Here is a 72,089-nt window from a genome sequence, read left to right as displayed (position 1 = left end):
GAATTTGGAAAAAGTTCTTGAGTTCTTGCATTTTATGCCCTATGAATGGCTGATGCACACGGATCGGAAATAACACTGACAAACAGTCAGGCCATGTGACTGCAAAGAAATGGGCCAGAACTGTCACATTCTCTCTAGACCTGAGCTGTCTAGTATGGTATCCAACAACTACAGATGGCTAGTAGTACCTGAGATGCGTGTAAGTCTGAAGGGAGGTGTGCCACAGGGCATACTCCACGCTAGATGTCGAAGACTTTGTGAAATAATAGAGTGCAAAGGATCTCAAGAATAATTTTATATGAATTTCATGTTGACATATTTTGGCATGCTGGGAGAAATAAAATACATCATTCAATTTAAAAGAAAAGATACCAATAAATGGAAAAAAGCACAGTGCTTATGAATAGGAAGAATTAATATTGTCAAAATGTCCATGCAGCCTAAAGCAAAGTACAGATTCAATGCTATCTATCAAAAAACCATCACCATTCTTCAACAAGCTGGAACTAACAGTTCTAAGATTCATATGGAACCACCCAAGACCCCGAATAGCCAAAGCAATACTGAGAAGAAAGAATAAAACAGCAGGGATCTTGCTTCCCCACTTCAAGCTCTACTACAAAGCCACAGTAATCAAGACAATTTCGTTCTGGCACAAGAACAGACTCAAAGACCAGTGGAACGGAATTGAGAGGCCAGATATTAACCCAAACATATATTCTCAATTAATATACAATAAAGGAGTCATGAATATACAATGGGGAAATGACAGTCTCTTCAATAGCTGGTGTTGGCAAAACTGGACAGGTACATGTAAGAGAATGAAACTAGATTATTGTCTAACCCCATACACAAAAGTAAAATAGAAATGGATCAATGACTGGAATGTGAGTTATGAAACCATAAAACCCTTAGAAGAAAACATAGGCAAAAATCTCTAGGACATAAAAACAAGCAACATCTTCATGAACAATATCTGCCCGGGCAAGGGAAACAAAAGCAGAAATGAACAAGTGGGACTATATCAAACCATAAAACTTCTGTACAGCAAAGGACACCTTCAGAAGAACAAAAAGACATTCTACATTATGAGAGAATATACTTATCAATGACATATCTGATAAGGGGTTGACATCCAAATTATATAAAGAGCTCATGACCCTCAACCAACAGAAAGCAAATAAGCCAATTAAAAGATGGGCAGAGGAGCTGAACAGACACTTCTCCAAAGAAGAAACTCAGATGGCCAACAGGCACATGAAAACATACTCCACGCAGCTAATCACCAGAGATATGCAAATTATAACCACAATGAGATATCACCTCACACAAGTAAGGAACGCCATCATTGAAAAGACAAACAACAACAAATGGTGGCGAGGTTGTGCAGAAAGAGGAACCCTCCTACACTGCTGGTGGGAATGTAAACTAGTTCAACCATTGTGGAAAGAAGTATGGAGGTTCCTGAGAATGCTCAAAATAGGAATACCATTTGACCCAGGAATTCTCCTTCTAGGAATTTACCCTAAGAATGCAGCAGCCCAGTTGGAAAAAGACAGATGCACCCCTATGTTTATTGCGGCATGTTTAAAATAGCCTAGATATGGAAGCAACCTAAATGTCCATCAGTAGATGAATGGATAAAGAAAAGGTGGTACATATACACAATGGAATATTATACAGCCATAAGAAAAAAACAGATCCTACCATTCGCAACAACATGGATGGAGATAGAGGGTATTATGCTCAGTGAAATAAGCCAGGCAGAGAAGGAAAAGTACCAAGTGATATCACTCATATATGGAGAATAAGACCAAAGGAAAACTGAAGGAACAAAACAGCAGCAGTATCACAGAACCCAAGAATGGACTAATAATTACCAAAGGGAAAGGGACTGGGGACGATGGGTGGGAAGGGAGGGATAAGGGCGGGGAAAAAGAAAGAGGGCATTACGATTAGCATGTGTAGTGCGTTTGGGGCACGGGGAGGGCTGTGCAACACAGAGAAGACAAGTAGTGATTTTACAACTTCTTACAACGCAGAAGGACAGTGACTGTGATTGGGTATGTGGGGGGTACTTGGTGAAGTTGGGAACCTAGTAAATAAAAAGTTATTTCTGTAATTGTAGATTAATGATACCAATAGAAAATAAAGCAGTAAAAATAAATAAATAAATAAATATAGGAAAGCGTGCTGGCAAAATGTAGGAGGGAAGCTCAAATAGTTTGCAGAACGTCTACTTCTGTGTTATTGTCTTCCATTGATGATAAAGTGCTTAGCAGTTGTTTATTTTCAGTGGCATACACAACACTGAGCCAGAAAATATGTAAATTATGTGACATACATACATACAAGTTTTCTTTGGTATCTATAGTCTTAGTTGTATAAAGCTGAATTTGGAAAAACTTCTTGAGTTCTTGCATTTTATGCCCTATGAATGGCTGATGCACACGGATGAGAAATAACACTGACAAACAGGCAGGCCATGTGACTGCAAAGAAATGGGCCAGAACTGTCACATTCTCTCTAGACCTGAGCTGTCTAGTATGGTATCCACCAACTACAGTTGGCTACTAGTACTTGAGATGCGTGTAAGTCTGAAGGGAGGTGTGCCACAGGGCATAATCCACGCAAGATGTGGAAGACTTTGTGCAATAAAACAGTGCAAAGGATCTCAGGAATAATTCTTTTTATTTATTTATTTATTTATTTATTTATTTTTTTGTGAGGGCTTCTCTCATATTTATTGATCAAAGTGTTGTTACCGACAATAAAATTCTGTATAGGGGAGTCAATGCTCAATGCACAATCATTAATACACCCCAAGCCTAATTTTCGTCAGTCTCCAATCTTCTGAGGCATATCAAACAAGTTCTTACATGTAGAACAAATTCTTACATAATGAATGTTACATAGTGAACAGTACAAGGGCCGTTATCACAGAAACTTTCGGTTTTGCTCATGCGTTATGAACTATAAACAGTCAGTTCAAATATGAATACTCATTTGGTTTTTATACTTGATTTATATGTGGATACCACATTTCTCTCTTTATTATTATTATTTTTAATAAAATGCTGAAATGGTAGGTAGATACAAGATAAAGGTAGAAAACATAGTTTAGTGTTGTAAGAGAGCAAATGTAGATGATCAGGTGTGTGCCTGTAGACTATGTGTTAATCCAAGCTAAACAAGGGCAATAAAACATCCACGGATGCAGAAGATTTCTCTCAAAACAGGGGGGGTGAGGTTCTAAGCCTCACCTCTGTTGATCCCCAATTTCTCACCTGATGGCCCCCCTGCGACTCTGCCTGTCTTAGGTTGTTCCTCCCTTGAGGAATCTTACCTGTCTCTGGCTAACCAGTCATCTTCCGGGGCCATACAGGGAAATGTAAAATTGGTAAGTGAGAGAGAAGCAATATTGTTTGAAAAGGTTAGCTTTTTACTTCTTTGCATATTTATGCCCTTTGGCTTCCATGCCCAGCATTTGTCTTGAGGTATCTTTACCACTTGGAAGAATTATGATACTCGGTAAATTTGATATGAGGCACGAATTCTATTTAGGGGTTGTAATTAGGAAGGAAGAAGAAAAGCTATAGAAGTAGCAGGCGGAAGAAAATATGGGAAGATTTATTATTTCTTTGATATATCTTCTTGTAGAGTAACTTCAGCATGTATAGGTTTTAAACTACTAATTAAATTGCGCACACACATTAACATAATAGGAGTATAGTTACATAACCAAAGCATACCTGTAATAACCAGCCATCTCCAGTGAAACCAAGAAAACCAGTTAGGCACCTTAGGCATTTGTGAAAACTTATCTATGATATGGTGGATATTGTCCAACTGAACTTGAACAGTCTGAGAGAAATCAGACAAATTAAAACAACCCATTCCTGGGGAATGTTCACATCCCTTATGTTCTTTTAACAGTAAATAGTCTGTAGTTGTAAGATTTTGGAGCGCTACAATTTGCACTTCTCCTAATTCTTGGTTGAGTTCTAACAGTATAGGATCCAGTCAAATTTGTTGTTTTACTGTATGCACAGGCCAGCTTAGATATCTCCTTCCTCAATCCCATGGCAAGTCCAGGAGCTGGTGGAATGAGTGCATCTACAGCTGTAGCAGTGCGTGGATCATTGTTGGGGTTTTTTGATGATCATCTTCTGGCATGAGTCTTCCAGAGAGTGCTGATGTTGGAAGTTCTCTTTCATATCGTATCTTAGTTCATTTTCGGGGTAGCCCAATTAGGCTTTGATTTTCTGTATAGACGCAAACAGACCCTTTGCTTACACTTTTATATGCCCTTTACACCCTTGTATAGAACTCATTGGAGGTTACCACACAGGAACTGCTCTTTTTTTTTTTTTTTTTTGGTATCACTAATCTACACTTACATGATGAATATTATGTTTACTAGGCTCTCCCCTATACCAGGTATCCCCTATAAACCCCTTTACAGTCACTGTCCATCAGCATAGCAAAATGTTGTAGAATCACTACTTGCCTTCTCTGTGTTGTACAGCCCTCCCTTTTCTCCTACCACCCCATGCATGTTAATCTTAATACCCCCCTACTTCTCCCCCCCTTATCCCTCCCTACCCACCCATCCTCCCCAGTCCCTTTCCCTTTTGTACCTGTTAGTCCATTCTTGAGTTCTGTGATTCTGGTGCTGTTTTGTTCCTTCAGTTTTTCCTTTGTTCTTATATTCCACAGATAAGTGAAATCATTTGGTATTTCTCTTTCTCTGCTTTGCTTGTTTCACTGAGCATAATACCCTCCAGCTCCATCCATGTTGCTGCAAATGATTGGATTTGCCCTTTTCTTATGGCTGAGTAGTATTCCATTGTGTATATGTACCACATCTTCATTATCCATTCATCTATCGATGGACATTTAGGTTGCTTCCAATTCTTGGCTACTGTAAATAGTGCTGCAATAAACATAGGGGTGCATCTGTCTTTCTCAAACTTGATTGCTGTGTTCTTAGGGTAAATTAATAGGAGTGGAATTCCTGGGTCAAATGGTAAGTCTGTTTTGAGCATTTTGATGTACCTCCATACTGCTTTCCACAATGGTTGAACTAACTTACATTCCCACCAGCAGTGTAGGAGGGTTCCCCTTTCTCCACAGCCTCGCCAACATTTGTTGTTGTTTGTCTTTTGGATGGCAGCCATCCTTACTGGTGTGAGGTGATAACTCATTGTAGTTTTAATTTGCATTTCTCTGATAATTAGCGATGTGGAACATCTTTTAATGTGTCTGTTGGCCATCTGTATTTCTTTTTTGGAGAACTGTCTGTTCAGTTCCTCTGCCCATTTTTTAAATGGGTTATTTGTTTTTTGTTTGTTGAGGCGTGTGAGCACTTTATATATTCTGGACGTCAAGCCTTTATCGGATGTGTCATTTTCAAATATATTCTCCCATACTGTAGGGTTCCTTTTTGTTCTATTGATGGTGTCTTTTGCTGTACAGAAGCTTTTCAGCTTAATATAGTCCCACTTACTCATTTTTGCTGTTGTTTTCCTTGCCCGGGGAGATATGTTCAAGAAGAGGTCACTCATGTTTATGTCTAAGAGGTTTTTGCCTGTTTTCTTCCAAGAGTTTAATGGTTTCATGGCTTACATTCAGGTCTTTGATCCATTTTGAGTTTACTTTTGTATTTGGGGTTAGACAATGGTCCAGTTTCATTCTCCTACATGTAACTGTCCAGTTTTGCCAGCACCACCTGTTGAAGAGACTGTCATTTTGCCATTGTATGTCCATTGCTCCTTTATCAAATATTAATTGACCATATATGTCTGGGTTAATATCTGGATTCTCTAGTCTGTTCCATTGGTCTGTGGCTCTGTTCTTGTGCCAGTACCAAATTGTCTTGATTACTATGGCTTTATAGTAGAGCTTGAAGTTGGGGAGTCAGATCCCCCCTACTTTATTCTTCTTTCTCAGGATTGCTTTGGCTATTCGGGGTCTTTGGTGTTTCCATATGAATTTTTGAATTATTTGTTCCAGTTCATTGAAGAATGTTGCTGGTAGTTTCAGAGGGATTGCATCAAATCTGTATATTGCTTTGGGCAGGATGGCCATTTTGACGATATTAATTCTTCCTAGCCACGAGCATGGGATGAGTTTCCATCTGTTAGTGTCCCCTTTAATTTCTCTTAAGAGTGACTTGTAGTTTTCAGAGTATAAGTCTTTCACTTCTTTGGTTAGGTTTATTCCTAGGTATTTTGTTTTTTTTGATGCAATTTTGAATGGAGTTGTTTTCCTGATTTCTATTTCTGTTGGTTCATTGTTAGTATATAGGAACGCCACAGATTTCTGTGTGTTGATTTTGTATCCTGCAACTTTGCTGTATTCCGATATCAGTTCTAGTAGTTTTGGGGTGGAGTCTTTAGGGTTTTTTATGTACAGTATCATGTCATCTGCAAATAGTGACAGTTTAACTTCTTCTTTACCAATCTGGATTCCTTGTATTTCTTTGTTTTGTCTGATTGCCGTGGCTAGGACCTCCAGTACTATGTTAAATATCAGTGGAGAGAGTGGGCATCCCTGTCTAGTGCCCGATCTCAGAGGAAATGCTTTCAACTTCTCGCTGTTCAATATAATGTTGGCTGTGGGTTTATCATAGATGGCCTTTATTATGTTGAGGTACTTTCCCTCTATTCCCATTTTGCTGAGAGTTTTTAACATGAATGGATGTTGAACTTTGTCAAATGCTTTTTCAGCATCTATGGAGATGATCATGTGGTTTTTGTCTTTCTTTTTGTTGATGTGGTGGATGATGTTGATGGACTTTCGAATGTTGTACCATCCTTGCATCCCTGGGATGAATCCCACTTGGTCATGGTGTATGATCCTTTTGATGTATTTTTGAATTCGGTTTGCTAATATTTTGTTGAGTATTTTTGCATCTACGTTCATCAGGGATATTGGTCTGTAGTTTTCTTTTTTGGTGGGGTCTTTGCCAGGTTTTGGTATTAGGGTGATGTTAGCTTCATAGAATGAGTTTGGGAGTATCCCCTCCTCCTCTACTTTTTGGAAAACTTTAAGGAGAATGGGTATTATGTCTTCCCTGTATGTCTGATAAAATTCCGAGGTAAATCCATCTGGCCCGGGGGTTTTGTTCTTTGGTAGTTTTTTGATTACCGCTTCAATTTCATTGCTGGTAATTGGTCTGTTTAGATTTTCTGTTTCTTCCTGGGTCAATCTTGGAAGGTTGTATTTTTCTAGGAAGTTGTCCATTTCTCCTAGGTTTCCCAGCTTGTTAGCATATAGGTTTTCATAGTAGTCTCCAATAATTCTTTGCATTTCCGTTGGGTCCGTCGTGATTTTTCCTTTCTTGTTTCTGATACTGTTGATTTGTGTTGACTCTCTTTTCTTCTTAATAAGTCTGGCTAGAGGCTTATCTATTTTGCTTATTTTCTCGAAGGACCAGCTCTTGGTTTCATTGATTTTTGCTATTGTTTTATTCTTCGCAATTTTATTTATTTCTTCTCTGATCTTTATTATGTCCCTCCTTCTGCTGACCTTAGGCCTCGTCTGTTCTTCTTTTTCCAATTTCGATAATTGTGACATTAGACCATTCATTTGGGATTGCTCTCCCTTTTTTAAGTATGCTTGATTTGCTATGTACTTTCCTCTTAAGACTGCTTTTGCTGTGTCCCACAGAAGTTGGGGCTTAGTGTTGTTGTTGTCATTTGTTTCCATATATTGCTGGATCTCCATTTTGATTTGGTCATTGATCCATTGATTATTTAGGAGCATGTTGTTAAGCCTCCATGTGTTTGTGAGCCTCTTTGCTTTCTTTGTACAGTTTATTTCTAGTTTTATGCCTTTGTGGTCTGAAAAGTTGGTTGGTAGGATTTCAATCTTTTGGAATTTTCTGAGGCTCTTTTTGTGGCCTAGTATGTGGTCTATTCTGGAGAATGTTCCATATGCACTTGAGAAGAATGTATATCCCGCTGCTTTTGGATGTAGAGTTCTATAGATGTCTATTAGGTCCATCTGCTCTACTGTGTTGTTCAGTGCTTCCGTGTCCTTACTTATTTTCTGCCCAGTGGATCTATCCTTTGGGGTGAGTGCTGTGTTGAAGTCTCCTAGAATGAATGCATTGCAGTCTATATCCCCCTTTAGTTCTGTTAGTATTTGTTTCACATATGCTGGTGCTCCTGTGTTGGGTGCATATATATTTTGAATGGTTATATCCTCTTGTTTGACTGAGCCCTTTATCATTATGTAGTGTCCTTCTTTATCTCTTGTTACTTTCTTTGTTTTGAAGTCTGTTTTGTCTGATATTAGTACTGCAACCCCTGCTTTCTTCTCACTGTTGTTTGCTTGAAATATGTTTTTCTATCCCTTGACTTTTAGTCTGTACATGTCTTTGGGTTTGAGGTGAGTTTCTTGTAAGCAGCATATAGATAGGTCTTGCTTTTTTATCCATTCTGTTACTCTGTGTCTTTTGATTGGTGCATTCAACCCATTAACATTTAGGGTGACTATTGAAAGATATGTACTTATTGCCATTGCACGCTTTAAATTCGTGGTTACCAAAGGTTCAAGGTTAGCCTCTTTAGTATCTTACTGCCTAACTTAGCTCGCTTATTGAGCTGTTATATACACTGTCTGGAGATTCTTTTCTTCTCTCCCTTCTTGTTCCTCCTCCTCGATTCTTCATATGTTGGGTGTTTTGTGCTGTGCTCTTTCTAGGAGTGCTCCCATCTAGAGCAGTCCCTGTAAGATGTTCTGTAGAGGTGGTTTGTGGAAAGCAAATTCCCTCAGCTTTTGTTTGTCTGGGAATTGTTTAATCCCACCATCATATTTGAATGATAGTCGTGCTGGATACAGTATCCTTGGTTCAAGGCCCTTCTGTTTCATTGTATTAAATATATCATGCCATTCTCTTCTGGCCTGTAGGGTTTCTGTTGAGAAATCTGACGTTAGCCTGATGGGTTTCCCTTTATAGGTGACCTTTTTCTCTCTAGCTGCCTTTAACACTTTTTCCTTGTCCTTGATCTTTGCCATTTTAATTATTATGTGTCTTGGTGTTGTCCTTCTTGGATCCTATTTGTTGGGGGTTCTGTGTATTTCCGTGGTCTGTTCGATTACTTCCTCCCCCAGTGTGGGGAAGTTTTCAGCAATTATTTCTTCTAAGATACTTTCCATCTCTTTTCCTCTCTCTTCTTCTTCTGGGACCCCTATAATACGGATATTGTTCCTTTTGGATTGGTCACACAGTTCTCTTAATATTGTTTCATTCCTGGAGATCCTTTTGTCTCTCTCTGTGTCAGCTTCTATGCGTTCCTGTTCTCTGATTTCAATTCCATCAATGGCCGCTTGTATTCTATCCATTCTGCTTATAAACTCTTCCAGAGTTTGTTTCATTTCTGCAATCTCCTTTCTGGCATCTGTGATCTCCTTCCGGACTTCATCCCATTTCTCTTGCGTATTTCTCTCCATCTCTGTCAGCATGTTTATGATTCTTATTTTGAATTCTTTTTCAGGAAGACTGGTTAGGTCTGTCTCCTTCTCTGGTGTTGTCTCTGTGATCTTTGTCTGCCTGTAGCTTTGCCTTTTCATGGTGATAGGAATAGTCTGCAGAACTGGGACGAGTGACGGCTGGAAGGACTTCCTTTCTTGTTGGTTTGTGGCCCTCCTCTCTTGGGAGAACAGCGACCTCTAGTGGCTTGTGCTGCGCAACTGCGCGCAGACAGGGTTTCTGCTTAATGCCTGGTTGCTATGGAGTTAATCTCCGCTGTTGCTGTGGGCGTGGCCTGGCTCGGGCAGCTACTCCAAAATGGTGGAGTCGCGTTGGAGCAGGAGCTGCTGGGAGGCTATTTATCTCCGTAAGGGGCCTCCCTGCTCCCTGCAGCCCAGGGGTTAGGGTGCCCAGAGATCCCCGGATTCCCTACATCTGGATTAAGGGACCCGCCCTGCCCCTTTAAGACTTCCAAAAAGCACCCGCCAAAACAAAACAATGACCACCAAAAAAAAAAAAAAAGAAAAAAATTTTTAATTAAAAAAAAAAAAAAGGTGGTCGTTCGTTTTTCTTTATTCTCCGGTGCCAGCCTCAGGCCTCTGCTCACCGGTCTTTCTGCCCTGTTTCCCTAGTATTGGGGTCCCTATCCCTTTAAGACTTCCAATAAGCGCTCGCCAAAACAAAACAGCAAAAAAGCAAAAAAAAAATGGTCGCGCACTTTTCTTATGTCCTCCGGCGCCCGGCCTCTGGTGCCAGCTCACTGTTCTTGCTGCCCTGTTTTCCTAGCATCCAGGGCTCCCTGGGCACATACTGTGTCTGCGCTCTGGCCCGGATGGCTGGGGCTGCGTGTTCGGCAGTCCTGGGCTCCGTCTCCCTCCCGCTCTGCCTACTCTTCTCCCGCCGGGAGCTGGGGGGAGGGGCGCTCGGCTCCTGCCGGGCCAGGGCTTGTATATTACCCCCTTCGCGATGCGCTGGGTTCTCTCAGGTGCGGATGTGGTCTGGATATTGTCCTGTGTCCTCTGGTCTTTATTCTAGGAAGGGTTGTTTTTGTTATATTTTCATAGATATATGTTGTTTTGGGAGGAGATTTCCGCTGCTCTACTCACGCCGCCATCTACCGCCCCTCTCCCTCAAGAATAATTTTATATGAATTTCATGTTGACATATTTTGGCATGCTGGGAGAAATAAAATACATCATTCAATTTAAAAGACAAGATACCAATAAATGGAAAAAAGCACAGTGCTTATGAATAGGAAGAATTAATATTGTCAAAATGTCCATACTGCCTAATGCAAAGTACAGATTCAATGCTATCTATCAAAACACCAACACCATTCTTCAACAAACTGGAACTAACAGTTCTCAGATTCATAAGGAACAACCAAAGAACCCGAATAGCCAAAGCAATACTGAGAAGAAAGAATAAAACTGCAGGGATCTTGCTTCCCAACTTCAAGCTCTACTACAAAGCCACAGTAATCAAGACAATTTGGTACTGGCACAAGAACAGACTCAAAGACCAGTGGAACGGAATTGAGAGGCCAGATATTAACCCAAACATATATTCTCAATTAATATACAATAAAGGAGTCATGAATACACAATGGGGAAATGACAGCCTCTTCAATAGCTGGTGTTGGCAAAACTGGACAGCTACATGTAAGAGAATGAAACTAGATCATTTTCTAACCCCATACACAAAAGTAAATTCGAAATGGATCAAAGACTGGAATGTGAGTTATGAAACCATAAAACCCTTAGAAGAAAACATAGGCAAAAATCTCTTGGACATAAACACAAGCAACATCTTCATGAACAATATCTCCCCGGGCAAGGGAAACAAAAGCAGAAATGAACAAGTGGGACTATATCAAATCATAAGACTTCTGTACAGCAAAGGACAAATTCAGAAGAACAAAAAGACATTCTACAGTATGAGAGAATATACTTATCAATGACATATCTGATAAGGGATTGACATCCAAATTATATAAAGAGCTCATGACCCTCAACAAACAGAAAGCAAATAAGCCAATTAAAAGATGGGCAGAGGAGGTGAACAGACACTTCTCCAAAGAAGAAACTCAGATGGCCAACAGGCACATGAAAACATACTCCACGCAGCTAATCACCAGAGATATGCAAATTATAACCACAATGAGATATCACCTCACACCAGTAAGGATCGCCATCATTGAAAAGACAAACAACAACAAATGTTGGCGAGGTTGTGGAGAAAGGGGAACCCTCCTACACTGCTGGTGGGAATGTAAACTAGTTCAACCATTGTGGAAAGAAGTATGGAGGTTCCTGAGAATGCTCAAAATAGGAATACCATTTGACCCAGGAATTCTCCTTCTAGGAATTTACCCTAAGAATTCAGCAGCCCAGTTTAAAAAAGTCAGATGCACCCCTATGTTTATTGCGGCTTGTTTACAATAGCCTAGATATGGAAGCAACCTAAATGTCCATCAGTAGATGAATGGATAAAGAAAAGGTGGTACATATACACAATGGAATATTATACAGCCATAAGAAAAAAACAGATCCTACCATTCGCAACAACATGGATGGAGATAGAGGGTATTATGCTCAGTGAAATAAGCCAGGCAGAGAAGGAAAAGTACCAAGTGATATCACTCATATATGGAGAATAAGAACAAAGGAAAACTGAAGGAACAAAACAGCAGCAGTATCACAGAACCCAAGAATGGACTAATAATTACCAAAGGGAAAGGGACTGGGTCGATGGGTGGGAAGGGAGGGAAAAGGGCGGGGAAAAAGAAAGAGGGCATTACGATTAGCATGTGTAGTGCGTTTGGGGCACGGGGAGGGCTGTGCAACACAGAGAAGACAAGTAGTGATTTTACAGCTTCTTACAACGCAGATGGACAGTGACTGTGATGGGGTATGTGGGGGGTACTTGGTGAAGTTGGGAACCTGGTAAACATAATGTTCTTTCTGTAATTGTAGATTAATGATACCAAAAGAAAATAAAGCAGTAAAAATAAATAAATAAATAAATATAGGAATGCGTGCTGGCAAAATGTAGGAGGGAACCTCAAATAGTTTGCAGAACGTCTACTTCTGTGTTATTGTCTTCCATTGATGATAAAGTGCTTAGCAGTTGTTTATTTTCAGTGGCATACACAACACTGAGCCAGAAAATATGTAAATTATGTGACATACTTACATAAAAGTTTTCTTTGGTATCTATAGTCTTAGTTGTATAAAGCTGAAGTTGGAAAAACTTCTTGAGTTCTTGCATTTTATGCCCTATGAATGGCTGATGCACACGGATGAGAAATCACACTGAAAAACAGGCAGGCCATGTGACTGCAAAGAAATGGGCCAGAACTGTCACATTCTCTCTAGACCTGAGCTGTCTAGTATGGTATCCACCAACTACAGATGGCTACTAGTACTTGAGATGCGTGTAAGTCTGAAGGGAGGTGTGCCACAGGGCATAATCCACGCTAGATGTGGAAGACTTTGTGCAATAAAACAGTGCAAAGGATCTCAAGAATAATTTTATATGAATTTCATGTTGACATATTTTGGCATGCTGGGAGAAATAAAATACATCATTCAATTTAAAAGTAAAGATACCAATAAATGGGAAAAAGCATAGCGCTTATGAATAGGAAGCATTAATATTGTCAAAATGTCCATACTGCCTAAAGCAAAGTACAGATTCAATGCTATCTATCAAAACACCAACACCATACTTCAACAAACTGGAACTAACTGTTCTAAGATTCATATGGAACCACCCAAGACCCCGAATAGCCAAAGCAATACTGAGAAGAAAGAATAAAACAGCAGAGATCTTGCTACCCCACTTCAAGCTCTACTACAAAGCCACAGTAATCAAGACAATTTGGTACTGGCACAAGAACAGACTCAAAGACCAGTGGAACGGAATTGAGAGGCCAGATATTAACCCAAACATATATTCTCAATTAATATACAATAAAGGAGTCATGAATACACAATGGGGAAATGACAGCCTCTTCAATAGCTGGTGTTGGCAAAACTGGACAGCTACATGTAAGAGAATGAAACTAGATCATTGTCTAACCCCATACACAAAAGTAAATTAGAAATGGATCAAAGACTGGAATGTGAGTTATGAAACCATAAAACCCTTAGAAGAAAACATAGGCAAAAATCTCTTGGACATAAACACAAGCAACATCTTCATGAACAATATCTCCCCGGGCAAGGGAAACAAAAGCAGAAATGAACAAGTGGGACTATATCAAATCATAAAGCTTCTGTACAGCAAAGGACACCTTCAGAAGAACAAAAAGACATTCTACAGTATGAGAGAATATACTTATAAATGACATATCTCATAAGGGATTGACATCCAAATTATATAAAGAGCTCATGATCCTCAACAAACAGGAAGCAAATAAGCCAATTAAAAGATGGGCAGAGGAGCTGAACAGACACTTCTCCAAAGAAGAAACTCAGATTGCCAACAGGCACATGAAAACATACTCCACGCAGCTAATCACCAGAGATATGCAAATTATAACCACAATGAGATATCACCTCACACCAGTAAGGATCGCCATCATTGAAAAGACAAACAACAACAAATGTTGGCGAGGTTGTGGAGAAAGGGGAACCCTCCTACACTGCTGGTGGGAATGTAAACTAGTTCAACCATTGTGGAAAGCAGTATGGAGGTTCCTCAGAATGCTCAAAATAGGAATTCCATTTGACCCAGGAATTCTCCTTCTAGGAATTTACCCTAAGAATTCAGCAGCCCAGTTTGAAAAAGACCTATCCCCCATGTTTTCTCCAGCACTATTTACAATATCCAAGATATGGAAGGTACATAGGTGTCCATCAGTAGATGAATGGATAAAGAAGATGTGGCACATATACACAATAGAATATTATTCACCATAAGAAGAAAGCAAATCCTACCATTTGCAACAACATGGATGGAGCTAGAGGGTATTATACTCTGTGAAATAAGCCAGGCGGAGAAAAACAAGTACCAAATGATTTCACTCATCTGTGGAGTATAAGAATAAAGAAAGAAAAACTGAAGGAGCAAAACAACAGCAGACTCACAGAACCCACGAATGGACTAACAGTTACCAAAGGAAAAGGGACTGCGGAGAATGGGTGGAAAGGGTGGGATAAGAGGGGAAAGAAATGGAAGGGGGCATTATGATCAGCAGACATAATGTAGGGGGTCACGGGGAGAGCTGTACAACACAGATAAGACAAGTAGTGATTCTACAGCATCTTACTAAGCTGATGGACAGTGACTGTAATGGGGGTATGTGGGGGGGAGATGGGTGATGGGAGAAGTCTAGTAAACATAATGTTCCTCATGTAATTGTAGATTAATGATACCAAAGAAAAAAAACACAGTGAGATATCACCTCACACCAGTTAGGATGGCCAGTATCGAAAAGACTAAGCAACAAATGCTTGCAATGACATGGAAAAGTGGAACCCTCCTACACTGCTGGTGGGAATGTAAGCTAATTCAACCATTGTGGAAAGAAATATGGAGGTTTCTCAGAAAACTAAAACTAGAAATACCATTTGACCTGGGAATTCCACTCCTAGGAATTTACCCAAAGACTATAATTTCTCAGATTCAAAAACACATATGCACCCCTATGGTTATTGCAGCACTACTTAAGATAGCTAAGATATAGAAGCAACCTAAGTGTCCATAAGTAGATGAATGGATAAAGAAGATGTGGTACATATACACAATGGAATACTACTCAGCCATAAGAAGAAAACAAATCCTACCATTTGCAACCACATGGATGGAGCTTCAGGATATGCTTGGTGAAATAAGGCAGGCTGAGAAAGACAAGTACCAAATGATTTCCCTCATTTGTGGAAGGTAACAAGGAAGCAAAACTGAAGGAACAAAACAGCAACAGACTCACAGACTCCAAGAAGGGACTAGCAGTTACCAAAGAGGAGGGGTAGGGGAGGAAGGGAGAAGGGGATTCAGGGGTATTATGATTGGCACACATGGTGTGTGGGGGGATCAAATGGAAGACAGTGCAGCACAGAGAAGGCAAACAGTTGACTCTGTGGCATCTTACTCCACTGATGGGCAGTGACCGCAATGGGGCATGGGCAGAACACGATAAAGGGGTGAATGTAGTAACCACATGGTTTTTTCATGTGAAACTTTTATGAGAATATATATCAATAATACCTTAATAAAATAAATAAATAAATGAAAGAAAATATCTTACTTCTTGGCAAAAAGTGAATCTGTGGCAAATTACTACACTGATGGACAGTGGCTGCAATAGGGTATGGGGGGGCAACTCGATAATATGGGTGAATGTAGTAACCACATTGGTTTTTCATGTGAAACCCTCAAATGGGGGTATATCAGTAATACCTTAATAATAATAATAAAAATAATCTTACTTCTCAACTTCCTGAGTGCTAAAATGCAATCTCATCTTTAAGATGGGATCCTTCGTGCCTTTTACTATGTAGTCTGTGGCTGGGCTTACTTGCCATATTAATTGCCCAGGTTATATATTACGTCATTAGGGGCTCGAGGAGGAAAAGCAGCATCCAGGCAAAGCTAAAGTTATACTGGGCCTTTTAGCAGGCTAAAGAAAAGTTTACAATAGCCTCATTTAATTGACACAATGAAGACATGGGCCATGCTGAGCTATTTTCTTATCTGGGGGATGTTCACACATTCCAGGCCAAGTTTCTCCTGGCTTTTTAGTTTTAACTCAGCTTCACTGAACAATGCTTATACTCCTACTAGTCTGACATTTTACTTTAGAGAATTAATGTGACTGCGCTCAACTGTTTAATACGGAGTTTTGGTAGGGGTCTTTTTCAGAGGCCTCCACGCTACTCTGACTATACCCACGGTCCCTGTCTCAGAATCTCTGCCGCTAATTGCAAACTACTCAGCTGCAGACCACAAACCTCAATGACTGAAAGACAGTAATTTTTAAATACAAGAAAATGCACTGTCAATTCCAAAACCAAAGTAAAGAAACTTCATTCCCAAATAGAAAATACGAGAGGTATCTCATGAAAAAATTTTCAATTCTAAAGGCGCTGCCACCGGGCAGCCTCTACCCCGCCGCCCCGCTGCGGGTCCCACTTGAACTTCAGCTCCCCCGGCCCTCGCCCTCGAGGCCCCCGCCTATAAAATCTACACAAGGCAAACCGCCCACGGGTCTCCACATATACATGGCCTCACCTGTGCCCTCCACCTGTGGCCCCGGCCCAGGCAGCGGTAGCAGGTCGGCGGCGCGGCACCAGGCCAGACAGAGAGCAGCCGCCTTCACCGCCCGGTCCCAGACAGAGGAGCAGCGGTCCAGCGAGCCCCTCTCCCCTGCCTGGCAGACATCGGCGGCGGCGCGGACAGCCTTCTCAGCGCACTTGCTCCACCTCCCTCCCTCCCCGAACAGCCCCTCTGGTGGAGTGCGCCATCTCCCGACCCCCGGCCGGGCCCGGCAGGCCCACCACCCGTGTCGGTCGCTTGCCGGTCACACGGGCGATGCAGTATCCGCCAAGCAACTTGCATGGACGCCCCTCACCAGCTCCACCGCGACCTCAGGTGGAGACAGGGGTCCCCGCGCCCCGTCCGGGTCCGGCCGCCCACCGAGGTCACGTACCTTCCAGCCCGCAGAGCCGTCGCTTCGCCTTCATCCTTCAACTAGGGCCTGCTCTTGACCACCCACCGTAGATCTGCGGCAGCGTGAGCCGCTTCTCAGCCGAGCTCTCAATCTCAATGGACTCGGCGATGCAGTCGGCATGGGACAGGTTGCACCACGCGCTGTGGCCGGACAAGCTGCTGTTGCGCGGCTGCCCCTCAGTGGCCACCGAGGCAGAAGGGAGGCCCTCGGCTGCATCAGGGTTCCTGGTTGTGCCACCCCACGGCGCTAGGCTGGAGGTGGCAGAGCTGTAATGGCTCACGTCCGACCGGGGCAGCGGCTTCAAGTCCGGGTCAATCGCCGCCTTTCGCCCGCCACTGGAGAGAAGAGAAGGGGCGAGGGTGGCGCCGGGGGCCCAGCAAGCGCGAAGAGGTGATCTGAGGCTGGGGAGTGAGGTCAGTGCTGCCAGCACATTCGTGCCGGGAGGAAGGCACAGCCGAGGACAGCGCGGGTCCAACATCTGGTCTCCGCTGGGCACACGGTGCGAAGGAGTCAGCTGTCTGAGGGCGCCGGGTCGACCCTGCGGACAGGGCCGGAGGACAGAAGAATGGAGGGAGCCGTTAGAAACCCCTCTCCTGGCGGCGCTCGCGAAGCTAATGAGTACTGAACACGGAGGCGGGAAAGCCTGCAGCTACTGCGCAGCCGCCTGAAACACGTGTTCTGTGGGCTCCCCCAAAGGCGGTCTGCTCTGCGTTGGCGCTCACTCATTGGCCACGAGGGACGCCTGTCTGGGGCGGGCCTGCGAGTGACTCTGCGCAATAAATGGCAGTCAGCGCCATCAATCAAAGCGAGGCAGCCAATGGGCGTGCACGCAGAACACATTGAATAAGCAAAATAGCACCAGATTCACATAACCCAAGAATGGACTAACAGTTACCAAAGGGAAAGGGACTGGGGTGGATAGCTGGTAATGGAGAGATAAGGGGAGAGGGAAAGAAAACGTGCATTACTATTAGTACGTATAATGTGGGAGTGGGGATCACAGGGAGGGCTATACAACACAGAGAAGACAAGTAGGGATTCTACAGTATCTTACTATGCTCATGGACAGTGACTGCAATGGGGTACCTGGAGGCATCTTCATGATGGGGGGAGTCTAGCAAACATAATGTTACTCATCTAATTATATATTAATGACAGAAAGATAGATAGACAGATAGGTAGATAGATAGATAATGAATGAGTGAATGAATGAATGAATGAATGAATAAATAAATAAATAAATAAATAAAAGAATGCAGCAGACCAGTATAAAAAAGATATGTGCACCCCTATGTTTATCACAGCACTATTCACAATAACCAATCTACAATTATATGAGCAACATTATGGTTACTAGACTCCCCAGGTCATCAAGTAGCCCCACCACATACCCCATTACAGTCACTGACCATCAGCCTAGTAAGCTGATATAGAATCACTACTTGACTTCTCTGTACTAAACTGACTTCCCCTTGGGACCCCTCCCACATTATGTGAGCTAATTGTAATACCCCTTTGTTTTTCCCCGCCCTTATCCCTCCCTTCCCACCCATTCTCTCCAGTCTCTTTCCCTTTGGTAACTGTTAGTCCATTCTTGGGTTCTGTGATTCTGCTGCTGTTTTGTTCCTTCAGTTTTCCTTTGTTCTCATACCCTACATATGAGTGAAATAATTTGGTACTTGTCTCTTTCCACCTGGCTTATTTCACTGAGCATAATACCCTCTAGCTCCATCCATGTTGTTGCAAATGGTAGGATTTGTTTTCTTCTTATGGCTGAATAATATTCCATTGTGTATATGTACCACATCTTCTTTATCCATTCATCTACTGATGGACACTTGGGTTGCTTCCATTTCTTGGCTATTGTAAATAGTGCTGCAATAAACATAGGGGTGCAACTGTCTTTTTGAAACTGGGCTGCTTCATTTCTCTGAATTTTTAATACTGGCTTCCTGCATCCAGTACATGGGCTCCAGATTTTAATAGTAAACATGAATTTGTAACACTCCATCCTAAATTTCAGCTTTTCACTAACTTTATTCTAACGATTTGAGTCCCATTTTGTTAAGTGCCTGAACCTGGCAAATATTCCACATGTAATTCCAGTTTGGTTCCTAGAGTCTCGGTATTTTTGGTTTAATCATTGGTCTGAAAGCTTTCAGGATACTCTGCAGGAGAAGAAAATGGTATTGGCTCCCTTTTGGCATTTAGTATTGATCCTTCTTCCATAATTAAAAAAGATATTTTTTTGAGAGGGCATCTCTCATATTTATTGATCAAATGGTTGTTAACAACAATAAAATTCTGTATAGGGGACTCAATGCACAATCATTAATCAACCCCAAGCCTAATTCTCAACAGTCTCCATTCTTCTGAAGCATAACAAACAAGTTCTTACATGGTGAACAATTTCTTACACAGTAAATAAGTTCTTACATGGTGAACAGTGCAAGGGCAGTCATATCACAGAAACTTTCAGTTTTGATCTCGCATCATGAACTATAAACAATCAAGTCAGATATGATTATTCGTTTGATTTTTATACTTGATTTATATGTGAATCCCACATTTTTCCCTTATTATTATTATTGTTTTTTAATAAAATGCTGAAGTGGTAGGTAGATGCAACATAAAGGTAGAAAACATAATTTAGTGCTGTAAGAGGGCAAATGTAGATGATCAGGTCTGTGCCTATAGACTAAGTATTAATCCAAGCTAGACAAGGGAAACAAAACATCCACGGATGCAGAAGATTTCTATCAATACCCGGGGGGTGAGGTTCTAAGCTTCACCTCTGTTGATCCCCAATTTCTCTCCTGATGGCCCCCCTGCAACTGTGCGTGTCTTAGGTTGTTCCTCCCTTGAGGAATCTTACCTGTCTCTGGATAACCAGTCATCTTCCAGGGCCATACAGGGAAATGTAAAGTTCGTAAGTGAGAGAGAAGCAATATTCTTTGAAAAGGATAGCTTTCTACTTCTTTGCAGATTTATGCCGTGTGGCTTCTATGCCCAGCATTTGTCTTGAGGTATCTTTACCACTTGGAAGAATTATGATACTCAGTAATTTTCGATATGAGGCACGAATTCTACTAAAGTGTTGTAATTAGGAAGAAGAAAAGCTACAGAAGTAGCAGACAGAAGAAAACATGGGAAAATTGATTATTTCTTTGACATATCTTCTTGTAGAGTAACATAAGCATGTATAGGTTTTAACAAACTACTAATTAAATTGCATACACACATTAACAGAATAGGAATACAGATACATCACAAAAGCAGACCTACAATTACCAGCCATATCCAGTGAAACCAAGAAAACCAGTTAGGTACCCTATGCATTTGTAAAAACTTATCAATGATATGATGGATAATGTCTAACTGAATTTGAATAGTTTGAGAAAAATCAGACAAATTAAAACAACACGTTCCTGGGAACTGTTCACATCCCATATGTTCTTTTAACAGTAGATAGTCTATAGACGCACGATTTTGGAGCACTGCAACTTGCCCTTCTCCTAATTCTTGGTTGAGTTCCGACAGTATAGATCCAGTCAAATTTTTTGTTTTACTGTATGCACAGGCCAGCTTAGATATCTCCTTCTTCATTCCAATGGCAAGTCCAGGAACCGGTGGGATGAATGCAGCTACAACTGCAACAGTGCCAGGGTCTTTGTTGAAGTTCTTTGATGATCATCTTCTGAAATGACTCTTCCAGAGGATGTTGATGTTGGAAGATCTTCTTCATATAGTATCTTAATTGATTTTCTGGGTAGCCAAATTAGGCCTTCATCCTCTGTATAAACACAAACAAACCCTTTGCCCACACTTTGATATGACCTTTATAACATTGTGAAGAACCTATTGGAGATCACCACACAGGAACTGCTGTTTTTTTTAAGAGAAAGATATATTATCAGAAAAGTGTACTTCCATAGCTGATCATCTCACACCCTTTAAAAGATCAATATTAAGGATATGTAAAGGATGCATTAATCATTGATTTACAGTTAGTTTTATCCTATCGGGAAGTAATCCCCCATTTCTTTCTTTTTTTGTTATCATTAATCTACAATTACATGAAGAATATTATGTTTACTAGGCTCTCCCCTACACCAAGTCCCCCCCACAAACCCCATTACAGTCACTGTCCATCAGCATAGCAAAATGTTGTAGAATCACTACTTGTCTTCTCTGTGTTGCACAGCCCTTCCCTTTCTCCCACCCCCCACATTATGCATGCTAATCATACTACCCCTTTCTTCTTCCCCCCCTTATCGCTCCCCATCCACCCATCCTCCCCAGTCCCTTTCCTTTGGTAACTGTTAGTCCATTCGTGGGTTCTGTGATTCTGCTGCTGTTTTGTTCCTTCAGTCTTTCCTTTTTTCTTATACTCCACAGATGAGTGAAATAATTTGGTACTTGTCTCTTTCCACCTGGCTTATTTCACTGAGCATAATACCCTCTAGCTCCATCCATGTTGTTGCAAATGGTAGGAATTGTTTTCTTCTTACTGCTGAATAATATTCCATTGTGTATATGTACCACATCTTCTTTATCCATTCATTTACTGATGGATGCTTAGGTTGCTTCCAATTCTTGGTTATTGTAAATAGTGTTGCGATTAACATAGTGGTGCATCTGTCTTTCAAACTGGAGTGCTGCATTCTTATGGTAAATTCCTAGGAGTGGAATTCCTGGGTCAAATGGTAAGTCTATTTTGAGCATTTTGAGGAAACTCCATACTGCTTACCACAATGGTTGAACTAATTTACATTCCCACCAGCAGAGTAGGAGGGTCCCCCTTTCTCCACAACCTCACCAACATTTGTTGTTGTTTTTCTTTTGGATGGTAGCCATCCTTACTGGTGTGAGGTGATATCTCATTGTGCTTTTAATTTGCATTTCTCTAATGACTACTGATGTGGAGCATCTTTTCATGTGTCTGTTGGTCATCTGAATTTCTTCTTTGGAGAACTGTCTGTTCAGCTCCTCTGCCCATTTTTTAATTGGATTATTCACATTTTTTTGTTGAGGTACATGAGCTATTTAAATATTTTGGATGTCAAGCCTTTATGGGATCTGTCATTTACAAATATATTCTCCCATACTGTAGGGTACCTTTTGTTGTATTGATGGTGTCTTTTGCTGTACAGAAGCTTTTCAGCTGATATAGTTCACTTGTTCATTTCTGCTTTTGTTTTCCTTGCCTGGGGAGATATGTTCAAGAAGAGGTCACTCATGTTTATGTCTAAGAGATTTTTGCCTCTGTTTTTTTCTAAGAGTTTTATGGTTTCAAAGTTACATTCAAGTCTTTGATCCATTTCGAATTTACTTTTGTGTATGGGGTTACACAATGGTCCAGTTTCATTCTCTTACATGTAGCTGTCCAGATTTGCCAAAACCCTCTGTTGAAGAGACTGTCATTTCCCAATTGTATATCCATGGCTCCTTTATCAAATAATAATTGACCATATATGTTTGGGATAATGTCTGGATTCTCTAATCTGTTCCACTGGTCTGTGGCTCTGTTCTTGTGCCAGTACCAAATTGTCTTGATTACTATGGCTTTGTAGTAGAGCTTGAAGCTGGGGAGTGAGATCCCCCCAACACTTTGTTCTGCTTTGTGAGGATTGCTTTGGCTATTTGGGGTCTTTGGTGTTTCCATATGAATTTTTGAACTATTTGTTCCAGTTCATTGAAGAATGTTGCTATTAATTTGATAGGGATTGCATCAAATCTGTATACTACTTTGGGAAGAATGGCCATTTTGACAATATTAATTATTCCTAGCCAAGAGCATGGGATGAGTTTCCATTTCTTAGTGTCCCCTTTAATTTGTCTTAAGAGTGTCTTGTAGTTTTCAGGGTATAGGTCTTTCACTTCCTTGGTTAAGATTATTCCTATTTATTTGATTCTTTTTGATGCAGTTGTGAATGGAGTTGTTTTCCTGATTTCTCTTTCAATTTGTTCATTATTAGTGTATAGGAAAGCCACAGATTTCTGTGTGTTAATTTTGTATCCTGCAACTTTGCTGTATTCCGATATCAGATCTAGAAGTTTTGGAGTGGAGTCTTTAGGGTTTTTTATGTACAATATCATGTCATCTGCAAATAGTGACAGTTTAACTTCCTCTTTACCAATCTGGATTCCTTGTATTTCTTTGTTTTGTCTAATTGCCATGGCTAGGACCTCCAGTACTACGTTAAATAACAGTGAGGAGGGGGGGCATCCCTGTCTTGTTCCCGATCTCAGAGGAAAACCTTTCAGCTTCTTGCTGTTTAGTATGATGTTGGCTGTGGGTTTACCATATATGGCCTTCATTATTTTGAGGTACTTGCCCTCTACACCCATTTTGCTGACAGGCTTTTTTCATGAATGGATGTTGAATTTTGTCAAATGCTTTTTCAGCATCTATGAAGATGATCATGTGGTTTTTGTCTTTCTTTTGGTTTATGTGTTGGATGATGTTGATGGATTTTTGAATGTTGTACCCTCCTTGCATACCTGGGATGAATCCCACTTGGACATGGTGTATGATCCTTTTGATATATTTTTGAATTCAGTTTGCTAATATTTTATTGAGTATTTTTGCATCTACATTCATCAGGGATATTGGTCTGTAATTTTCTTTGTTGGTGGGGTCTTTGACAGGTTTTGGTATTAGGGTGATGTTGGCTTCATAGAATGAGTTGGGGAGTATTCCCTCTTCTTCTATTTTTTGGAAAACTTTAAGGAGAATGGGTATTATGTCTTCTCTGTATGTTTGATAAAATTCCGAGGTAAATCCATCGGGCCGGGGGTTTTGTGTTTGGGTAGTTTTTTGAGTAAAATTTCAATTTTTTTGCTCGTAATTGGTTTGTTTAACTTTTGTGTTTCTTCCGTGGTCAGTCTTGGAAGGTTGTATTTTTCTAGGAAGTTGTCCATTTCTTCTAGATTTTGCAGCTTGTTAGCATATAGCTTTTCATAGTAGTCTTTAATAATTCTTTGTACTTCTGTGGAGTCTGTCGTGATTTTTCCATTCTCATTTCTGATTCTGTTGATGTGTGTTGATTCTTTTTCTCTTAATAAGTTTGGCTAGAGGTTTATCTATTTTGTTTATTTTCTCAAAGAACCAGCTCTTGGTTTCATTGACTTTTTCTATTGTTTTATTCTTCTCAATTTTGTTTATTTCTTCTCTGATCTTTATTATGTCCCTCCTTCGGCTGACTGTAGGCCTCAATTGTTCTTCTTTTTCCAGTTTCGATCATTCTGATGTTAGACTATTTATTTCGGATTGTTCTTCCTTCTTTAAGTGTGCCTGGATTGCTGTATACTTTCCTCTTAAGACTGCTTTCACTGTGTCCCACAGAAGCTGGGGCTTTGTGTTGTTGTTGTCATTTGTTTCCATATATTCCTTGATGTCTATTTTAATTTGTTCGTTGAACCATTGATTATTAAGTTACATGTTGTTAGGCCTCCATGTGTTTGTGAGCCTTTTTGGTTTCTTTGTAGAATTTATTTCTAGTTTTATACCTTTGTGGCCTGAAAAGTTGGTAGAATTTCAATCATTTGGAATTTTCTGAGGCTCTTTTTGTGACCTACTATGTGGTCTCTTCTGGAGAATGTTCCATGTGCAGTTGAGAAGAATGTGTATCCTGTTGCTTTTGGATGTAGAGTTCTATGGATGTCTATTAGGTCCATCTGTTCTAGTGTGTTGTTCAGTGCCTCCGTGTCCTTACTTATTTTCTGTCCAGTGGATCTATCCTATGGGGTGAATGGCGTGTTGAAGTCTCCTAAAATGAATGCATTGCATTCTATTTCCCTCTTTATTTCTGTTAGTATTTGTTTCACATATGCTGGTGCTCCTGTGTTGGGTGTATATATATATTTAGAATGGTTATATCCTCTTGTTGGACTGAGACCTTTATCATTACGTAATGTACTTCTTTATCTCTTGTTACTTTCTTTGTTTTGAAGTCTATTTTGTCTGATACTAGTACTGCAACCCCTGCTTTCTTCTCCCTATTGTTTGCATGAAATATCTTTTTCCATCCCTTGACTTTTAGTCTGTGCATGTCTTTGGGTTTGAGGTCTGTTTCTTGTAAGCAGCATATAGATGGGTCTTGCTTTTTCATCCATTCTATTACTCTGTGTCTTTTGATTGGTGCATTCAGTCCATTTACATTTAGGGTGACTATTGAAAGATCTGTACTTATTGCCATTGCAGGCTTTAGATTCGTGTCTACCAAAGGTTCAAGTTTAGCTTCTTTAGTATCTTACTGCCTAACTTAGCTCGCTTATTGAGCTGTTATATACACTGTCTGGAGATTCCTTTCTTCTCTCCCTTCTTATTCCTCCTCCTCATTTCTTCATATGTTGGTTGTTTTATTCTGTGCTCTTTCGTGTTTCCTTTAACTGCTTTTAGTGGGTTGTTGATTTTATTTTTTGCCTTTAGTTAGTATTTGGTTGGTCTGCTTTCTTTGCTGTGATTTTATTTTCTCTGGTGACATCTGTTTAGTCTTAGGAGTGCTCCCGTCTAGACTAGTCCCTCTAGAATACCCTGTAAAATTGGTTTGTGGGTGGCAAATTCCCTCAACTTTTGCCTGTCTGGGAATTGTTTAATCCCTCCTTCATATTTAAATGATAATCGTGCTGGATACAGTATCCTTGGTTCAAGGCCCTTCTGTTTCATTGCATTAAATATATCATGCCATTCTCTTCTGGCCTGTAAGGTTTCTGTTGAGAAGTCTGATGATAGCCTCATGAGTTTTCCTTTATAGGTGATCTTTTTCTTCTCTCTAGCTGCCTTCAAAACTCTGTCCTTGTCCTTGTTCTTTGCCATTTTAATTATTATGTGTCTTGGTGTTGTCCTCCTTGGGTCCTTTCTGTTGGGAGTTCTGTGTATTTCCATGGTCTGTTCGATTATTTCCTCCCCCAGTTTGGGGAAGTTTTCAGCAATTATTTCTTCAAAGACACTTTCTATCCCTATTTCTCTCTCTTATTCTTCTGGTACCCCTATAATGCGGATATTGTTCCTTTTGGTTGGTCACACAGTTCTCTTAATATTGTTTCATTCCTGGAGATTCTTTATCTCTCTGTGTCAGCTTCTATGGGTTCCTGTTCTCTGCTTTCTATTCCATCAATGGCCTCTTGCATCTTACCCATTCTGCTTATAAATCCTTCCAGAGTTTGTTTCACTTCTGTAATCTCCTTCTGGACATCTGTAATCTCCCTCCGGACTTCATCCCTTAGCTCTTGTATATTTCTCTGCATCTCTGTCAGCATGTTTATGATTTTTATTTTGAATTCTTTCTCAGGAAGACTGGTTAGGTCTGTCTCCTTCTCATGTGTTGACTCTGTAATCTTTGTCTGCCTCAAATTTTACCTTTTCATTTTGATAGAGACAGTTTGCAGAGCTGGCACGAGTGACGGCTGGAAGAACTTCCCTTCTTGTTGGTTTGTGGCCTTCCTCTCCTGGGAGAACAGTGACCTCTAGTGGCTTGAGCTGGGCAGCTGCATGCAGACGCGGCTTCTGATTCTTGCCCGGCTGCTATGGAGTTTATCTCTGCTGTTGCTGTGGGCATGGCCTGCCTCGGCTGCTGCTCTGATATGGCGGAGCCGCGTTGGAGGGGAAACGGCCGGGAGGCTGTTTATCTCTGTGAGGGCCCTCTGTCTGACCTGCCCTGCTATACAGGGGTTTAGGGTGCCCGGAGTTCCCTGCTGCTGGTCTAAGTGTCCCAGGACGCTTCCGTCTGGCTGTGTGGTCCCTGTCCCTTTAACACTTCCAAAAAGCACTCGCTTTTCTTTTTCCCTGGGGCACCGGCTTCCGGGACCTTCTCACACATCTTACTGTCCTTTTTCCCTAGTATCCAGCACCCCACGCATGCACTGTCTGCGGTCCAGTGCGGATGGCAAGGGCTGGCTGATTAGCAGTCCTGGGCTCCTTCTCCCTCCCTCTCTGACTCCTGTCCTCCTGCTGGGGTGCTAGTGTGAGGGGCGCTCAGGTCCCACTTGGCTGCAGCTTGTATCTTACCCCCTTCGTGAGGTGCTGGGTTCTCGCAGGTATGGATGTAGTCTGGTTGTTTTCCTGTGTCTTCTGGTCTCTCTTTCAGGAAGAGTTGTCTTTGTTGTATTTTCAAACATATATGTGGTTTTGGGAGGAGATTTCTGCTCCTCTACTCACGCCGCCATCTTGGCTTCACCTCTAAAAAAGATTTTGACATCTTAGGAAAAATGATTGATTCCATGTATGGTACCAAAAGATCACAAAGTTAAATTGAGAATTGTAGGGTTATCCCAAAGGAAAAGGAATATGCCATTATATTTTTAGAGGAATCAATTCTTTCTTTAAGACATACTGAGAATTAATCTTGCCTTTAGAGCCCTCTGGCTGTATTTTTTCTTAGCAATATTATGATCTATTTTTGATGTTTCAGTTCATAGAAAATTTCAATCTGTTACATACATTTACATTTATTGAATTCTTTTTCTTCTTTGAGGTTCTATTCATGGTCTTCATAGGACTGACTTTATCTTGGTTTTCACAGTGTATATTGTGGTACCTCATTAATTTGGTGAAAGTAGAAGTTGGTTTGGTATATCTAATCTGTATTGCTCTCATCTTCATGAATTTAAACAAACATCTTTCTCCTAGGCTTGAGTTTCTATATCTTAAGCAGTTTGGATTAAGTGACCCCTACCACCTCTGAGATGTTTGGACTTAGTATTGTTCCCAGGTTGAAGGCTGTTTCATTCTTAGTCCCCTCCCTAGTTGCTTCACTGTACCAATCCAAGACCATTTCATAATTTAGAACAGGTGAGTAGCTGTTTGGTTCTTGGTAAAAACTAAGAAAAATGATTTTAGAAGGAATTTTGAAGCCACATCTTAAATGTTATCAAAATGGAATTTACCTATAATTAATGATGCTGTAAATATTTGTGGTGTAAAATTTAATGTGCTGTAGAAATTAGTGATGCTACAGTTGGAATTTGAAGAATTTTTATAGCCAACATGTAATTTTTTATTTAAATACAGTTCATCTGTATATTACTATTTCATCCAATTTACGATGCCATTAATGGATAGACACAACCTAATTTAAAATACTGCTAAGAAAGACTGCCAGCTAACAGACTCACCATTGAGTCTAAGGTATACCCCTATTTCAGAGACATTAAAATGTAAATCTTAGCCATTTTGAGTTTTCAGGCCCTTTTCTGTCCTAACAGTGACATGGGACCACTCTTCTATTGACAGTTTATCTTAAAACACCTGCAAAACCGGAAGGAGTTCCTGTTTCATAAGAACAAGTGGACCTCTTTCCTTCACCGTCACTAGTAAGAGTTAAAAATTAGATTTTGTAGTTTTCGAAGAAACCATGCTTATCTTATTGCTGATTTTGTGTATTTATGTGTGTCCCTTTATTAGCACCTCAGGCAAGTAGAAGTGGCTGGAAAGTTTGTTGAGTTTTTTGGAAGTGGAGTTTCACAATTATCTGTAGTGGATCAAACTACAATAGCAAATATGTGTCCAGAATATGGTGCTATCCTCAGCTTTTTCCCTGTTGACAATGTGACTTTAAAACATTTAGAACATACAGGTAAGAAGCAAGATCATTTAGGATAAACTTGTTACATTTCCAGTGTGTGTCTCTGAAATATTCTATAGTAAGTCACTATTCTTGTACATGTTATTTAGTTATTCATGAAATTGTCTTATTTTAAAAGAATGCATAAAATGCATATTAAACTTCCCAGATTCTGGTCTGTTCCTGGTTCCCTGGGGCCCATTTACGGCAACGTAAAGGGATTATCTATACTGCCTACCTTCAGCTTTGTTTTTCCCCATAATGATGGAGACCTCCATTCTGCTTAGGGATCAGAGGTTGCAGTTTAATGGGAGTCAAGCTTGAGAATATTCTCATCTGTTCTTTTAGCAGGAATAGGTGGTCACCAGACAAAGAGTTTGGGACCCAGTGCTCTGACAGTAAGAAGCACGTGATTTGGTGAAAAGCAGCACAGGGTTACAAGTTCCGAATCTTCTGTAGCCTGGTAAGCTAGGAGTTTTTACCACTCTTATGTTGAGTAGTTTATGTATTATAAGAAGTACCTGAAAACCCACAATGTGTTGATACTACATAAGGCCCCTTGTTTTTAAAAAAAAAAAAAAGGACCTCTTTTCTTATTTTGATCCACTTCCTCTTTTTTTTAAGTAAAAACAATTTTGTTTTTTTATTGAAGCATAGTTGCTATACAATCTTATATTGGTTTCAGGTATACAACACAGTGATTCAACACTTACATACATCATTAAATGCTCACCCCAGAACTGTTGACTATATGCTGTACTTTCATGTCTGTGACTAATTTATATTATGATTGAGATTTTGTGACTCTCTGTTTCACCCACCAACCCCAATTCCTCCCCCATGGTAACCACCAGTGACTTCTCAGTGTCTATCAGCCTATTGTCTGTTTTTTTCATTTTGTTTTGTTTTGTTTTTAAATTGCCCCTCTTCCTCTTTTAAAGAGATCATTGCTGAACTCCTAATCTCTAATCATACATATATTTGGGGAATATATTCTAGTATTTTTCATTTTGGGAGAAGATTATTATAAGTCACATGGCAAAATGAATAATTCATTTGGATTCTTGGAGAGGGAATAGTCCTCATAAAATCCTGAGATTTCTTCAAGCTGGATTTTGATGGGTGGCTTCTACATGGGTCTGGGCTTTCTCATGTGGTGGCTTTAGGAATCCAGTGGTCCGAGGACACAGAGACAGCCAGCCTTCTGGAAATCACACTGCTTTGGTGCAGGGGGAACACAGACCCCACCCCTTGCTGGAGGAATGTTACTGTTACATTGTGAGAAGAACTTATAACTTGGAGGATGTGTTCTGTGACAATCCTGCAGAAAGACCATCTGCATAAGTCACTTTACTTCTCATCAGGCTTACAGACAACCACCCCAATGTTCAATTGGAAACTTTTAATATCAACATCTAAATTCTTTAATTTCTGCTTTTTCTCTGTAAAACTGTTCTTAACTTTCACTTTATTCTTTCATTTTAACTATTAATATTGTTTATTGTTTATGGAAAGTGATGGATTTCTTCCTTCATGGTGGATAGTAATTTATTATGTTCGGTTTTATTACTGGTTTTTCTTTTGCAAATAATATTTTTTGCGAGTCTTATAGAAGTTGCTCAGTATTTATCATCAGTGATTAACTTTTAAGTAAGGGCTGGCAGGTGTTTTTAGCAAGTAGCGTTTTCATGAAGGGTAAACTTTACTCTTGAGAATAATATCAAATATTAATTTGGAAAGAAATCTATTCTGAGTATTATGTAATCTGGAATATTTGTTTCTTGCTCATCATTGGAACGCAGAACCCTACCCCCAAAGATTTCACAATTCCTTACTTGATTTTTGTTATTAATCTTCTTTTTAGGTTTTGACAAAGACAAACTCAAGTCAATGGAAGCATACCTTAAAGCTGTGAAATTGTTTAGCAATAACCAGAATAATTCAGGAACGCCTGAGTACTCCCAAGTATATACAGAATAACCCAAGTAGTAGTGAAGAGTGTAAATTCTGGAGCCTAACCACCTGGATTTGAATCCCAGCCCTAAAATTTCTTAGTTTTGTAACCTTGGGCACTTTATTTAGCCTTTCTGCCTCAGTTTCCCCATCTCTAAGATAGGAAGATCCTATCTAACTCAGGATTCTTTAAAGATCAAACGCAAATTCATTAGAACAGCCTCAGGCACATAGTAAGTGCTCAATAAATTTTAGCCATTATTACTATTTAACAAGCTAATGGGTATGTGAGTCTCATTTTATTAATTAATTTTACATAGATTTCTATTACAGTGAATTTTTCAACTTTTTATGGGGTCTAAATTTTTAGTATTTTAAGTACAAAAGTGACTCTTAATTTAGCACTCTAATTTTTTTCTACTTCATGATCACTATAATATCCTCCCAAAATACCAGTTTTGATGATGTCTGCATCTGGTTAATGTCTATATTTTGTGAAAATCCACAATTATGAAAGGGATATCCAGTTATGCAGTCTTAAATGTTAAATATATTTTACAATCTAAGCAAACGTTTCTAATCTGTTGAGGATTTGTGTTTATATTGAAGTAGGTAGTATTCACTTTCAGGAGTCTTAATTTTAATAACATTCATTTTCTAGTAGTGTGTCAAGGATCTAAATAAACAACAGGATGTTATCATAGGTGTGGTTAACTGTTAGCTATATTTTTTGTGGGGGGTGGGAATCCATTTTCTCACCCAGCTGTATTGTTCTTGATAGCATGTATCCCTCCTTGAAATCTTAATTTGTGTACTGGTTTGTCTGTCTTTCCAAATGGAAGGTACACATAGGCTCCATTAGGACAGGAACTTGTGTCTGCACTATTTATTTTTATTTATTTTTATTTTTTGCATTGCATCTTCAGCTCCTAGAACACTGACTGGCACACAGTAGATATTCAGGAAACATGTTAGGCAAATAGGTGAATACATTACTGGCATATTGAAGGCTAGTATAGCACCCGTAGGGATTGAATTGGTGTAAATTTGCTTTGGTCGGGTCTTCCAACTTCTGTGAGGATTTTCTGGTCCACTTCACCACTGTTTATTGACTCTAGTGCTTTGTCCACATTAAAAAACAAAGAAGGGAAGAAAGAATTGTAGGAAAGAGTAAGAAAAAGTAAGTAGAAACGTGGTAGTGGTAAAATAAAATGGAATACATTTGCTTATTAAAAACCTGACCATATTAAGAAATAAAGCTATAACCCATCAAGAAATTGATTTCAAGAGAAACTCATGAATCCCACTTTTAAACACAAAGACTACGAACACCTGGAGCCGAGAAATGAAGGCATAAGAAAAGCAGGTTTGTGGTCAAGGTCATTCAGAACAAGCGGGGTTGTAGAGGAATCATGAAGGTCTCAATGAAGGGAAACTTAATTTGCACATACGCTGGATAAGTGGATGACAGGAAGTGATAGAAATACCAGAGAAATTAATAGAAACTTAGGTGGAAGGTGGGGCTTTTAAAAAAATAATTTTTTGAACCAAGGAATAAAAGTGTGACCTGCAGGAACCTGCCTGGCCAGCTAGACACTGGGGAACCAGCAAATGAAAAACCCTTTCTCTGTTGGGTCCCTCCAGCACCATCTACCGACTGGCCATGAAAGGGAAAATGTTCACGAGCCCAACTCCACTGTCACAGAACAGGCAAAGAAGGGAGAATTTAGAGCTCAGAGGCCAAAGTTGATAGTCACCACAGGCATCCACTGTACAAGAGACATCTGTGAAGACAGTGTTTATCATCTTCCTGGGAAAAAAAAACATTTGGGGAACAGAAAATTTTTTACAGACTATTCAATTGATGTTGGACAGTGTGTGCATTGTTCTGCTAGTCTTCTAGCAGTTTTTGTCATGTTTCATAAATGGGGTTGTTAAAAAATCTGTATTTCTGGGGTTGAATGTCAGAATGAATACGTAACTCAGTGTGCTTCAGAAATTAGTCCTTAAGTTAGAATCTTTACTTAAAGTTCTAAATCCTTTCCCTTTTCTCCATGATCTAGGTGATCCAGATTAATCTGAATTCAATAGTTCCATCTGTCAGTGGTCCAAAAAGACCTCAGGATAGAGTTGCTGTGACAGAAATGAAAAGTGATTTCCAAGCTTGCTTAAATGAAAAGGTAGATCACTCTATTGATATCCTTGTCAGTGCACTTTGTGTTGAATAAGTAATATAGAACTAGCCAGGTGACCCATAAAGTCAATCTGCTGTGTTTTTTTGTTACAGCACACACCATCAGCCCCATTTTTCCTTCTGACCAAAGTATAGATCAGTCGTTTACCCAGGTCCACTGTGAGGAGCAGAGGTTGACTGTCTCTCTTTAAGTTAAAATTTAAATTAATTAAAATATGGGTTTCTTAGTCACAGTGGCCTCATTTCAGGTGCTGGATAGTTACTTGTGGTTAACACTTTTGTGTTGGACAGCATAGATACTAAATATTCACATCATCACAGAAAAATTCTGTTGAATAGCACTGTTCTGGACTTTTGTGACTTCCCAGAATAGGAGAAAAACACTACTGTGTAACTAATTATTCTCAAAATCTGGTAACAAGTGACCTCTTTGACTTGGGGGTTTATACAGAATTTCTGAGAATCATGGCTTCAATCTTGCCACTTTCTCTATTCTGAGAACTAGTAGCTGGCTTTCAGAGCCTTCCTTTCTTAAAATTTCTTTGTGTGTGTGTGTGTGTGTGTGTGTGTGTGTGTGTGAGAGAGAGAGAGAGAGAGAGAGAGAGAGAGAGAAAATGTCAGACTTAGACAGGAAGAAAATGGTGTATTGAATTCCCATGTACTTCACTTCAACAATTAACAACTCATTGGCAGTCTTGCTTCATCTATTTTATACACAGAGTTCACAGGCTCATTTTGAAGCAGATCTTCAGGGCCATTGTTAACAAAGAAAATTTGTACATCTCTTGAGTATTACCTGAACAGCAGTGAGCAGAGAACAATAAAGCCAAGGTATACCTGCATTCTAGGTAGTTGGCTGTACCTAGTAATTCTTATTGTGACTACTCAAATTCATATTTTAGCTGAATCTTAACTACTAAAGGTCATGAATCTTTAGCAACACTCACAAATAATCAGAACTTCCAGTGTCACATCATCATATGTCAAGGATCTGCTGTATTTTCTGCCAGTCTTTTTTCCTATTTGTATCCAGAATGCATAGTTTATATTTATGTGCAAATTTACATAGGTTGGATTTAAAGGCTTCCAAATTGCTGCCGAAAAGCAGAATGATGCCTTCACTATTCGCTATGAATAGGTGTCTATCAGCTGTCCCATGAGTCTGTCATCGTCGCTGCAGTTACCAGTTGCATCAATAACTGCAATCCATCTGTCATGCTCTCTGCAGGTAGGTTGTGTTTTATGGCCATACACAGTCTTTTCCTAAATTAGTTTTTACTTTTCTGTTATGTGGTTTTCTATATCACACGTGAGTATCAGTGTCTGTGTCTGAGAAACTTCATGAGGTTTTTAGGTCTTCAACATTAGGTCTCAAGGAGACTAGGTTTGATTTATGTTACTAATTCTGTTTTTATTGCATGGGAGGTAAATTTTAAAAAATCATAACTTGCATGTCTATTAGTTTTAGGTTGTATCTGCTGCTTCTGGTAATTTAGAAGGATAATGATCGTATCCCTTGATAATCTATGTGAAGTTTCCATAGTAGTGTGCCATAGTCCATTGAGAGTAAAAGATGATTGGTAAGGATTGTAAATGAAATCAGTTGTATGCACATAGAACCACTCATTGTTAAAAGTCATGTGTAATACATGCTGAATTATTATTTATTATGACTGGAATTTTAAAAGGCTCACTATGCGTTGGTTACTGTGTGCATTATATTACTACATATCGTCCTTTGGTCCATTTATGCGCATGCCACATCAGGCTGCACGTGAACGATTTACAATGTAAAGCTAGTGTATCTGCTGCAACTTGTGGTTTGTTTCAAATGAAAAAAATCAAGAGCATAGAGTGGACAAAATAATGACAGTAAATTCACGAGTGTGGACTTTTACCCTGACAAGAGATGGAGATTGGCTTGTTAAATAAATACTTTCTCGCTTCCCCCTTTAATGTGAGGAAGGAGGGAGAGACATCACCGTAATGAATCATTGTTCACTGTGCAGGTCTTTTGGCTAAAAAAGCTGTTCAAGCTGGTCTGCATGTTAAACCTTACATCAGAATGAGTTTATCTCCAGGCAGTGGGATGGTTACACATTGCCTCAGTTCCAGTGGAGTATTGCATTCCTTAGTAAACTTGGGTAAGTAAGTGATAGTTACACCTCTTTACACTGACATTGGTACTCAGCAGTGATGGAAGCTGCTTCCTAGAACCCTTCATAGTCAAGAAGTTAGAAAAATTGTGCTCTAGCTTACTTGTTACCTCGCCATTGTCACACATCTTTGAGGCCCTGTCACTCACAGGTAAGATTGGTTATAGTCAGTGAACACAGCAGCAGTGTGCTGGCTGCAGAAGTAGGAAATGTGGATTCGAGTTTAAGGATGGAAAGACAAAATGGACAAGTAAAACCAAGTAGCAGTGGCCGGCCATATATGCCATGGTACCATGTAGAGTGTAATTTCCATGAGTTGGGAAGACAGGAAGAGTGAACTCTTACAGGTTGTTTTATTAACTGAGTAAATTGTCTTGATTGGGGCTTGTGATGTGCTGGGGTCTATTAAATAAGCACAGGTGAAGTTGTCCCTGAACTGTGGGGAAAATACGTTTACATTTCTTACATAATCAGAAAAATAAATTGTGGCTAGCTATATTCAGTGTCTATTTTGGAACATACCCTACATAAGTAGTCAATTCCTTTGCAAGAGAGATACATTTTAGATTTTCTTTTTGCTTTTAGAAGGGCAGCTGAAGGTAATTTTGAGGATTTTACCTACAGTTTTTTAGTTATATCATCTTGGGATTTTTTTCAGGGACTTTTTTTGGTTAAGAATGGGAAGATTTGTTCCTGTCAGAGGACCCAACTCCAGCGCCTCTTTGGTGAGCTTTGGTCAGCTTGTTAAAGCCAGGCTGTCTTGAGGCTTTGTGGTTTAAACCCTCAGGCAGAAGTACAGCATCAGTTTTTTGAGTGCTCATGTTATGTTCCTAGCAAGTAGTAGCTGAGGAGTTTTCTTGTGTAGTGTGATTGGCTCTCTGCAGAGTTAGTTACCAATCCTGACTAGGGCTTGTCCTAAGCATCAGGACTTCAATGGTTGGCATCCAGTGCAGGCTGCATGCCTGAGAGGGAGAGTCAGGCTTGGTTGCTCAGAAACCGGAGTAGACATGCCGATGAAGGTTGATCCATCTGTCATGAATATTCTCTTCAGTGATCTTATTACAAAGGTGGAAATAAGAGATAAGGCTTGTCGTGTCTTCACAAATGCTGTGACGTTCTGTCCAGTCATATTTCTGTTTTGAAATGCAGATTTGAAATAGTTGGCTATGGATGTTCAGCATGTGTGGGAAACACAGCACCCTTATCAGAAGCCATTTTAAATGCAGTCAAACAGGTAAAATGTGTCACTCAATAAGATAACGAACTCTGTTTTATTAATAAATTACAGAAAATGTATATTGACATTTGTATTTCTGTAGACCTATATATATTCTGTGGGAATATTAACCTGTCAATCTTAAAATGATTCTCAAAGAATAACACCAGGAATTAGTTTATTTACAGTTTTGATATTTCTGTAATAATTGGTAGAACATGTTTTGGTTATCTTGTCCTCAGAAGTACAATATTTGAGATTGTTTATGTATATATAATTATCCAAATTTGTACCATCTCTAGAATATATATTGTTTGTGTGTGTTTTTCTTCAGGGTGATTTGGTTACCTGTGGAGTTTTACCTGGAAACAAAAATTTTGAAGGTCGTCTTTGTGATTGTGTCCATGCCAACTATCTTGCCTCTCCACCCTTGGGTGGCTTATGCCATAGCAGGTACAGTGAATATAGATTTCCAGACCGAGCCTTTAGGTATCTCTTCCTTTATCTGCATACATATGTCCCTGCGCACACTTTTTTCCCAGAGGCTGTTGTATTTTTGAAATGTTTCTTAGATCAGCCATTCTTTGATCATTTCAGGACCTCTTGGTGTAATGCATCGTCATTCATTTCTGTGTTTATATGAAGAAAGTAAAATGGGCATAGTTGCTTCCTTCAGCTGCTTATGCCTAAATCAGTCTGCTGTTGAGTAATTTACTTAGTTTGTATGATAATTCCTTTGGCGATCTGAATGTCTTGAATCTCATACTAAAATATTTTAAACAGGTACTGACACTACTGGCAAGAACATTTACCTACATAATATTTGGCCTCCTCGAGAAGAAGTTCATCAGATAGAGGAAGAGCATGTTATATTGTCCATGTTTAAAACATGAAAAGAGGAAATAGAGGTAAGAGTCTCATTTCTTCAGCAGTTCAGTGAAGTGTCGATGTTTTCTTTATTTCACACATCCTGCTTTCTGAATAGAATAAAATTTTAGATTACATTATTTTGAACACATACGTTTTAATGAGTGATAGTCATTTTGTATCTGGAAATCTCTAGTATCTGAGAGAATAGCTTAGAGTAACAGAATTGATTTATTTTTTTACCTATTAGAAATATGTAGCAAGCATTTACATTTGGCATCTTGAATATGGGCACACTTCATATAAACTGCTCTGTTAGCCCACTCAGATGGTTCAGATTTCAAAAGAAAGATGGTGCAATGAGTCTGTCTCACCCATGCCTGGCCTCCTGCTTCACCTCCTCAGAGGCAACCAGTGCTTGTCAGTTTTTTAAGCATCGTCCCAGGGATGTCTTTTACACCTACAAGTAAATACATATAGTCACACTTTTTTTTAATAATGGAAAATATAAATATGAGGGCACAAAAAGTGTTTATTCACTTAACAAATATTTACTGAATCTCTGCTGTGTGCCAGGCACTCTTCTAGGTATGCGGATTTCATCAGTTAACAAAACCCAACATTCTCATGGGGAGAGGAAGGCAGTGAACCATTAGCAGAATAACTAGGTAGATTACATATTATGCTAAAAAGTGGTAAGTGGTAATGAAAAAATATATATGATCAGGGTAAAAAGAACCAATTGTGCAAAATTTGGGGAGTAGATTGTAATTTTATATAGAGTGGTTGAAAATATGACATTTGAGCAAAACTTTGAAAGATGTGAATAAGTTAGCCATATATCTGGACAAAGAAGAGGGCTGCCCGGTGGAGAAATCAGGGTAAAGGCCTCAAGGAGGGCAGTGTGGCTAGAGCATGGGAAATAAGGATAGTGGTAGGAAACGATGTCAGAAATGGAGGTCCCAGTACATAGGGAACTTTAGACCAATGTTAAAATGTAGTCTTGTACTCTGAGTGAAGTGACATGGGGAGTGGGAGCCATGGGAAGGTTTCGAACAGAGGAGTGTCATACTCAAAAGGGTTGCTCTTTGTATTGAGACTTTCTTGGGGGTGAAGGTTGGGTAGAAGCAGGAAGACCAGTGACAGCAGAATCCAGAGGGAAAGGCGATGATGGCTGGACTGCTGGGGTGGTGGTGCAGGTGGCAAGGGTTATAAGTGTAGTTTGAAAATATCACACTGTGATGTGGGACGTGCATTGAAAGAAGTAGCGGTTTTTGTCCATGACGATATTCTGAAGATCAACAGCAATACCCACACACAATCTCTCTTTAGCAACTTGTGTAGATATTTTTAAGTTTTTTAGATTTTTGGAGTCTACAAATTTTGACATTCAGTTTCTATTGAAACTTAACTCACAGGGTAGTGCTCCTAAAAATCTGGTGTGTTGGAATTTGATGAGCAAATCTTTATTGATTCCATCCAAAATGTCATGATTTTATAGAATGTGCTGTCAGCTTTATTTCTAAATCAGTAAGACCTATTTTTTTCATTTTAACATAAATACTTTATTCCCTTGATCATTTATATAAGCCTCTTTTTATGACTCCCATTTTATCTTTCTTTTAATTCACCAACCAAAACCATATTCACAGATGGGAAATAAGCAGTGGGATTCCTTAGAAGCACCATATTCACTCTTGTTTCCATGGGACTTGAAGTTTACTTCTATCAGATGTCCTTCATTTTTTGATAAGCTTGTTAAGTACTGTTTTATCACTGTTTCATCTTTTTAATGTTGTTATAACTAAAAAAACTCATGAAGAGTTAAATGCCTTTAACTTTTTACCTTTTAGACCAAAGAGCCAGTTTCACTGCAGTCTATTGAAAATGCCCACGTCCTACTGCATCTGGGAGACTGTGTCACCACAGACCATATATCGCCCGCTGGAAGCATTGCGAAGAGTAGTGCTGCTGTTAAATACTTGGCCAGTAGAGGGTATGTGTGCCTGGTGTTCAGATGCTTTTATTTTGTCTCCTTTCTTACTGATTAAGAGGCTTCTGGTCACGTTCGTTCCTCCAGGAAGTACCTGCTGTCACAGGTGTCTGCTTGCCATGGTGACTTACGCAGTAACTGGAGTACCTGTTGTACCTGCCTTTGCTTATGTTTTTAGAAACTGAAATGGCTGTTTTAAATTGCACCCCTAATAGAGGGGTAGCCAAAATAAACAACTGATTGGAAGCAAGACTTCTCTTTTCAATTTTTCTTTGTTGAAAAGTCATCATGGTTTGACCTGTCAAATTACCCTAACCACCCTCCCCTAGTTAGAAATTTAAATGTGTCTTTTGTGGACTATAAGATGCATGTGCATGACGCTAGGCTTGATCTGTGTCAAATGGAAAGAGAGTGAATTCCTGCTTTTTGAGTCTAAAATTTTACATAAATCAATGAATGTAAAGATCGTTTATAGAGGAGATAACAATCTGAAACTAGAAGCACATTATTTCATTTCTCTGTGCATGGTAATGCTCTCTGGTGTCACAGAGCCATCCTGACACCACAGACAGGTTTGCTGAAGGTGGGACATGCTGCCCGATCAACCTTGGTGTTTGTGCTGCTTGAATGACAAGACTTTGCAGTGAAATCTCATACACAGACCATGTCATGTGGCTTGGTTTGTCATGTAGTAAACCTGAAAACTCTTACTGTAGTTTCAGCAGTGATGTCGTGAATTTTGTGTTTGAACTTACTTTCCAGTTAACTGTAGTTTGGTGTGAATTAAAGTACTTTGGTAGAAATTACTAATAGCAGCTGCCTTTGGTAAAACTTCACGAAGATGAATCAGTTTGTTACCCACTTAGCTTTTCTATACAGTGTTGAGAAATAAGGTAACTTTTCTTTTTCCCAGATATTTGTTGGTTGTGATTTCCATCTTGGTCATAATTGTGACATTGCTGCCAACCCTCAAAAAAAAGGAGCCACCACTTTCCAAGGTACAGTTTTTATATTTATTGTAGTTTCAGATCTTAGAATATTTAATCCAGTACTTCTCATAAATCAGAATTTTTTTAAATAGACATATGAACCATCCCCCACCCCCACCTCCATTATAAAAACATTTAAGTGTACAAATGTAGAATATTTATTGCCTTTACATAAAAGGCCGAACAGACACTTAGCTGTTGTTGAGATGCTTAGCTGTTTCTTGTCCTGGTGACTAGTCCAGCCCGTTAACACCCAGATTATGGTGTCTGAATGCCATAGCACTGTACAGGTATCTCAGCTTTCCAGAAGCTCAAGTCACACCACTTTGTTTTCACAAAAGACCTACATTGGTGTGGTAACAGCTTTTTTCGTGGAAGTGAAAATCCTCTTCGGATTTCTTTCCATTAGCAAAAAGGCAAGTGCTAGTGTAGGTCTATGGCAAAAGTGGAGGGATGTGACCCTCCAGAAATCAGGAGATGCCCTGCACTGGATGCTGTTTTGGTTTATGAATGGTTATGTTGGAACATTCTCTTCCAGATAGGAGGGGAAACCCGTACAAACAACCAGTGCTTCTTGGAGAGATGATTGATTCCAAATTTGGGTCTGGAAAATGTCTATATTTTTCCCAGTGTGAAATAGCTGCCAGAAACTACAGGGCTTCTGTGAAAAGGTCTCAGGAACCAATTTGAACCTGCCACTGCTTAAAGATGGGACATGCTGAGCATCAGTAAAAAATACTAACTGGAATGGATTAAATCATGCATTTTAGTCTCTGAGTTTATAATAATACTGAAAGAAAAAAACAGACCAACTTACCTCTGGAAGTTGGTAGGGAACCATCTGATTACTTAACAGTCATAGATTTGTAAACAGTCTTTACCATGTGGAATGAATTTCAGTATAACCTAATCATTGATGAAGGACATTTGTCTTTATAGAAGTTTTGCAGCTAAAAGTTGGAGGAGGAGTGATGAGTATCACTGTTGTGTAATCCCTAATGAAAGATTTAATCTGGACAGTGATGATAGTCCCTGGTAACATTCCAGAAAGAGACAACTGGGTATCATGTGCCTCCAATGGATGTTTGACCTATGAGGCCTGTTACACAAATTAACGTTAAAAACCCAAATATTATCAAGCCATTGGATCTGACATCTTGTTTACAGGAAATAAAGTGACAGAGGATTGGGAATGACACCGTGGGAATGCAGTTAGCACAGTATAAATGCAGGAAACTACAACCAGTGACCTGTTTCCTTCAGAAAAAGTACAAGAGGGGCAAGAAGGGAAAGCAGATGTGAAGATTAAGAGATTGACTGAATGAATATATGAAGCATATTTGGACCCTGCCTGATTTGAACAAACCAACAACAAATGAATCATGGGGAAAATCAGGGACATTTGAATATTGACTGGCTCTCTGATATTAAGAAACTGTGGGGGCTTTTTTTGGTATCAGGATAGTATTTTACGAGTCCAAATCTTTTAGAGGAACATACTGAAATAGATACAACTAAAATGTGTTTTCCTCAAAATAATGTAATAGGGGATAATTATGGAAGAAACAGAGTCCATGATTTGATTATTACAATGTGATGAGAGGCACCTGCTTGTTGATTCACTGTTCTGTTTGCCCTACTTTTGTACATACTTGAAATTATCCATAATAAAAAATGTTTTGAGTAAGTTTTACAATTCAGTAGTACGTGATTATTTTCCACCTGAAATTAAATTACTTACATAATTTTCCTGTAGCCTTACCCCTCATGAATTCAACTCTTACGGAGCCTGAAGAGGTAATGATGCTGTAATGACAAGAGGAACTTTTGCAAATATCAAGCTTTTTAATAAGTTTCTTGGAAAACCAGCTCCCAAAACAATTCATTTTCCATCAGGACAGATAGTCAGTATATATACAAAGTATTTAAGCAGTTGCCAACTATATCAAAATTTGTGTTAATGATTTTTGTGTTTGTTTGACTCTATAGCTAGATGTGTTTGAGGCTGCTGAGCTGTACCAGAAAGAAGGATCCCACTGATTGTTTCAGCAGGAAAGAAATATGGGTCAGGAAATTCAAGGGACTGGGCCACCAAAGGACTGTTTTTGCTGATATCAATTCTTAAATTTTATCTTACTAAACTTCAAAGAGTTTTAAATGTTTCCTTTTGGCGGTAACATCCTGTGAAAGTTTATTTTCCTCATTTGGATTTTTTGTACTTATTTGAATATCATATTTTTGTTTTTTTTGTGATCTTATATAATATTTTGTACTAATATAGCTTCACTTTAATACTCTGTGTTTGATTAAATCTAGGTCACTCTTTTCTTATTTGAGGAAATCATATGTTAGAAGGAAAGAAGATTCTGTCCTGCTTGATAATAAAAATTACTTGTGTACAGTGGTAGTTTACTTAACCCCTTTTGTCTGATTTGCTCCATCAGGAGTTAACAGACTCAGAGATAGTAGGCTACGTTTTCCTTTTTATTCCTAGAACAGGTGAAGATGGTGACAGGTCATCTGCCCCAAGACATTTCTCCTGAGACTCTTTATTGGAGAGCAAATAGGGGTCCACTGGAGAGAGAAGTCATAGGACTTGTAGTTTCTGACATTTCATACTCACAATTTGTAGTTGTAAAAAGGCTGGGCAAAACCAACCCTCACCACTCTCATATCTTATTAACTTTGTTCTTTTTGAGTTTTTAGTCTTCACCCTTAAGATGGACATGCTGATTATCTCATCTTTCTGAGATAGTACAAATATTGTGAATATTAATTACAGGTATAGGTTCCCTTTTTCCTGAGACGTTTTTTAAATTAAGGTATCATTGATATACACTGTTATGAAGGTTTCACAAGAAAAACAATGTGGTTATTACATTCACCCTTATTATCAAGTACCCCGCCATACCCCATTGCAGTCACTGTCCATCAGTGTAGTAAGATGCCACAGAGTCCCTATTTGTCTTTGAGCTACACTCTTCCCCGTGACCCCCCACACACACACCATGTGTGCCAATCATAATGCCCTTCAATCCCATTCCTCATCACTCCCCACCAAATCTCCCCAACCCCTCCCCTTTAGTACCACTAGTCCCTTCTTGGAGTCTGTGAGTCTGCTGCTGTTTTGTTCATTCAGTTTTTGCTTTGTTATACTCCACAAATGAGGGAAATAATTTGGTATTTGTCTTTCTCTTCCTGACTTATTTCACTTGAGCATAATACTCTCTAGCTCCAGCCATGATGTTGCAAATGGTAGGATTTACATCTTTCTAATGGCTGAATAGTATTCTATTGTGTATATGTACCACATCTTCTTTATCCATTCATCTACTGATGGACACGTAGGTTGCTTCCATATCTTAGCTATCATAAATAGTGCTGCAGTAAACATAGGGGTGCTTATGTCTTTCTGAATCTGAGAAGTTGTCTTCTAAGGGTAATTTCCCTGAGGTGGAATTACTGGGTCCAATGGTATTCCTATTTTCATTTTTTTGAGGAACTTCCATATTGCTTTCCACAGTGGTTGAACATTCCCACCAGCAGTGTAGGAGGTTCCCCCTTTCTTTGCATCCTCGCCAGCATTTGTTGTTCCTAGTCTTTTCTGTGTTGGCCATCCTAACTGGTGTGAGGCGATATCTCATTGTGGTTTTAATTTTCATTTCCCTGATAATTAGTGATGTGGTGCATCTTTTCATGTGCCTGTTGGCCATCTGAATTTCTTCTTTGGAGAAGTATCTGTTAATATCCTCCACCCATTTTTAATAAGGTTATTTGGTTTTTGGGTGTTGAGGCGTGTGAGGTCTTTATGTATTTTGGATGTTAAGCCCTTGTGGGGTATTTCATTTACAAATATTTTTTCCCATACTGTAGGATGCCTTTTTGTTCTGATGATAGTGTCCTTTGCTGTACAGAAGCTTTTTAGCATGGTGTAGTCCCATCTGTTCAGTTTTTATTTTGCTTCCCTTGCCCGAGGAGATGCGTTCAGGAAAAAGTTGCCCATGTTCATATTCAAGAGATTTTTACCTATGTTTTCTTCTAAGAGCTTTATGGTTTCATGACTTAACATTCAGCTCTTTGATCTATTTTGAGTTCAATTTTGTGTATGGGGTTTGACAATAATCTAGTTTCATTCTCTTACATGTAGCTGTCCAGTTTTGCCAACACCAGTTGTTGAAGAGACCGTTACTTCCCCATTGTATGTCCATGGCTCCTTTATTGTATATTAATTGACCATATATGCTTAGGTTTATATCTGGGCTCTCTAGTCTGTTCCATTGGTCTATGGGTCTGTTCTTGTGCCAGTGCCAAATTGTCTTGATTTCTGTGGCTTTGTAGTAGAGCTTGAAGTCAGGGAGTGTTATCAACCCACACTTTATTCTTCCTTCTCAGGATTGCTTTGGCTACTCATGGTCTTTTGTGGTTCCATATGAATTTTAGAACTATTTGCTCTTGTTTGTTGAAGAATGCTGTTGGTATTTTGATAGGGATTGCATTGAATCTGTAGGTTGCTTTAGGCAGCATGGCCATTTTTTCAATATTAATTCTTCTTACCCATGAGCATGGGATGTGTTTCCATTTATTGGTATCTTCTTTAATTACTCTCATGAGTGTCTTGTAGTTTTCAGAGTACAGGTCTTTCACTTCCTTGCTTAGGTTTATTCCTACGGATTTTATTCTTTTTGAGGCAATTGTGAATGGCAATGTTGTCCTGATTTCTCTTTCTGCTAAGTTCATTGTTAGTGTATGGGAATGCAACAGATTTCTGTGTATTAATTTTGTATCCTGCAACTTTGCTGAATTCAGATATTAGATCTAATAGTTTTGGAGTGGATTCTTTAGGGTTTTCTACGTACAATATTATGTCATCTGCAAATAGTGACAGTTTAACTTCCTCCTTGCCAATCTGGATGCCTTTTATTGCTTTGTGTTGTCTGATTGCCATGTCTAGGACCTCCAGAACTTTGTTGAATAAAAATGGGGAGAGTGGGAATCCTTGTCTTGTTCCCGATCTCAGAGGAAAATCTTTCAGTTTCTAAATGTTAAGTATGATGTTTGCTGTGAGTTTTTCATATGTGGCCTTTATTGTGTTGAGGTACTTGCCCTCTACACCCATTTTGTTGAGAGTTTTTATCATGAATGGATGTTGAATTTTGTCAAATGCTTTTTCAGCATCTATGGAGATTATCATGTGTTTTTTGTCCTTCTTTTTGTTGATATGGTGGATGATGTTGATGAATTTTTGAATGTTGTACCATACTTGCATCCCTGGAATAAATCCTACTTGTTCATGATGGATGATCTTTTTGATGTATTTTTGAATTTAGTTTGGTAATATTTTGTGGAGTACTTTTGCATCTATGTTCATCAGGGATAGTGGTCTGTAATTTTCTTTTCTTGTGGTGTCTTTGCTTGTTTTTGTTATTAGAGTGATACTGGCCTTGTAGAATGAGTTTGAGAGTATTCTCTCTTCTGCTTTTTGGAAATCCTTAAGGAGGATGGGTATTAGGTCTTCACTAAATGTTTGATAAAATTCAGCAGTGAAACCATCTGGTCCAGGACTTTTGTACTTAAGTAGTTTTTTGATAACCAATTCAATTTTGTTGCTGGTAATTGGTCTATTCAGATTTTCTGTTCTTTCCTCGGTCAGCCTTGGAGGGTTGTATTTTTCTAGGAAGTTGTCCATTTTTTCTAGGTTATCCAGTTTGTTAGCATATCATTTTTCATAGTATTCTCTCATAATTCTTTGTATTTCTGTGGTATCCACAGTGATTTTTCCTTCCTCATTTCTGATTCTGTTTGTGTGTGTAGGCTCTCTTTTTTCCTTGATAAATATGGCTAGGGGTTTATCTGTTCTGTTTTATTTTCTTGAAGAACCAGCTCCTGCTTTCATTGATTATTTCTATTGTTTTATTCTTCTCGATTTTATTTATTTTTGCTCTAATCTTTATTATGTCCCTCCTTCTACTGACTTTGGGTCTCATTTGTTCTTCTTTTTCTAGTTTTGTTAATTGTGAGTTTAGACTCTTCATGTGGGATTATTCTTCTTTTCTGAGGTGTGTCTGTATTGCAGTATACTTCCCTCTTAGCACAACCTTTGCTGCATCCCACAGATTTTTGCGATGTTGAATTATTGTTGTCATTTGTCTCTCCATATTGCTTGACCTGTTTTTATTTGGCCATTGATCCATTGATTATTTAGGAGCGTGATATGAAGCGTCTATGTGTTTGTGGGCTTATTCATTTTCTTTGTGTAATTTATTTCTAGTTTCATACCTGTGTGGTCTGAGAAGCTGGTTGGTATAATGTCTGTCTGTTTGAATTTACTGAGGCTCTTTTTGTGGCCTAGTATATGATCTATTCTTGAAAATGTCCCATGGGCACTTGAGAAGAATGTGTACCCTGTTGCTTTTGGATGGAGTGTTCTGTAGATGTCCATTAGATCCATCCATTCTAACATTTTGTTCGGTGTCTCTGTCTCCTTACTTATTTTCTGTCTGGTTGATCTGTCCTTTGGAGTCAGTGGTATGTTGAAGTCTCCTAAAATGAATGCATTTCATTCTTTTTCCCCCTTTAATTCTGTTAGTGTTTGTTTCACATATGTAGGTGTTCCTGTGTTAAGTGCATAGATATTTTTAATAGTTATATCCTCTTGTTGGACTGACTCCTTCATCATTATGTAATGTCTTTCTTTATCTCTTGTTACTTTCTTTGTTTGGAAATCTATTTTGTCTGATACAAGTACTGCAACTCCTGCTTTTATTGTCCCTATTAATTGCATGAAATGTCTTTTTCCATTCCTTTACTTTCAGTTTGTGTATGTCTTTGTTGATGTCTCCAGATGGTTTAAATGGCTGATGTTGGGTTACAGACGTGGTGTGGGTAAACAGGAAAGAGATTGGCATGAGTTTCTAATCATTATTCTTTGGAATACAAAATACACTATTACCACAAACTGCTGACACACAGGAACTTAAAGCACTCTAAGATAGAGTTGGGTACCTTTTGCACTAATCCCTAAATTTTGATAAGTCCAGTGTCTAAAGTAACAGTAGTCAGATCTACAGGGTTTAGTAAGTATCTGCATCCTTACTGAAAGCTTCATATTCACCAAAGGTAGAACAGAGCTCTATGACTTAAAAGACATTAAAAATTTTAAGTCTTGTATCCTCTTAAAGGTGTTGTTTTCTGTAGATTTCAGAGCAAGAATTTTCTATTTTGTTGCATAATTAGCAGTTTCTCAACAGTCTCTGCTTGCCCTTCTAATCAATCTTTTCTGTTCTCTTTATCCTTCCTCTTTGAGAAGAAGGAGAAAAGATTAAATCATAAACCCACTTTACTTTCTAGGAATTAATTAAGTCTTGCTATAAATCTAATCACTGTTTAACTGGCCAAATATAACAAGAATGTTAACAATAAAAAATTGATTTCTGTATAATTTTGATTGTGCACTAAAAAAATCATCACTCTAAGGTTTACTCAACATCATAGGCACAATCAAAGAATGTTCTATCAGAGTGTAACACACTTGTAGGGCTGTGTAACTCCAAGAGGAGCTAAAGCAAAAGCCTTGGGGAAATTCCGAGCTTGCCCTGTTTTTAATTTAAATTACCATGTACTAGTATTACCCACAGTTTAAGTAGAACTAGTCAAAAATGTGTGGACTACTAAGCTTATCTACAAATAAGGATGTCCATTAACCAAGCAAATTGGAAAGAACAGATCTGTCAGTGCTTTTGTACTGACAGAAATCAATGCTAACATGGTTTTTTTTTTGTAGATAATAATTTTTTATTGAAGGGTGGTTGACACACAGTATTACATTAGTTTCAGGTGTACAACACAGTGATTAAAGATTTATATACATGATAATTCTATGTACCAGCTATCACCATACCAAGTTGTTACAATATTTTGACTATATTCCTTATGGAATACATTACATCCTGGTTACTTATTAATTTTACAATTATAAGTGTGTACTTTTTTTTTTGGTGAGGGCATCTCTCATATTTATTGATCAAATGGTTGTTAACAACAATAAAATTCTGTATAGGGGAGTCAATGCTCAATGCACAATCATTAATACACCCCAAGCCTAATTTTCATCAGTCTCCCATCTTCTGAAGCATAACGAACAAGTTCTCACATGGAGAACAAATTCTTACACAGTGAATAAGTTACATGGTGAACAGTACAAGGGCAGTCATCACAGAAACTTTCAGTTTTGCTCATGCATTGTGAACTATAAACAGTCAGTTCAAATATGAATATTCATTTGATTTTTATACTTGATTTATATGTGGATACCACATTTCACTCTTTGTTATTATTGTTTTTAATAAAATGCTGAAGTGGTAGGTAGATACAAGATAAAGGTAGAAAACGTAGTTTAGTGTTTTAAGAGAGCAAACGCAGATGATCAGGTGTGTGCCTGTAGACTAAGTGTTAATCCAAGATAGACAAGGGCAATAAAACATACACCTATGCAGAAGATTTCTCTCAGAACGGGGGGTGAGGTTCTAAGCCTCACCTCTGTTGATCCCCAATTTCTCACCTGATGGCACCCCTGCGACTGTGCCTGTCTTAGGTTGTTCCTCCCTTGAGAAATCTTACCCGTCTCTGGCTAACCAGTCATCTTCCGGGGCCATACAGGGAAATGTAAAGTTGGTAAGTGAGAGAGAAGCCTTATTGTTTGAAAAGGTTAGCTTTTTCCTTCTTTGCATATTTATGTCCTGTGGCTTCTATGCCCAGCATTTGTCTTGAGGTATCTTTACCACTTGGAAGAATTATGATACTTGGTAAATTCGATATGTGGCACGAATTCTATTTAGGGCTTGTAATTAGGTAGGAAGAAGAAAAGCTATAGAAGTAGCAGGCGAAAGAAAACATGGGAAGATTGATTATTTCTTTGACATATCTTCTTGTAGAGTAACTTCAGCATGTATAGGTTTTAAACTACTAATTAAATTGCACACACATATTAACATAATAGGAGTATAGTTACATAACCAAAGCATACCTGTAATTTCCAGCCATCTCCAGTGAAACCAAGAAAACCAGTTAGGCACTTTAGGCATTTGTGAAAACTTATCTATGATATGGTGGATATTGTCCAACTGAACTTGAACAGTCTGAGAGAAATCAGACAAATTAAAACAACCCATTCCTGGGGAATGTTTACATCCCTTATGTTCTTTTTACAGTAAATAGTCTGTAGTTGTAAGATTTTGGAGCGCTACAATTTGCACTTCTCCTAATTCTTGGTTGACTTCCAACAGTATAGATCCAGTCAAATTTGGTGTTTTACTGTATGCACAGGCCAGCTTAGATATCTCCTTCTTTATTCCCATGGCAAGTCCAGGAACTGGTGGGATGAGTACATCTACACCTGTAGCTGTGCATGGATCTTTGTTGGGGTTTTTTGATGATCATCTTCTGGCATGAGTCTTCCAGAGAGTGCTGATGTTGGAAGTTCTTTTTCATATCATATCTTAGTTCATTTTTGGGGTAGACAAATTAGGCTTTGATCCTCTGTATAAACACAAACAGACCCTTTGCCTACACTTTTATATGCAATTTATACCATTGTGTAGAACACATTGGAGGTCAACACACAGGAACTGCTTTTTTTGTTGTTATCATTAATCTACACTTACATGATGAATATTATGTTTACTAGGCTCTCCCCTATACCAGGGCCCCCCTATAAGCCCCTTTACGGTCACTGGCCATAAGCATAGCAAAATGTTGTAGAATCACTGCTTGTTTTCTGTGTTGCACAGCCTTCCCCTTTCTCCCACCCTCCATGCATGCTAATCTTAATACCCCCTTCTTATTCCCCCCCCTTATCCCTCTCTACCCACCCATCCTCCCCAGTCCCTTTCCCTTTGTTACCTGTTAGTCCATTCTTGAGTTCTGTGGTTCTGCTGTTGTTTTGTTCCTTCAGTTTTTCCTTTGTTCTTATAAACCACAGATGAGTGAAATCATTTGGTATTTCTCTTTCTCCGCTTGGCTTGTTTCACTGAGCATAATACCCTCCAGCTCCATCCATGTTACTGCAAATGGTAGGATTTGCCCTTTTCTTATGGCTGAGTAGTATTCCATTGTGTATATGTACCACATCTTCTTTATCTATTCATCTATCGATGGACATTTAGGTTGCTTCCAATTCTTGGCTATTGTAAATAGTGCTGCGATAAACATAGGGGTGCATTGGTCTTTCTCAAACTTGATTGCTGCATTCTTAGGGTAAATTCCTAGGAGTGCAATTCCTGGGTCAAATGGTAAGTCTGTTTTGAGCATTTTGATGTACCTCCATACTGCTCTCCACAATGGTTGAACTAATTTACATTCCCACCAGCAGTGTAGGAGGGTTCCCCTTTCTCCACAGCTTCGCCAACACTTGTTGTTGTTTGTCTTTTGGATGGCAGCCATCCTTACTGGTGTGAGGTGATACTTCATTGTAGTTTTAATTTGCATTTCTCTGATAATTAGCGATGTGGAGCATCTTTTCATGTGTCTCCTGGCCATCTGTATTTCTTTTTTGGAGAACTGTTCAGTTCCTCTGCACATTTTTTGATTTGGTTATTTGTTTTTTGTTTGTTGAGGCATGTGAGCTCTTTATATATTCTGGATGTCAAGCCTTTATCGGATCTGTCATTTTCAAATACATTCTCCCATACTGTAGGGTTCCTTTTTGTTCTATTGACGGCGTCTTCTGCTGTTCAGAAGCTTTTCAGCTTAATATAGTCCCACTTGTACATTTTTGCTGTGGTTTTCCTTGCCCAGGGAGATATGTTCAAGAAGAGGTCACCCATGTTTATGTCTAAGAGGTTTCTGAATATGTTTTCTTCCAAGAGTTTAATGGTTTCATGACTTACATTCAGGTCTTTATCCATTTTGAATTTACTTTTGTATATGGGGTTAGACAATGGTCCAGTTTCATTCTCCTACATGTAGCTGTCCAGTTTGGCCAGCACCATCTGTTGAAGAGACTGTCATTTCGCCATTGTATGTCCTTGGCTCCTTTATCAAATATTAATTGATGATATATGTCTGGGTTAATGTCTGGATTCTCTAGTCTGTTCCATTGGTCTGTGGCGCTGTTCTTGTGCCAGTACCAAATTGTCTTGATTACTATGGCTTTATAGTAGAGCTTGAAGTTGGGGAGTCAGATCCCCCCTACTTTATTCTTCTTTCTCAAGATTGCTTTGGCTATTTGGCGTCTTTGGTGTTTCCATATGAATTTTTGAATTATTTGTTCCAGTTCATTGAAGAATGTTGCTGGTAGTTTCATAGGGATTGCATCAAATCTGTATATTGCTTTGGGCAGGATGGCCATTTTGACGATATTATTTCTTCCTAGCCAAGAGCATGGGATGAGTTTCCATTTGTTAGTGTCACCTTTAATTTCTCTTAAGAGTGACTTGTAGTTTTCAGAGTATAAGTCTTTCACTTCTTTGGTTAGGTTTATTCCTAGGTTTTTTGTTTTTTTTTGATGCAATTGTGAATGGAGTTGTTTTCCTGATTTCTCTTTCTGTTGGTTCATTGTTAGTGTATAGGAAAGCCACAGATTTCTGTGTGTTGATTTTGTATCCTGCTACTTTGCTGTATTCCGATACCAGTTCTAGTAGTTTTGGGGTGGAGTCTTTAGAGATATTTATGTACAGTATCATGTCATCTGCAAATAGCGACAGTTTAACTTCTTCTTTACCAATCTGGATTCCTTGTATTTTTTTGTTTTGTCTGATTGCCGTGCCTCGGACCTCCAGTACTATGTTAAATAACAGTGGGGAGAGTGGGCATCAGTGTCTAGTTCCCGATCTCAGAGGAAAAGCTTTCATCTTCTTGCTGTTCAATATAATATGGGCTGTGGGTTTATCATAGATGGCCTTTATTATGTTAAGATACTTCCCCTCTATTCCCATTTTGCTGAGAGTTTTTATCATGAATGGATGTTGAACTTTGTCAAATGCTTTTTCAGCATCTATGGAGATGATCATGTGAATTTCGTCTTTCTTTTTGTTGATGTGGTGGATGATGTTGATGGACTTTCGAATGTTGTACCATCCTTGCATCCCTGGGATGAATCCCACTTGGTCATTTTGTACGATCCTTTTGATGTATATTTGAATTCGGTTTGCTAATATTTTGTTGTGTATTTTTGCATCTATATTCATCAAGGATATTGGTCTGTAGTTTTCTTTTTTGGTGGGGTATTTGCCACGTTTTGGTATTAGGGTGATGTTAGCTAAATAGAATGAGTTTGGGAGTATCCCCTCCTCTTCTACTTTTTGGAAAACTTTAAGGAGAATTGGTATTATGTCTTCCCTTTATGTCTGATAAAATTCTGAGGTATATCCATCTGGCCCGGGGGTTTTGTTCTTTTTTAGTTTTTTGATTACCGCTTCAATTTCATTGCTGGTAATTGGTCTGTTTAAATTTTTCTTTTTTTTTCTGGGTCAGTCTTTCAAGGTTGTATATTCCTAGGATATTGTCCGTTTCTCCTAGGTTTCCCAGCTTGTTAGCATATTGGTTTTCATAGTATTCTCTAATAACTCTTTGTATTTCTGTGGGGTCCGTTGTCATTTTTCCTTTCTTCTTTCTGATACTGTTGATTTGTGTTGACTCTCTTTTCCTCTTAATAAGTCTGGCTAGAGGTTTATCTATTTTGTTTATTTTCTCAAGGAACCAGCTCTTGGTTTCATTGATTTTTGCTATTGTTTTATTCTTCTCAATTCTATTTATTTCTTCTCTGATCTTTATTATGTCCCTCCTTCTGCTGACCTTAGGCCTCATTTGTTCTTCTTCCAATTTCGATAATTTTGACATTAGACCATTCATTTGGGATTGTTCTTCCTTTTTTAAATATGCTTGGATTGCTACATACTTTCCTCTTAAGACTGCTTTTGCTGTGTCCCACAGAAGTTGGGACTTAGTGTTGTTGTTGTCGTTCGTTTCCATATGTTGATGGATCTCCATTTTGATTTGGTCATTGATCCATTGATTATTTAGGAGCGTGTTGTTAAGCCTCCGTGTGTTTGTGAGCCTTTTTGGTTTCTTTGTACAGTTTATTTCCAGTTTTATGCCTTTGTCGTCTGAAAAGTTGGTTGCTAGGATTTCAATCTTTTGGAATTTACTGAGGCTCTTTTTTGTGGCCTAGTATGTGGTCTATTCTGGAGAATGTTCCAGTTGCACTTGAGAAGAATGTGTATCCTGTTGCTTTTGGATGTAGAGTTCTGTAGATGTCTATTAGGTCCATTTGTTCTAGCGTGTTGTTCAGTCCTCTGTGTCCTTACTTATTTTCTGTTTGGTGGATCTGTCCTTTGGAGTGAGTAGTGTGTTGAAGTCTCCCCAAATGAATGTATTGCATTCTATTTCCTCCTTTAGTTCAGTTAGTATTTGTTTCAGGTATGTTGGTGCTCCTGTATTGGGTACATATATATTTATAATGGTTATATCCTCTTCTTGGACTGAGCCCTTTATCATTATGTAATGTCCTTCTTTGTCTTTTGTTACTTTCTTAATTTTGAAGTCTGTTTTGTCTGATACCAGAATTGCAACACCTGCTTTCTTCTCTCTGTTGTTTGCATGAAATATCTTTTTCCATCTCTTGACTTTAAGTCTGTGCATGTCTTTGGGTTTGAGGTGAGCCTCTTGTCAGCAGCATATGGATGGACCTTGCTTTTTTATCCATTCTATTACTCTGTGTCTTTTGATTGGTGCATTCAGTCCATTTACATTTAGGGTGATTATTGAAAGGTATGAACTTATTGCCATTGCAGGCTTTAAGTTTGTGGTTACCAAAGGTTCAGGGTTAGCTTCTTTACTACCTTGCTGTCTAATTTAACTCGCTTGTTGAGCTATTATAAATGCGGTCTGATGATTCTTTATTTCTCTCCCTCCTTATTCCTCTTCCTCCCTTCTTCATATCTTGGGTGTTTTGTTCTGTGCTCTTTTTAGGAGTGCTCACATCTAGAGCAGTCCCTGTAGGATTCCCTGTAGAGGTGATTTGTGGGAGGCAAATTCCCTCAACTTTTGCTTGTCTGGGAATTGTTTAATCCCTCTTTTATATTTAAATGATATTCATGCTGGATACAGTAGTCTTGGTTCGAGGCCCTTCTGTTCTTTGCATTAAGTATATCATGCCATTCTCTTCTGGCCTGTAGGGTTTCTGTTGAGAAGTCTGATGATAGCCTGATGGGTTTTCCTTTGTAGGTAACCTTTCTTTTCTCTCTGGCTGCCTTTAATACTTTGTCCTTGTCTTTGATCTTTGCCATTTTAGTTATTATGTGTCTTGGTGTTGCCCTCCTTGGATCCCTTGTCATGGGAGTTCTGTGTACCTCTGTGGTCTGAGAGGCCATTTCTTCCCCTAGTTTGGGGAAGTTTTCGGCAATTATTTCTTCAAAGACACTGTCTATCCCTTTTTCTCTCTCTTCTTCGTCTGGTACCCCTATAATGCGGATATTGTTCCATTTCGATTGGTCACTCAGCTCTCTTAAAATTTTTTCATTCCTGGAGATCCTATTATCTCTCTCTGCATCAGCTTCTCTGTGTTCCTGTTCTCTGTTTTCTAGTCCATTAATGGTCTCTTGCATCTCATCCATTCTGTTTTGAAGTCCTTCCAGAGCTTGTTTTATTTCTGTTTTCTCCTTCCTTTGTTCTTGCATATTTCTCTGCAAGTCCATCAGCATGGTTATGACTTTTGTTTTGAATTCTTTTTCAGGAAGACTGGTTAAATCTATCTCCCCAGGTTCCTTCTCAGGGGAAGATGTAGTAGATGCCCAAGCTGTCTGGGTTAGTCTTGTCTGGATCATATTTTTTTGTCTTTTCATGTTTACAGGTGCTATTGACAGTCAGCTGGGAGGGCCAAACTTTTCACTTGCTACTGGCCTTTCTTTACTGGGACAACTGCGACCCCTACTGGCTTGTGTTGGGCAATTGCATGTAGGCTGTGTCTTTGTGTCTTGCCCGTCTGGAGTGTAGGGATTTCCCTTTCTGTGGGCGTGGTTTGCCTTAGGCTTTTTCTCTGCTTTTGCAGTGCCTGGAGGGGTAATGGACGGGAGGGGGCTGCTTGGCTGTTTACCTCCATGAGGGGTCTCAGAGCTGTTGCCCAGGGGGTTAGTGCGCCTGGTTTTCCCTGTAATTTCCAGCCACTGGGCTGTGACCTGTGTTGTTTCCGTCTAGCTGTTAAGTCCCTGCCCCTTTAAGACTTTCAAAAAGCACTCGCTTTTCTTTGTCATAGGGGCATCAGCTTCGGAACCCGCTCAGAGGTCTTGCTGCACTATTTCCCTAGTTTCCAGCCCTCCACGCATGCACTGTGTCTGCGCTCTGGTGCGGGTGGCTGGGGCTGGGTGTTTATCAGTCCTGGGTTCCCTCTCCCTCCTGCCAGGAGCTGGGGGGAGGTGTTTTCGGGTCCCGCCGGGCCGGGGGTTGTATCTTACCCCTTTCACCAGGTGCTGGGCTCTAGCACGTGTGGATGTAGTCTGGCTGTTGTCCTGTGTCTTCTGGTCTTTCTTTTAGGATTAGTTGTATTTGTTGTATTTTCAAAAATATATATGTTTTTGGGAGGAGATTCCCACTGTCCTTCTCATGCCACCATGTTGGCTCCACCCTCTCCTAACATGATTTTATCACTCACATGCACAGAGTTTCTGGATTTATGTTTTCTGAAGAAAATTCCATCATGAAGATGAATGACAAAGACTTAATTCACAGCACTTAAAATTTTATAATTAGGTTGTGGCTTGTGCCATGAATGAAAGGAGCTTTATCAAATGTGGGCTTTACAACACACAGATAAAAAGCAGAGAAACACTTAGGAACTGAAATTGTGGAGCAAGATTTGGAACTGTAGTTTATGGTCAGTGAAAAAGGGACAGCCAAGATCATAGGTGATGCTACGGGGCCAAAGAATGATGCATTCAAAGGCAAACCAAAATTAAAGTATAAGGACCATAAAGTCATTACAGCTAGGAAAATCACCATAGCCTGAACACCACCAAGTGATTAACATCTGCACTGCTAGTTTACTAAGAAGTTTTCCAACTCAGTTTGTCATTAATTTTTTTGTGTATGTGTGGGAAAAGATTTCTAATATTATATGAAGGTCAAAATGAAAAGACATTTTATTTATAATCATTTTGATAAAACATAGCAATTCCATAAAGCTAGAATATCTGTTCAGATTATGAATAGTGACTATTTTTCTGTGGACTGTCATGTCTTCTGTATGAGCACACCTTTCCAGACTCTTGCCAGTTGAGTTCTATTCCAGTCAAAATGAGACCCATGTGGAAGTGGAGAGAAAAGGACCATGTATGTGAGTGATAATAAAGGAGTTAACTGCAGTTCTTATTCTCTTCCAAACTTCATTTTATACATTTCCCTCCTTATTTACCCAGCTCACAACCATAACCTGGGTCTATCTCATCATTAAAAAAAATAATACTTCTCTATTAAAATTACTAACAAGAGCCTTCAATGAGTATTTTAAAAGATGCCCCCTGACGGCACAAATATCTAGTACAATATTATATATTCTGAATAGCTGTAATTTCTATCCACAACTAAATCTAACTTTTAAAAATTTTAATTTATATTTTAATTTTGTTGTCATTAATCTACAATTACATGAAGAACATTGTTTACTAGGCTCTCCCCTACCCCAAGTCCCTCCCACAAACCCCATTACAGTCACTATCCATCAGCATAGTATGACGTTGTAGAATCACTACTTGTCTTCTCTGTGTTGCACAGCTCTCCCCTTTCCCCCACCCCCCACATTATACATACTAATCATAATACCCCCTTTCTTCTTCCCCACCCTTATCCCTCCCTACCCTCCCATCCTCCCCAGTCTCTTTACCTTTGGTAACTGTTAGTCCATTATTGGGTTCTGTGATTATGCTGCTGTTTTGTTCCTTCAGTTTTTCCTTTGTTCTTATACTCCACAGATGAGTGAAATTATTTGGTATTTGTCTTTCTCCACTTGGCTTATTTTACTGAGCATAATACCCTCTAGCTCCATCCATGTTGTTGCAAATTGTAGGATTTGTTTTCTTCTTATGGCTGAATAATATTCCATTGTGTATATGTACCACATCTTCTTTATCCATTCATCTACTGATGGACACTTAGAAAAGGAAGGACACACTTCAATTTCTTGGCTATTGTAAATAGTGCAGTGATAAACATAGGGGTGAATCTGTCTTTTTCAAACTGGAGTGCTGCATTCTTAGGGTAAATTCCTAGACGTGGAATTCCTGGGTCAAATGGTAAGTCTATTTTGAGCATTTTGAGGAACCTCCATACTGCTTTCCACAACGGTTGAAGTAGGTTACATCTCCACCAGCAGTGTAGGAGGGTTCCCCTTTCTCCACATCTTCGCCAGCATTTTTGTTCCTAGTTTTTTCTATGTTGGCCATCCTAACTGGTGTGAGGTGATATCCCATTGTGGTTTTAATTTGCATTTCCCTGATAATTAGTGATGTTAAGAAGCATCTTTTCATGTGCCTGTTGGCCATCTGAATTACTTCTTTGGATAAATGTCTGTTCACATCCTCTGCCCATTTTTTATTGGGTTGTTTGCTTGTTGGGGGTTGAGACGCTTGAGTTCTTTATATATTTTGGATGTTAACCCCTCGGATATGCTATTTACAAATATATTCTCCCATAAAGTAGGATGCCTTTTTGTTCTGCTGATGGTGTCCTTTCCTGTACAGAAGCTTTTTAGCTTGATGCAGTCCCATTTGTTCATTTTTTTTACTTTGTTTCCCTTACCCGAAGAGATGTGTTCAGGAAAAAGTTGTTGCTCATGTTTACATTCAGGAGATTTTTGCCTATGTTTTCTTTTAAGAGTTTTATGGTTTCATGACTTACATTCAGGTCTTGGATCCATTTTGAGTTTACTTTTTGGCATGGGGCTAGACAATAGTCCAGCTTCATTTTCTTGCATGTAGCTGTCCAGTTTTTCCAACACTAGTTGTTGATGCACTGTCATTTCCCCATTGTAAATGTATATGGCTCCTTTGCCATATATTAATTGACCATATGTGCTTGGTTTATATCAGGCTCTCTAGTCTGTTCCATTGGTCTATGGGTCTGTCCTTGTGCCACTACCAAGTTGTCTTGATTATTGTGGCTTTGTAGTAGAGCTTGAAGTCAGGGAGCATAATCCCTCCCACTTTATTCTTCCTTATCAGGATTGCTTTGGCTCTTCAGGGTCTTTTGTGGTTCCAAATGAATTATAGAACGATTTGCTTTAGTTTGTTGAGGAATTCCATTGGTATTTTGATAGGGATTTCCTTGAATCTGCAGATTGCTTTAGGCAGGATGGCCATTTTGACAATATTAGTTCTTCCCATCCATGAGCAAGGGATGTGTTTCTATTTATTGGTATCTTCTTTAATTTCTCTTATGAGTGTCTTGTACTTTTCAGAGTATAGGTCTTTCACTTCCTTGGTTAGCTTTATTCCTAGGTATTCTATTCTTTTTGATGAAATTGTGAATAAATTGTTTTCCTGACTTCAATTTCTGCCAGTTCCTCGTTAGTGTGTAGGAATGCAACAGATTTCTGTATATTAACTTTGTATCCTGCAACTTTGCTGAATTCAGATACTGGTTCTAGTAGTTTTGGGGTGGATTCTTTAGGGTTTTTTATGTACAATATCATGTCATCTGCAAACAGGGACAGTTTAATGTTTTCCTTGCCAATCTAGATGCATTTTATTTCTTCGTGTTGTCTCATTGCTGTGGCTACTACCTCCAGAACTATGTTGAATAAAAGTAAGGAGAGTGGACATCCTTGTTTGTTCCCCATCTTAAAGGAAAATCGTTCAGCTTCTCACTCTTAAGTATGATGGTGGCTATGGGTCTGTCATATATGGTCTTTATTATTTTGAGGTAGTTGCCCTCTATACCCATTTTGTTGAGAGTTTTTATCATGAATGGATGTTGAATTTTGTTGAATGCTTTTCCAGCATCCATGGAGATAATCATGTTGTTTTTGTCTTTTTTGTTGATGTGGTGAATGATGTTGATAGATTTTCGAATGTTGTACCATCTTTGAATCCCCGGAATAAATCCCACTTGATCATGATGGATGATCTTTTTGATGTATTTTTGAATTCTGTTTGCTAATATTTTGTTGAGTATTTTTGCATCTGTGTTCATCAAGGATACTGGTCTGTAATTTTCTTTTTTGTGGTGTCTTTGCCTGGTTTTGGTATTAGGTGATGCTGGCCTCATAGAATGAATTTGGGAGTATTCCCTCCTCTTCTACTTTTTGGAAAACTTAAAAGAGAATGGGTATTAGATCTTCACTAAATGTTTGATAAAATTCAGCAGTGAAGCCATCTGGTTCAGGAATTTTGTTCTTAGGTAGTTTTTTGATCACCAGTTCAACCTCATTACTAGTGATTGGTCTGTTCAGATTTTTGTTTCTTATTGGGTCAGCCTTGGAAGGTTGTATTTTTCTAGGAAGTTGTCCATTTCTTCTAGGTTATCCAGTTTGTTACCATATAATTTTTCATAGTATTCTCTCATAATTCTTTGTATTTCTGTAGTGATATTTCCTTTCTCATTTTTGATTCTGTTTACATGTGTAGACTCTATTTTTTTCTTGATAAGTCTGGCTAGCATTTTATCTATTTTGTTTATTTTCTTGAAGAACCAGCTCCTGCTTTCATTGATTCTTTCTTTTGTTTTATTTTTCTCGATATTATTTATTTCTGCTCTAATCTTTATTACATCCTTCCTTCTACTGACTTTGGGCCTCATTTGTTCTTCTTTGTCTAGTTTTGTTAATTGTGAGTTTAGACTGTTCATATGGGATTGTTCTTCTTTCCTGAGGTAGGCCTGTATTGTAATATACTTCCCTCTTAGCACGGCCTTTGCTGCATACCACAGATTTTACGGTGTTGAATTATTGTTGTCACTTGTCTCCATATATTGCTTGATCTCTGTTTTTATTTGGTCATTGATCCATTGACTATTTAGGAGCATGTTTTGAAGCCTCCATGTTTGTGGGCTTTTTCATTTTCTTTGCATAATTTACTTCTAGTTTCATACCTTTGTGGTCTGAGAAGCTGGTTGGTACAATGTCAGTCTTTTTGAATTTACTGAGGCTCTTCTTGTGGCCTAGTATATGATCTATTCTTGAAAATGTTCCATGGGCACTTGAGAAGAATGTGTATCCTGCTGCTTTTGGATGGAGTGTTCTGTAGATGTCTGTCTGTTAGGTCCATCTGTTCTAATATGTTGTTCAGTGACTGGCACTATAATCTTATATGGTATGCTCATTGTGAACAAAGTACTTTCTCTAAATTATATTTCAAAGTTTGTGGAAGTTTTATGACTGAATACTCAATGTTTTTTCTGATAATAGTAAGAAGCACTATTTCATTGCAAGTGTGTTTGTTACTGAAAATCTCTGTGGAAGACCTGTGTCTATAAGGATTCAGAGAGTGGACCCAAAGCAGTATATGCCAGATATATTTCAGGGTACCTGTCTGCCATGCCCTTTAGGGAGACTAGTCCCTCATAATAGAAAGTAGCATTATTTTGTATTATGTATATATTTTATAACAAACCTCCCTCTCCAGGCCATAGCTAACCTGGAAAAGGGTACATACCTGTCCCAGAGGTAATTGCAGTAAACTCTGATCTTGATAGAACTCTGACTTCTTCAGGTAATTTTCCAGGACTAATTTTCATTTTAAAAGAAGAACCAATGTGTACATTCATATACCTTTGAAAAGAAGGACTTTTCTGGGTTCCTATTAATATACTGCCACTCATTTCTACTCTCCAGATATAAGGCTTAATTTACCAGAACAAAATGACCAGAGTGAAATCCCAACTCCAGATGTGGGTCTGATTTAGTCTTTCAGTAATCTCATTCAGCTTAGCAGTGATGGGTTTAGCAATGGTATCTTCCGATGGCTTCTCTTTCTTACCAATAGAGTTTATTAACCAAAAGAAATCTCTACCTGCAAATCTGGCCAATAAAACATGAAGGGGCATCTGCTCATCTCCATATTTTAGGAATTTTTCTTTCACTTCTAAGAATAAGCCACAGGAAGAAATGGCCACTTTTTCTCTGAATGTTGTTTTTTTCTGGATGTGATGCCTGGAATGGCTGTAGCCACTTTACAAAGGATAAAGCCAATCCCAAGTATGGTAGAGTGAAGGGATGCACAGAACTTGAAATTTATGATGACAATGTTGAACCTCTAATCAATCAACATTAAAGGCTGCCCTTCATCCAGACTTCCTGTTATAGGAGATAATATATTTCTTCATTTTTATACCAATTTGAGTCAGGCTTTTATTACTTGTAGCCAAAAGATTGCTGGATCAGAAAGGATACTATGACTTGGACTGAGGGAGTTGGATAAATTAAATTTCCTCTCTTGGGAAATATTGAGGGAAAGGACTGAGAAACAAAGAGGGATGCTGCCAGTTACTTGTGAGGAACTGAACTGAAAGATCATGTGAAAACAGGGAATTTTAGGAGGCATTATAAAAGGAATAAGCAGTCAGAAGCCAGCTAGAAGAGATAAAAGAGGGTTAGATGTGTATCAAGAAACAGAGAAGTCATTAGAAAGAACAAAACTGCTTCTTTAAGAAAAAGATATTCTTTTAGCTTTCTAGTTCCTATGATGCCTAGCTAAGCTTTTCTTATCCATGAATTTCTGAGACATCTCTGAGCCTTACACAGTCCTCCCTTGACAAGAGTTAGTTTGAGTGTGTTCTCTGCTACTTAATGAGCCCTGTCCTAGGACACGTTAGGGTGTAGATGGGAAAAGGGGAAAGTCAATTAGACTAAAACTGCAAATAAAAAGGGGTCAAAAATAATGGATGTAGGATGAAAGAAAGGTTCAAAAGACAGTAAAACTTAACAAGTAAGATTACAAAAGTAAATAAAAACTGAAAATGATCACATAATCAGTGTCAGCAAACTGGCCACTAAACAAAAAAATCATGTTGCATGTCAAAGAATGCCAGGGCTTGACATTTTTGTTCTGTAACCTCTCTTACATCTGGAGCTTGTTTCCTCCACACCTTCCTTTCCCCCCCAGCCAAACTGAGTTGTGCCATATTAGCCCATATTATCGTGATTACATTTCCCCTGAGTTACTGTAATATTTGTCAAGGTAATCACCATGGCTCCAGGATTTCCCAATTCCAATACAAATTAACTTTCCTAAAGCAAAACTCTGAAAATGCCATTTCTCTATTTAAAAATTCCCCTTAGCTTTTACATATTTATGGCATTAATTAAACCCATAATACTCTTTAGCCTATTTAGTGTACAGAACCTCTCTAAATACAGTTTTAACCCATCTTTCATGCCCTAACTAATACTTCCTATTACCATTCACCTTTCCCCCCTTATTTGCTCCAGTCAACCTGGACCACTTTGCTCCCCATACAGTCCTCATACTTTTTGAATTCGGTACTTTAGCTCACACTGTTACTGTCACCTGAAACTTACCTCCCCACACTCTAAATTTGCTTTCACCATTGTAGGAAAGCACAAACTAGTAACAGATTTTAGAAAAAACAGAATATTCTAATTAATACAATCAGCATATGGATGGATCACAGTAGATAGATGTAAAACCACTTTAAGGACTTCAAAGTCAGTAATACTTAAGCAAAATAGAAAGATAGGAAGCAGCAAAAATGGGAGTTAATCAGCAAGGGCAGCAGCAATCCAAATGTACCCACCCAAAGGTATCAGTCAGAGGGACCAGATCCTTTCAACAGTTCTTCAAGTTCCAACTCAAATACCGTCTCCTTCAAAAATCCTGCCTTGCTCTTGCACTTTTATACAAATAGGTCTTATTTATTCCAATTGACTTGAAAGCATGTCTTATGCAATCTGATGCGAAGCATCACAAGAACAGTGCACTAAGAACAGTGACTTATAAATAACAGATGTTCAATGAAATTTGCATAAATTTATTCTCAGGCTATTGGAGAACAAAATGGACACTGAGGTTTGCTTTTATATCATTAGTGTAAAGTAAAAGGACAGGCCTTTTAAAGATTTCTACTTGTCTCTCAAGGGGAATTTAAGTTAGCTAAACATGCAGTTTAGAGGGCAAAACGTAATTGAAATGTAAGATGATATTACTTTGAGGGAGGAAATAGAAGTTAATGAAAAAAGTTACATAAGAAAACTGAATGGGAATTGAATTGGGAAACTAGCTTACATAGGATTGTTATTTTATTTTATTAAGAATGCTAAAATCACTAACAGTAAATATCATATGCATAAGGCATAATGGAAAACAAAATTTCAGCTCAGACATTTCAAACATGCATTTATAAATAACTGGATGGGTTATTTTGCATTATGAATAACTTGTACCCATCTGTTTCCATTAATGAGTTTCTCTAAAAAAGAGAAAAAATGGTAACAACTACCATGTCATTTATCTTCATAGAGTAATAAAATAGACACACGTGAGTTGTATGTATGGAGAATGGGTAACAAATTGGCTTGAAGCCATGTAATAATCAGGTCAAAGTACCTTTATGTTAAGGCCTATCAGCATTTGACTATACTGAACAAAATTATCTGCATATGAATACATTTCAAACATTAAGCCTCCTTGGTAAACTGAAATACAATATTTTCTGGAAAATGAACAAATAGAACTATTAATAACAGAGAAATTGTTAAAAGCAATATAAATATGTTTTTGGCTGACTATCTCGGTCCATAGAAGCACAACTTTAGTTTAAAATAGTAATAACCAATGAGAGAGAGTCAATTCTCTCAATTTCCTCATAAACATTTACATAGTATCTACAATATGCTGTAGGCTAAGCATCCTGCCAGGTACTGGAAATAAAAACATTAATAAATATTTTCTGCCCCCAAGAAGTTCATTCTATTCAGGGAGATAGATCTAGAAGCACAGAATTATTAAATGGCAAGTAGAGCATTCAAAAGTACGCAGAGTTCAGAAGATTGGAGACTGATGAAAATTAGGCTTGGGGTGGATTAATGATTGTGCATTGAGCATTGACCCCCCTATACAGAATTTTATTGTTGTTAACAACCATTTGATCAATAAATGTGAGAGATGCCCTCACAAACACAAATATATATATATATATACACATTTCCAATTGTAAAATAAATAAGTAACCGGGATGTAATGCATAAGGAATATAGTCAAAATATTGTAACAACTTGGTATGGTGATAGCTGGTACCTAGAATTATCATGTATATAAATGTTGAATCACTGTGTTGTACACCTGAAAGTAATGTAATACTGTGTGTCAACTACCCTTCAATAAAAAATAATTATTTAAAAAAAAAAAAAGTACGCAGAGGCCATTTGGGACCACAGAGAAGGGACCTCTGCCTACTCTACCTCAAAGAGGGAGGAGGCTTTTCAGGCTACTGTTCTCTCAGTAATGTCTATCACCACTGTCACTATCATCATCAGAAGCCTCTGTAAATACAGCAAAAAGCAAGCAGCATAGTCCCCAGGCAGATTGTAAGCAATTGTTAATATAAAACACAGAAATGAAAAATTGCTGATATCTCTTGGCCTAAAGAAATACGTTTAAGGTCAGATTGTACTGGTAGGTCAGGTGATGAAAGGAAGAAGAAAAAAATTTTTCATTTAACTTAAGCAAAACCTGTCCCTCAAATATCATATATATGTATACTCAAATTCAAGGAGCCACTGAGAAGTCTAATAAATTGTTGGCTACATTGCAGAATGCTTTAAATACTCTCATTAAATTTTTTCTCAAAGGAATGTGTATTCCGAAATCATATTTCATACTCATAGTCATCTTCTAAAGGGTCTACATCTATAGTAAAAAATAAAACCAGTGCTTACCCGGAGAGGAAAACTTCATCTCAGAAAACATGAAGTCATATTCACCGTGAAGCTTTTGTACTATACTCCTGTAACAGTGTGAAGCTGATGGGTGTACAAATTCTTAATAAGACACAACAGACGGACATGGTTAGTGAAACATGGTTAAGACCAAGGAGAAGAAGAAGTTGATGACAAGCAGAAAAATGTACAATTCTCACTTACATTTAGGTGTGGATAACTGATTTAAAAGCTACTTGAGATGCGTGTCTCAGAGCTTTAAAACTATGTGTTAAAAAGTTCTTTTATGCTGATTATACATAGCATACATGAAAGAATTCACCTTTCATTTTAAATAACTCATAACTGGGTTTTTATATAGCTCAAACTATAAACAGGATACCAAATGACAAAGTCATATAACTAATTTTAGAAACAAGACAAGAAAAAGGGACAGCTAACCAGTACCTATTTTGCCTAAAACAGCTGACAAGAGCCAGATACTGTTTGAATAATAAAGATTCAAATCTTGGAGCATTTTATATTGCAAAGAGTAAAAACCTGTAGCATAGGAGATCATAGAACAATGAGAGGTTTTAGCAAGTAAATGAAATGTGTAGCAGAGAGAAGGATATCAGCTACTCTAATCCTGACCTATAGGGCTTTTTTCCTTTTTTGTTTCTCCACAAGGATTTGCCCCATGACTAGAGTTTCTCAGAGTTTTTTCTCCCCTTTAAACATGTTTATTCTGTACTAAAAAACACTGGAATAAGAGCAGAAATCCCTTGAAAAGGAAATAGTAAAGTCATTATCATGGAGCAATAAACATTTACTAAAATACACTTTATCACAATCATGTTTTTTCCAAACAATTTATTTTTGCTTTCTCCACAGTTTCTTTTGTTTTAAATTCTTAACAGTGGATTTCATCTTATAATTGGCTTCAGAATTCTAAAACACATATGCATGTGCCAAAAAATGGCTAATTAATAAAGTGGAATTAAGCAAAGTGAAATCAGAAAGGTGCATAATCTATATAAATGACATATAAATTGCAGATACATGGAGCAAGACAAATTTAAGAAATAAAAAAACAATTCAAATCACAGAAACCTCCAGGCTTGCCCCATGATATTCCTAAAATTACTGGTAGAACATATTGGTACTAGCAGTGAAACTGGATAGAATCTACTTTCTGATACAATTCTTTGGCATAAATCAGCGTCCTGTTGCTGCAACTGACTAACTGTCACTGAAGAGGACAAGCCTTCATTAAACCACAGTTGGAACTTTTCCCTGAAAATGCCATTTTGTTTCCTACCGCTCTCCTTTAGGGTTTTTTATTTTGTCTTTTGCCTTGGGGAAGTTCTTCTAGTGCAGAGCAGGGTGGCACCAGGCCTGAGGGTCAAGTTACTGAGTGCTGCTGACCTGAGTAGGAGTAGGAATGAGAGGCTACTTTTTTCACTTGATGGTTCCCAGAACTATTCCAGAAATGACAACATTTAAAGTCAAGTCTGAAGTCATTTTTATGACGTATACTGTGACTGAAGGCTCTCCAAGTTAACTCTCTTTTCAGAACTGAAGTAACAACGTCTTTTTCTATTACCTCTACTGTTGAATGGTCTCCTGTCTGTTCTGCTTTTGGGGTGGCCCTTCTGGTGGAGCTGAAGGGTAGGTCGTCCCAGGGTTGAGAGTCAAGTTACTGAGCCCTCTATCAGTATTACTGAGTAGGAGGGAAGAGAAGCTTCTGTGTTTTCCTGGAAACTTTCTTCTTGGGGCACATGGAAAACTGAGGATTCAAGGCTGGGTTAGACTTCAGTGGTAAGTTCATGGAAGCTAAGTGACAACTTGAAGCTCCTCCTTGGATCTGTGGGTTTAGACAGGAAGGTGAGGCTCAAGGCTCTCAAACTGCTAAAAGTAGGCTAAGACAGGATTCCAGGTTGTAGCTTCCAAGAGTTTTAAAAGAAAAAAGTGAGACAATTTGACATTTATTAAGGATCTCTATGTATTAGGGACTAAACTAAGAGATGGAGACACAAACAATGAATAAACCAGAATCCAGTCTCAAGGATACAGCTTAATGAAGGAAAAGAGACAGTTGAAATACAATGTTTCGGTGTTATGATATAGGTATGGGCAATGTCTTTAATGGAGCAGGAAAAGTTAGCACCCAGTTCTGTTCAGTCTACTGGGAACGTCCTTCTCTTCTTAAGCATAAGTCTCAATCTTTAATTTAGACCTTAAAGTCAGCCAAGTCTTCTATACCACAACCTGTATTTTCCAAAATTACAAATATTGCCAGTCTGTATGGCATTTAGTCATATTTCAAAAATTTCATATATTTCATTCCTAACATCGGAATATTCCTCATCTTCCTACCCATAAGCCCTTACTGGTCTTCACCTACTCAAACTGCCAAAGTACAGCATAGTGCAGTGGTTCTCACACTGTAGTGTTCTTAAGAGTCACTCTGGGAGACTTGTTAAAAATGCCTAGAAATCTTTTAATATAGTTATCTAATATAATTTTTATGTCTGTGGTGTACAAAACATACTTTGAGAAACACTACTGTGATGGTTAAGAGCATGGATTTTTTAAATCAAGGTACATCAGGGTTTGAATCCTACCTGTTTTTCCATTTATTAACTATGTTATTACCATGGACAAAATTACTTTGCTACTGAATCTTCCTTTCCTCATGTATAGGAGGATAATAACATCCACCTATGTGAGGTTTAAATGGGACAAAACAGACAAGACCGTTAGTAGTGTGCACAGCGCATGGTAATTATTCAATAAATGTCAGTTATTGTTTATTAGCATTATAAGCAAGTGTAAAAATTAGCTTTTCTAATCAAGGCCATCTGAATCTGATTGGTTTTGTCTTTCCAAGAACTTATATTAGTTAAATGCCCTGTTACACAAATTATTCTTTATAAGTTACTCTACTCATATTTAAGTGACCCATGTTTTTAATAACTTGCTTAAAATTGGTGTGGTAAGCCACAGGCAGCCAACCGCCCAAAGATGACATTAATGACATACTGTCACCAGGATTTTTGGCAAGACTACAGACTAGGAGATTTGATTTTGGTGTTCAACCAATTACTGTCATTCTTCCACCCCCCATCCCACCGCACCAAAACAAATAACCCATATGATGACTATAAAGATTTTAAACAGTCAGAAGTGATTAATTGTGGCCATACCTCCTTAGCCACCAATTTTACATAGATTTAGTGTATCCAGTGACAAGATTTGAAATTATATGTTTTCTATATTAACTCAGGATATAATTTGTTTATATATCTACATATTTAATGCATATACACATAACTAATATTTATCCCTTTTATTACTATATGTTTTTCATTGTATACCCAATAAATTAGACAGATATTTTAAGAAATAGAGTGTCTAGAGACCTTAGAAGCACCTATGTATTATCTTCAGTCATAAGGTTATACATTTGTATAAAAAGCTGATATTGGATCCTTGGTACAGCTAATATAGTATTTATGCAAGACTTTTGGAGCAGCAAATTACTTCCATTAAAATCATCAGCCCACCAAAAGAAAGCTACAGAGCCTGCAAAGTCTCCCCAACCAGAGTATCGTATATGCCACCAACAAAGCCAAAGTCACGATGTGCTACACCAAAGCAGATTGGTCAGACCGAAGTGCCTGCCATACTGTAGGGTAATGACGACACACCCACCTAGTTCATGTCTGTTGATGATGTAACAAAGAAATAAGAACATTAACTTAAAAAAACACTGAAACTGAAAACAAGCAAGTTTCCCACTAGAGCTCAGTTAAAACCTAATTCCTACAGATCACTAAATTAATAACTCAAATTTAAATTACCTTTAATTTTACTTTAGTGAGTTAAAGAACAATCTTCCTTGCAGGTGATGGTAAAATATTAAATGTTTCAGCAAAGAATATATAGTTTGAGACAACTTAACAGTATCACAAATCTAACTGGAACTCAGAAGTGAGTTCAAGTGTCTCTTAACAAGGCAAAAGAGGTCCACTAGAGCATAAAAGAAATCAATTTATATATAAAATCAAAGGTAAAAGATACAATTTTTCCCCCATGCTGAAATTCATGATGAAACAGTACTCTTTCTAGAAAACTCTTGCCTTCCAAGAGCAGACATATTATTAGGTAAACATAAAAGTAGAGCTCACTTTGGTTTTAGCTATATTGAATACAACTGTGCTTTAAGCTTATTTTTACTTTCATTTACCTTATTTAAACTTATGAAAAGCATTTTTCCTATTTTAAACATAAATAACCTAGGAAAAAACAAGCAACAATCATTTCAAAGAATTTATATTTCGATGTTTGAATTACTAGAAGTCTGAACAAATAGAAGTGGCTGAGAATGATTATTTAAGATCAACAAAATGTTTATAATATTTTTAGATAATGAGGCTGATCCTTTACTTACCCAAACTAATAACTATGCAAGAGATAACTCTACTAGAGCATTCATCATTGTAATTTCTGTAATTGGTGTACAATAAATATTTTTAAAATGATAAGCAAGAAGCATTTCTGCTTTTTAGGGGAATGCTATTTTCATGAAGGCTTTTTCTAATTGACTTTAATCACAGCAGTCAAAGTTCTTCTCTCAAGATCTTAATGAACAGCAAGTATAAGAGGTAACTACTGATAGTCATGTGCTTCTAATAAATCAGGGATTTTCTTCCAATTGTTCAGAAACTTTTGAACAGAGATATTTAAACAAGTCATGAGTTGAAATCTGGTTGCTCAATAAAGACCCCCTCAACCCCTCCATCCAAAGAAAAGGAGAAAAATAGAACTGCTGTAGCTAAAATTCAGAAAATATACTTAAATTAAGGATAGCAGGTGATATTTTAGCTGGTTAGTAATTGACACAAGGCATGTACATCCCCTAATGCATTGTTTTATGGAGAAAGTGTCTACAGAGTCACAGTAAAGCAATAAAGATTTCAGGACTTACTAATGAGCTGTTCATAGCTAGTATTGAGAAGAAACTACTGTGTTTGTATATGTCTTGAATTAACATTTATAAGTAAATCACTAAACAGTATTTTTCTGTCTCTCTTCACTCCCTAGATCAGCTTCTGGATGTGTAAATACTTCAGAGTGCTCCTAGAACAGTGCATTTTTTTAAATGAAGAAACTATTCTGGAGAAAAAAAGATCTTGCTTATAAAAAAGTGATGTTGAAGATGTACTAGCGATGCCTCCCTTCTGTCCTCCCACTACCACCGTGAGGCCATCACCAGCACACGTGCCATCACAAGGACTCCCAGTTAGCACAGTAACAGAAGCAGGTGTAGATGTCAGAACTGCACCCATCTGGTCCTTTAGCATTTATAAAATACTCTCACATGCATCATGTAGCTTAATCCTCATGTTCAACCCTGGTTAGGTTACCTCACCATCAAGTACTGTTAGCCTGAAGTAGATGATGCTACTTCCTAAGTGCATAATAGAGCTAGGACAATTACATGGGTCTCCTGGTATCTATTTAAGTGACTTTTCCACTACAGTACCATAAACTTCAGGTATTCAAATATTTTCACTTGGCTACCTATAGTTATCTTTGAAGATAAAAGTTATCTAATCTGGGAAGAAATAATTTGTTACATATTTTCAACAATATTATTTTAGAACACAATGGTCACCAGCTAAACTGTACACAGTGCATGACTAACCAATTCAAAGTGAGAGTATAGATAGATACATGGAATATGTGCAAGGACCAACAAAATGCTGAACACACAGATGGAGAGACAAATGTACAGAAAAAAAAGAGTGCAACTATGTGACACTCCCTGAACCAGCTGCAGTATGCTGAAATATAACCAGTGCTAGAAAGCTAGAACTGACAAGCTACATAACATATCAGTTACAATATATGTGTAGCATGACAGAATTTAGGGAAGAATAAAAAGTATTCATTTTGCTGACTACCAATTCAGGAACACAAACACTGATTGGGAGGCCAAGATTGGTAAAGAAGACATATATTCCAGCATTAGGATACACTTGTCATAGCCTCTTATCTAAGCTGGACCTTCTCCAAAAGATCTACATTCTAAAATGTCTTCTGAACATAACTGCAGAGCTCTCTTATATTTCTCCAAAAGAAAATATAATATTTTCTCCAATAGTTAAAGCTGTGTATACTCATTGTGAAAAACTTCAAACACAGAAGAAACAAAGTACAAAGAAAATCTGCCTGTAATCCCATCCATTAGACACATCACAGTATAGCAATTCATATTTTCTAAATTTTTCTTTAAGTCTATGAAAGTATGTATGCAGAATGAAAATAAATATGTATAAATATATTTGCTATGTAAATGTAGCAATCATCTATCACCTCTCAATAGGAACCATACATTATATAAACTGCTTTAAATAGTAAAGCATTAATTAGTAAAAATATTTATTTGAAAACATAAATGCCATCATAGCATATATTACTATTCTACAACTTATTTATCTTTTATCTCTTCACAATTTATCTTTTTACAGATCCCCTAATTCCAAGGGTAATTCTTTCATAGGTACACTTTATTCAGAAAGATAAATTTCATTTACTATATAATATGAATAGAATAAACAAGTTTTAAGACTAGACTTATTTTCATCTATAAATTCTAAATAAAGTAAAATAAAAAATGCTTCATTACACAAAAGGAGTATTTTGACTATCTAACATACAGTTTTGACTAACTGTATCTGACATAAATCTAGAACACAAATGAAAAGTTCTCATTGATAAAGACTTAATTTGTCATATGTCTAGAAGGCAATCTATAACAAAAGCTTTAATGTTTGGCCAAGCTTTCATTTCTAGTCATTTATCTTAAAGAAGTAAGTAAGAACATGTTCAAAGATTTAGTTTCAAGTAAATTCATCATAATATAGTTTGTAGTAATGGAAAACACTAAATGACTACCTAAAAATAATTGGTTAAACACATTATCTACACAGTCATTTAAAATAATTTTATAGGAATATATTAACTGACTTGAGAATACTTTCATAAAGTATTAGAGAGATACAAGAATACACTTGTATTTCTTAGAAAGTTAAATAAACATCTATCATATGATCCAGCTATTCCATTCATAG

At 38.3% G+C, this 72,089-nt stretch overlaps 1 pseudogene; it reads left to right on the top strand.

Annotated features, from left to right (window-relative positions):
• The first annotated feature begins 17,263 nt into the window (after positions 1-17,263).
• Positions 17,264-45,598, top strand: LOC130684189 (iron-responsive element-binding protein 2-like; annotated as a pseudogene).
• The last annotated feature ends 26,491 nt before the right edge of the window (positions 45,599-72,089 follow it).

This window comes from Manis pentadactyla, chromosome 6 (genome assembly GCF_030020395.1).
Source record: "Manis pentadactyla isolate mManPen7 chromosome 6, mManPen7.hap1, whole genome shotgun sequence".
NCBI lineage: Eukaryota > Metazoa > Chordata > Mammalia > Pholidota > Manidae > Manis > Manis pentadactyla.
Note: the sequence above shows the minus strand (reverse complement) of the source record. Positions and strands in the feature narration are given on the sequence as shown.